This window comes from Sapajus apella, unplaced genomic scaffold, assembly GCF_009761245.1.
Source record: "Sapajus apella isolate SASKATOON/1434 unplaced genomic scaffold, GSC_monkey_1.0 scaffold118, whole genome shotgun sequence".
NCBI lineage: Eukaryota > Metazoa > Chordata > Mammalia > Primates > Cebidae > Sapajus > Sapajus apella.
The window spans coordinates 156,969-229,057 of NW_022437058.1; the positions used below are offsets into that span (position 1 = coordinate 156,969).

The following is a 72,089-nucleotide window of genomic DNA, read 5'->3' on the forward strand; positions in this document are numbered from 1 at the left end:
GGGGACTCTACAAGGGTGTAAAAACCAGGACATGGGTCATTGGGGCCATTTTTGAAGCTGGCTACCAAAAGTACCATAAAAATACTAAGCTAAATAGGGAGATGTAGAGTATGCTAGCTAGTGTTAAAGGAAAATCAGAAATTCATTTTCTCCTTTTGAAAATCAGGCATCAGTGATAATTCACCGTGGAAACTCCTTCATCAGCATCCCAAATTCTCAGCAGTGACCTGTTGCCTGCCCAACCTGGAGAACTTGCCAGCTGTTACCAGAACCATGCTCCCAACGGTACAGAAATGATGGAAATATACCTGTATTCCCTTACCTCAAGAATACCTTGGAGTCCCCAGAGTCTGGCTGTTTCAGTTTTGGTTACTCAGTGCATGCTTGTGAGCACCTCCAGGAAAGGGGGGACCGCCTCCCAGACAATCCCAGGCAGAGTCTGAAACCAAGGTTCTAACCACAGGAATGAAGCTTCAGACTTGCCTGGTTATGACTGTTCAGGACAAAGCTCTGTATCACACAGCCTGCAGCACATCTTCACTTCTGTCTTGCTGTGTGGGCATGCTAAGAGGGGCAGAGGGGAGTGTCTTGGGTCAAACAACACAGGAGACAAGAGCAATTTGATCTTACACCTCAAAAGCAGGCAATGTCCAATGGCCACATGTGAGGGGAAGCTGCATATCTTCAAACCCATTGAAAACGTGTTCAGGGTATAATATAATGTTCCACTCAAAGACTGTTCCCTAAACATATGCCGGGCAGATCTGATACAGCAGCTAGAGCACTGGCGTATGAAGCTGAACCACGCATAGACAGGACTGACCCTCAAATCACCTCCATTTACAGAGACAGGCAAACACTGCACACAAAGAACTATCACGGGCGGGCGCGGTGGCTCGAGTCTGTAATCCCAACCCTTTGGGAGGCCCAGACAGGTGGATCACGAGGGCAAGAGATCGAGACCATCCTGGCCAACATGGTGAGCCCCGTCTCTACTAAAAATAAAAATAAAAAATGCAAAAATTAGCTGGGCATGGTTGCACACACCTGTAGTCCCAGTTACTCAGGAGGCTGAGGCAGGAGAATCGCTTGAACCTGGGGGGCAGGCGGAGGTTGCAGTGAGCTGAGATTGCACCACTGCACTCCCGCCTGGAGACGGAGTGAGACTCTGTCACAAAAAAAGGAAAAAAAAAAAGGACTACAACAGAAGGCAAAATACGCTAAATACTGTCAGAAGTCAAAACAAAATAATCATAATTCCAGAGAAAAAAGCACCTTTTTATATTGAAATTAGTAGCTCATAACTAAATTAGTCATTTATTAATGGGGAAGATGCATTTATCCTATCCCTGGTTGTTTGGATAGGTTGTTTAGATAGGCCCAGCAGTGTGCTGGAACACAGGAGAAAAACCACAGCCCCCTGGGAAGGACTTAGATCTGCAAGGATCAGCAGCACAAAGCGTGCTATCTAGGCTGGAACAGATCTAGCTGGGTGGGAATAAAGCCGTCATCATGAGAAGCCAGTTCTCTGCAGGGGGTAATCAAGGATCTATCGTGGGAGCTATGCTCCGAGGGAGTGCGGAAGGATGAAGGGGTCACTGACAAGGGGCAGAGAGTTCATATAGAGAGAACATTTCAGAAGGTACAGCATGTACAAGAACATAAAGCCATAAAACACCCCCGCATAGGCAAACAGTTGCAAGTGCTTTGGAGAGGGCTAGTTTTGCAGAACACCAGGGGAAAAGTGAGGCAGCAACAGGTCCGAAAGTGTGGCTGGGCTGGCGTGTGCAGGAGCATGGATTTTTTCCTCTAGGCACCGGGCCTCCACTGAGGGTGGAGTAACAAGCTCTTTGAGAATCTGAAGAAAGCTCTGGCCACATCTGTTGCAATAGTGTACGCAGATACAATTGTACCTACAATTCAGAGGGTCCATGAAGCCCAGGAGCCCCTCTGTGGACCTTCTGCGATATGAGGATAAGAACCCTCTTACTTAGCCTCAGGGACCCCCTGCTGGGATTCCCACTGGAGTGAGATACTTCGATGCTCACCTCAGACGCACCTCCTCCAGGCAGCAGGATGGAGGGCGGACCTACAGGAGAGAGGACAGAGGCAGGAGGCTACCGAATGTGTCTCAAACCGTGCTCAAGAGCTGAGACCTTAATGTGTGTCTACCAATATGTTTCGTCACTCTGAAATGCAGAACACGGCATCAATTTAATAATAGCTATTAGGAAAAAAAAAAGAACTCACATTAAGTAGACTCTTTTTTTGAGACAGAGTCTTGCTCTGTCACCAGGCGCCAGGCTGGAGAGCAGTGGCACGATCTCGGCTCACTGCAACCTCCACCTCCCAGGTTCAAGCAATTCTCCTGCCTCCACCTCCCAAGTAGCTGGGACTATAGGTGCGCCCCACCACACCCAGCTAATTTTTGTATTTTTTAGTAGAGATGTGGTTTCACCATGTTGGCCAGGATGATCTCAACTTCCTGACCTTGTGATCAAAAAAAAAGTCCCAACAAAGCTCTGTGAAACGATACAGAACAAGGGCCCAAAGCAAGGAAGAAAGTGCTGTTATCAGAAAAATTTTTAAAATTTAAAAATAGGGAAGGATGGGGCCAGGCACAGTGGCTCACGCCTATAATCCCAGCACTTTGGGAGGCCGAGGCAGGTGAATCATGAGGTCAGGAGTTTGATACCAGCCTGACCAACATGGTGAAACCATGCTAATTTTTTGTAAAAATACAAAAATTAGCTGGTCGTGGTGGTGAACACCTGTAATCTCAACTACTCAGGAGGCTGAGGCAGGAGAATTGCTTGAACCCCGGGGGCGGAGGTTGCAGTGAGCTGAGATCATGCCACTGCACTCCAACCTGAGCGACAGATCAAGACTCCATTTCAAAAAAAAAAAAAAAAAAAAATAGGTAAGGATGATGGCTCACCAAAAATAATGGATTTGCACTAAACTGATAAAAGCATGTATTTCTTTTTCACTATCAGGCCTTCACTTATTCAACAAATATTGTACTTACTATGTGCCAGTCCTGGGGGTTACAGCAGTGGAAACAAATAGACGAAAATTCCTTTCCTCACTGGCCTTCCATTCTAGTGGAGGTTTGACTCTAAGCATTCTGCAGGTACAGACGCTAAGGGCCCTGGCTGCTGTGGCTTGGCCCTTTGCCTGGAGCTAAGTGATGCTGTTCATAACCTACTCAAGTCCTGGACCTCTTTGCCACCATTAGGACTGATAGAATAATATTTTGAAATACTATACTGAAGAATACCATGGTTTTATGCATTTTTCATATTCAGTTGAGTTCACGGTCTTGTTCTTTGTTTATCTGAATTCCTATTGCTGGAAATCATCTGGGAGTTTCTGACAGAGGGAATTTCCACAGCCGAGTATGGCACCAGAGTCAGGCTATATATAAGAACTATGCTCTTGGCCGGGCGCTGTGGCTCACACCTATAATCCCAGCACTTTGGGAGGCTGAGGCAGGCGGATCACAAGGTCAGGAGATTGAGACCAGCCTGACCAACATAGTGAAACCCCGTCTGTACTAAAAATACAAAAAATCAGCTGAGCATGACAGAGCAAGACTACATTTCAAAAAAAAAAAGAGAGAGAGAGAGAGAAAACTGTGCTCTCTACCTTTAATTCATGACTGGGTGTATATACCCCGGGCAATTTGTGTGCGACCAACGTGGAGAAACCCCATCTCTACTAAAAATATAAAATTCGCTGGGCGTGGTGACACATGCCTATTAACTACGCAGGAGGCTGAGACAGGAAAATCGCTTGAACCCCAGAGGTGGAGGTTGCAGTGAGCCAAGATGGTGCCACCGCACTCCAGCCTGGGCGACAAGAGCAAAACTCCATCTCAAAAAAAAAAAAAATAGAGACAAAATTTCAGTTAAACTTCGTCTATTGGTGTCACCACCAACACAAACAGCAGAGCCATTGTTCCTGCAGTGACACTACGATTTACCTCCAGGCTGGTGGTGGTATCTGGGAGTCAGACGTGTTAGATTGTGAAAGGCGATGTGTCTGAGAATGGACGATGTCATTCAGTCAGCAGATGGCCAGAAGAATGGAGCCGGAACAGGCTGACAGAAACGCTCACGGGTGGCTTCCTGGATCATTATTAAACAGCTCCTGGGACCTGTCTCAGACTGATGCGTCACGTGGTGCCTCTCCCCATATGGCCAGAGTCAGGGCGATTGAATTCCCAGGTTTCCAGGTTTACACAGCTGCAGACATAGAGGAGGGACGCCAGTGATCCAGATACAAAAATACCCTCAGGCCTGCGAACAGCCTGCGACAGAGAGATGTGCCGATGGAAAGGGGAGCTCATCACACCTTCTGTCCTCCTGCCGGCCCACTAGGCCCTCGGCCAGGCCTCCTGACTCGGCCCACTATCTCCTGCCTAAAGGTCTCCCCAGCTCTGAGCACAGACTGAGGCAGCCTCCTGTTCTCCAGGCACAGAGATGGTGATAGTGTGTGAACAGCCAAAGCCACAGAAGCAGCTGGTCAAGGCTACTCCACAGGTGTAGAAATATGGAGGTCCCCCACCTCCCAGAGCCAAGGTGACCTGCAGGACGATTTGGGGCTGGCAGACCAGTATGCGGGGACATTCCTCCATGGGCTCCCATGACAGGCTCTGCAGTGCTGGAGGAGAGCCATACATATTTGTCCAGTTGCATAGTTCAGGCCTGTGAAAATCAGAACTGAGAAATAAGCTCTTTATTCTCCTTCCAAAAACACTGCTTGAACTCTGACCTCTGCCACCCCCACCTCATTTTTGGCTCGATTTTCAATCTGTTTTCTATTATTTTCACTTCACATCCCTGTGCAGACTTTGCTAGAAATTAAGTGAGTCCAGGCCAGAAAACAATCAGTGTGTTATCCTGAATTTATCTGAATACCTCCCTGTTGCTAGGAAAACCTACTCATTCTGGAGACTGATTCGAGGCCACTCCTGGCCTTGCTGAGGTGTTCCTCCTCCCAGCAGAGAGCAGCCAGGCCTTCAGAAGCATGCCTTGTGTCTTAGAGTCACCTGATGTATCCCTAAGCAGGGCCCTGTCCACACAGCCAGATGTGGCGGGGCTAGTCCCCCAGGGAACCAGCAGCCACCTCCCTCCCTGGCTGTTTTTCTAGACCTGCCCTCTGCCTAGGGGCTGCATGTATATTCGCTACTTCCCCAAAAGAGGGCATTTCCCACCGTTCTGGAATTCTTGATTATGCATGCGTCCGTGCATGTGAAGCCAACCCAGTGTCCTGGCACTTTTCACACTGTTCCAACCAGCTGTTTCCAATCGGTCAGTTTCAGCTGGGTGAGCTGTTTCTTCTCTCCTGGACATGCAGTGCAGTCTGTACTATTATGACCCTGGTGTCTGCTTGTTTAATCAATGCTGGAGACACATGCGAAATGGAGATGACCCTGCTCTTGGACCAGTTAGGTGGTATGGGCACCAATAGGGCCTCAGGAGGAAACTGAGTCTTTGAGGAAATGGAGGAGGGTGCACCTGCACAGGGTGACGCTCCCAGCGAGGGGAGTGTGGGGAGACACTGACACGTGTGCGCCACGTCTTTCCCTTGGATGTGTATGACCTGGTAACTTCTGCGGGGGTCAGAGGTTATCATCCTGAGGGGTGTAGGCAGAATTTGGAACCCCAAGAACTTGGATGGGGAAAAAAAATTGCATCTTTGCTTTCACTAACTTCTAACTACAATTTAGCACTTCCTTCCACTTCAAATGTGGGTGACAAACCACGGTGGTATCAGCACCGCCTTTGTGACCCTGTCAATGGAGGAAATCTCAGTTGTTTTCATTTTGCCTTGAATTAGTTCGTGTCCACACTTCTGGCTGTTTCATAACTAATGGTCATCATCAGACCACTGCGAGGGCTTGTTCACGCATTAACAAAGACGCACCCGTATTATGACATTGCGGATGCATTTTTATACTTTAATGATGATTTTCAATAAACGGATATTCCTATAATTCTCTGTGTTTTGTTTTAAACATCATTCTGAGAACAGGGCCTGCAGAGGCCACTACAGGGCCTCCTGAACATTTCTGGACCTCACCTTCCAGCCTCACCTTCCACGTGGAAAAGCATGCCCTGTGAACCATCCTCCCCTATGAGCCCCAACCAATGATTTGCAAAGACTGTTGTAAACTGCTCAGCTCCCTCCTGTCTTGGGTGGGTTTCACCCCTCCCAGTATTCCCCCGGGATTCAGTGCATCCTCTGCCGAGGAAGCCGGCTTCACAGCACCCCTTGGCTACCATGGCGCCCCCAAGTTACTTCCCTACCTGCACCGGTGCTCCCTGCACCTCCCCAATAAATTACCTGTTCTCAATCTTATGTCTTCGCTTCGACTTACGCAAAATGCAGACTTGGTATGTGGGCTGCAGTAGGCTGTGAAGGAGTTCATGGCCCAAAATTAGTCAAGGAACCCAGGCTAGAAGCCTCCTTTCCTTGCCAGTTTACCTTAAACCATATTTTTCTCCAGGGGACTCCAAGGCATCAGTTCTTGAACTGGAGTGGAGAGATTCTCAAAGATTCTTAAGTTCTCCATAAGATCTTTTAAGATTTACATTATCATCCAAGTGATAATCTTCGAGAAAACTGTGTCATACATGTTTTGAGTAATTTACATGACTCCTTATAACTTGGAGCCACCAAAAGTCTTTAGAGTCCCATTGGCGTTTGTGTCGATAATTGAGTTGCCACAATGCAATATTCCTTTAACTGTCACAAGAACAGAACAGAGACAGACATAATGTGTGAAGGGTATGTTCTGGCCAAGAAAAGACCAAGTAAAAATCACAGTAGGACTGGTGAGGTTGCAGGAGGAAGAAAAATGAATAAACAATCAAGTTGTCTCACGATCCATCATAGATCAGGTATGCAGGCTCAAAACAATCGACAAAGGCCAGTCGCGGTGGCTCACGCCTGTGATCCTGGCATTCTAGGAGGCTGACCTGGGTAGATCACTTGAGGTCAGGAGTTTGAGACCAGCCTGGCCAACATGGTGAAGCCCCGTCTCTACTAAAAATATAAAAATTAGCCAGGTGTGGTGGCAGATGCCTGTAATCCCAGCTACTCAGGAGGCTGAGGCAGGTGAATTGCTTGAGCCAGGAGGCAGAGGTTGTAGTGAGCTGAGATCATGCCACTATACTCCACCCTGGGTAACAGAGGGGGACTCTGTCTCAAAAATAATAAATAAATAAATAAATAAACAGCCATAGCTGCACAGAACAGTTATCTCCAGAGCCCTGATTGAGTTGGAACAAAAGTATCATCTGGCAAACAATACTAATGTTGCTAATTTAAAGCTTACTCTTTTAGTTTTGTTTCTATTCACTTTATACATCTTGTAAGTCTTCATAAGAACTATAAGCATTAGGTGTTCTACCAAATTGTTTTATATTTGTCCTAGTTATTACAGTTGTGTAACAAATTGCCCAACACTTGGAAGCTTAGAACAACCATTTAATTCTGTTCTTGATTCTGTAGGTCCAGACTTAGGGAAGAGCTCAGTTGTGCATTTTTTACTTGGGGGCTGGAGCCACATGAAGACCCCACAGAATGGGACATCCAGAGTAGTTCACTCAGGGGCTGAATGTTGGCTGGGAGTTGAGTTGAGGCTGTCAACTGGAATACCTACAGGTCACCACCCAGCATGACAGACTCAGGGTGGCCAGATGTATGATAAAAATTATAAAGTGTTGATGAAAGAAATAAAAGACTTAAACACTTGGACAGACCTACCATATTCATGAATTTAAAGATCAACACAATAAAGATACTAATTCTCCCTTAAATGATCCATACGTTTAATGCAGTTTCTACCAAAATTCCAGAAATTTCTTTGTAGACATAATAAGGTTTAATCTAATATTGATATGAAGAGGGTGAGACCCTAGAAGAGCCAAAATAATTTTGAAAAATAAGAATAAATAAAGTGGAAAGACTCACTGGTCTCAATGTTGAGACTTACCATACAGCTGTAATAGTCATGACAGTGTGGTACTGGCAGAGGGACAGACACATAGATCAAAGGAACAGCACAGAGAACCCAGAAATAGAACCACACAAATATGCCCACTTAATTACTGACAAAGGAGCAAACGCAATTCAATAGAGAAAAGAGTAACTTTTCTGCTGGAGCAACTCAACATCCACAGGCAAGAAGGATACGGAGAAAGAAGAGAGAGGAGAGGAGAGAAGAGAGAAGGAGGTAGAGGAGAAGAAGGAGGAGGAGTAGAAGAAGGAGGAGGAGGAGAAAAGAGAAGAAGAAAAAAGAAGACTGAAGAAAGAAATAAACCTCAACCTAAACATCACACTTTACACAAAAATTGACTCAAAATAGACCATGCACTTAAACATTAAAAAACGTAAAACTATAGAGCGTTGGAGAAAATCTTTGAGACCTAAAGCAAAGCAAAGAATTCTTGGAACTAATGCCAAAAGCATTATCTAGAAAAAGAAAATGTATATATTCAACTTGATCAAAATCAAAACTTTTTCTCTATGAAACAAACACCCTGTTAAAAGAATGAAAAGACAAATTACACACTGCGAATCACATATCTGACAGAGATCTCGTATCTAGACTATATAAAGGACCCTCAAAACTCAACGGTAAACAACAACACCAACAAAGAATTCATTTAGAAGATGAGCCAAAAGCGTGTACTGACATTTCACTAAAGAGGATATACAGATGACAAACTCACCCCGCATTCCTCCCCAAAGATCTTCAACATCATTAGCTATTAGAGAAATCCAAATTCAGACCACAGTACTATTTCGCTACCTGCTTATCAGAGTGGCTGAAATGAAAAACAGGGATAATATTAAATGCTAGCGAGGACGTGAAGAAACTGGATCACTCATACATTGCTGGTGTTAATGAAAAATGGCACAGGCACTCTGGAAAATAGTTTGGCAGTTTCCTATAAAATTAAACATTCAAGTACGATATGACTCAGACATTGTACTCTTGAGTATTTATTCCAGAGAAATGAAGACTCATTTTCATGCAAGATCTTGTAAATAAATATTCATAGAGCTTTACTGATAATAACCAAGAGCTGGAAATTACCCAAATGTTCTTGGAAACCGAAAGGTTAAACAAACTGTAGTAATCTACACTATGGAATCCCAGTCAGCAATAAAAAGGAGCAAAGGATTGATACACACAAAGGATTGTCTACAAAGTATGTAGACAGACCTGAGGAGTATTAGACTGAGTGACAAGAACCAGTCTCAAAAGAATGCATCCTGAATGATCGCATTTATGTAACATCCCCGATAATGCTCATGTTATTATCAAGGTAGACAGCTGATTCGTTGGTTGCCAGGGGTCAGGGATCAGGTAGTGATGGGCGTGGCTATAAAATGTAAAATGAGGAGCTCCTGTGGTGATGATACAGTGGAGTATCTTGATTGTGGTAGTGGTTATGCAAAGTTCGATGACAAAAGTGCATAAAGGTATACAAACAAAACTTGAACGTATAACTGATGAAGTCTGAATAAACTCTACAGATTGTGCCAACGGCAGAAAAAATACTGTGAATTTTTAAATCTGGAGGAAAGAAGAGCTACATAGGTTTCCTTGTCTTTTTTCCCTTGCATTTGAGGGCTGTTAGAAACAGCTGCTGGGAAAAGTAAATTAGATGCACGATTAAAGGCCCAGGGCCATATACGAAACTGGGGAGATGTGACCTAAGAAATAGATACCTGGTCTCTGCCACTGTTTTCTGACACAGAGTTCCCAATTCCCTTGGAATTTCCTGGGTGAATGGAGTGTCTTTTTTTTCTTTTTTTTTTTAAACAGGTTCTCACTCTGTCGCCCAGGCTGGAGCAGACTATCACAATCACGGCTCACTGCAGCCTTGACCTCGCAGGCTCTGGTGATTGTCCTACCTCAGCCTCCCAAGTAGCTGGGACGACAGGCCCACGCCACCACACTCAGATAATTTTTTGTATTTTTTGGTTTCTCCATGTTGCACAGGCTGGTCTGAAACTCCTGGACTCAAGTGATCTTATCTTGGCCTCCCAAAGTTTTGGGATTACAGGTGTGAGCCACCACACCTGGCCAGGAGGGTCTTTTGTTCTAATGAGGCTACCTTTGTGCTTCTGGTAGCTTCAGGATGGGGGCTGGTCACCAGAAAGACCAAGCCATCATTAGAAGCTTGGAACTTAACTTCCAGTCTCTACCTCCCATACTCCCTGGAGAGAGAAATGCTGGAAATTGAGTTAGTAATCGACCATTCCTATGTGATGAGGCCTTCATAGAAGTCCCTAAACTACAGAGTTCAAAGAGCTGCCAGGTTGGTGAGCACATTCAGGTGCCAGGAGGGTGACACATCCCAATTCCATGGGGAAAGAAGCTCCTGCACTCAGCCCCTTCCAAACTTTTACATACCTTTTAATCAGGTTGTTCATCTGTATCCTTTGAAATACCCTTCATGCTAAATCAGTAAACATAAGTAAATGTTTCTCTGAGTTTTGCAACTCATAAAAGCAAATTATCAAGCCTGAGGAGAGGATCATGGGAACCCCTGATTTATAGCCAGTTGGCCAGAAGTACTGACGACAACCTGGGACTTGACATCGGAAGTGGGGGCTGTCTTTGTGTGACTTTTGGGGTCTGCACTAACTCTAGGCAGTTAGTGTGAATTAGTTGGTGTTCAGAGAGTTGGAGAATTAATTGGTATGGGAATCCCCTACACACACACACACACACACACACACACACACACACAGACACACACACACGGTGTCAGAAGTGTTGTGCGTATAAAAAGAAATAGTTTTCCTTTTTAGGTGTTTTCCTACAGGGAATCGTGCAAAGACCTAGGGCAGTAGCTCTCCAGCTTTGCCGCACATTAGAATCAGCTGGAGAACTGTTAAATGTACTAGATTGATTCTCACCTTCACACATTCCCATTTAACTGGTTTGGGGTACAGTCCTGGCACTGGCAGTTTTGAGAATTTTGCAGGTGATTCTGACTCACAGCAAAGGTTAAGAACCACTGCTCTAAGACATTCCTCCCCATTTCCCACTCAGGATTAAAGCATACACCAAACTGGACAGAATAAACCTTTGCACTGCACAAATTCTAGAAAGGTGGTAAGAACGTGGTCTACCCTGTCCTCAAGCTGTAGCGTAACAGTCAAAGGAGGAGACAGATAAATCAGAATCAAGACAGCAAAGAGGGTACACACACCGTACAAGAGCAAGTTGAATTTCAAGCCAGAGCCTTTCAAACATGAACAAAAATGAAATGAAACCACATGGCAACAATGTACTCACAGCAATAGAGTGCAAATACACAAATAAGAAAAAGTAATTCAAAAGACACCCAGAGAACTCAACAGAAAAAATATATACATATAACTCAAGGACAGAAGAAAATGCCACAATTCCAACTAGTTTATGCTCTAAAAACTTTTGATGAAAAACACATGTAACAATCAAAGCTCAAAGAGATGATGACTGGTTTTAAAAACATGAAATAAACAGGGAAATTTAAACATAAGGAAACAGATTCAGGATGAAAGCAGTGTTATTGCAGAACTAATATAAATTAAAACAGGATAGAGTTAATATCATTGAAAATGGAATTACTGATATAGAGAAAATAATGACATTGAATGTAGATTTTGTTTTTTTGAGACAGAGTCTCTCTCTGTCGCCAGGTTGGAGTGCAGTGGCGCAATCTGTGCTCACTGCAACCTCCGCCTCCCAGGTTCAAGCAATTCTCCTGCCTCGGCCTCCTGAGTAGCTGGGACTACAGGTGTGTGCCACCATGCCCAGCTAATATTTGTATTTTTTAGTAGAGACGGAGCTTCACCATGTTGGCCAGAATGGTCTCGATCTCTTGACCTCATGATCCACCTACCTCGGCCTCCCAAAGTGCTGGGATTACAGGTGTGAGCCACCGCGCCCAGCCTGAATGCAGATTTTTAAAAGGAATTGAAGCAATTAAAATAAGCTAATAATTGTGGAAGAGAGGCAGAGAGAGACAATCCAACAAAAGAAGAAAAGACTCCAAAAGAAATGTAACAGAAGATGAAACCAAAGTTATAGTATAAAAAGAAAAAAAATCCTTAAAGAGGGAGGCTGGCTGGGCAAAGCGGCTCATGCCTATAATCACACCACTTTGGGAGGCTGAGGCAGGTGGATCACTTAAGCTCAGGAGTTTGAGACTAGCCTGAGCAACATGGTGAAACCCCATCTCTACCAAAAATACAAAAAAATTACTCAGGTGTGGTGGCATGTGTCTACAGCCCCAGTTACGCAGGAGGCTGAGGTGGGAGGATCGCTTGAGTCTGGGAGGCAGCAGTTGCAGTGAGCCAAGATTGCACTACTATACTCTAGCCTGGGTGGCAGAGTGAGACCTTGTCTCAAAAACAGAACAAAACAAAACAAAAAAACAAAGAGGGAGGAAACCCCGAATCTGCAGGTCAAAAAATATTTCATGTTCCATGAAAAACAGTAACATATACATTGTGCAGCAATGAGAAATACCCTAGATATACTATTGTACTTCAAAATATAAGAAGATAATTTTTTCACTTTCAGTACAGTGTTCAATAAATTACATGAGATATTCAACTATTTAATATAAAACAGGCTTTGTGTTAGATAACTTTGCTCAATTGTAAGATGATGGAAGTGTTCTGAGCATGTTTAAGGTAGGCTAGGCTAAGCTGTGATGCTCAGTATGTTATTGTTTGAAATACATTTTTTATTTTTTTTGCAGAGGAGTCTTTTTTTTTTTTTTTTTTTTGGAGACTGGAGTGCAGCGGGGCGACCTCGACTCACTGCAAGTTCTGCCTCCCAGATTCAAGTGATTTTCATGCCTCAGTCTCTTGCATGTGCCACCCACCAGGCCTGGCTAATTTTTTGTATTTTTAATAGAGATGGGGTTTCACTGTGTTGGCCAGGGCTGGTCTAACTCCTGGCCTCTGGCGATTTGCCCACCTCGGCCTCCCAAAGTGCTGGGATTACAGTTGTGAGCCACTGTGCTCCCCTGAAATACTTTTTTCTTTTTTTTTTTTTTTTCCAGACGGAGTCCTGCTCTGTCACCGGGCTGGAGTACAGTGGTACGATCTCAGTTCACTGCAACCTTGGTATCCTGGGATCAAGCGATTCTCCTGCCTCAGCCTCCTGAGTAGCTGGGCCTACAGGTGCATGCCACCATGCCCAACTAATTTTTATATGTTTAGTAGAGACGGGGTTTCACCATGTTAGGCAAGATAGTCTTGATCTTTTGCTCTCGACCTCGTGATCCACCCACCTTGGCTTCCCAAAGTGCTGGGATTACAGGCGTGAGCCACCGCACTCAGCCTGAAATACATTTTTAACTTATGATTTTTTCAACTTATAATGAGTTTTTCCAGGACATAACCCCTCAGAAGTTGGTGAACATCTGCATTCTTTCACAGTTCTGGAGGCTGGAAATCTGAAATCAGGGTGTCAGCAGGGTTAGCTTTCCCTCAAGCCTTGCTCCCTGGCTTGCAGACAGCTGTCATCTCCCTGTGTCCTCACATGGTCATGCCTGTGTGAGTGTCTGCGTCCTCATCTCCTCTTCTTACAAGGACACTAGTCGGATTGGATTAGGGTCCACTCATATGAACTCATTTCAACTTATTGGCCTCTTTAAAGTCCCTGTCTCCAAATGCAGTCACATTCTGATGTGGTAGGGTTAGAGCTTCAACAGATGAATTTGGGGGAGACACAGTTCCGTTCAGAAGGGTACACAGGGAAGATGATAGTAAAACAAAGCAATGTGCACATACCCAGACTGAGAGGGAACCCAAGTCCTAGCTGGGTCCTCAGCTTTACAGAGTCAGAAATTCAATTTTGTAAATGCTCAGCCTCCCAGGAGAATCCTGTGTGACCAAGCTCACAGAGGCTGTGAGCTCACTGTAAGCAGAAGGCCAATTTGATCTTCTGTGATGAGAAATAGATTTCAAAGAGACAGACACTCGTGCTGGTTGGTCTGCCAATTTTCTCCCTGGAAGAAAATGTCGCGAGACACAGTATTTCTCTTGGGGGATGGTCTATAAGAATGTCAAAAAAGAGATAATTTGAGCAATGGTTTTCAAACTGCAGATCACAACCATTAAAAGATCCGAATAAATTGAATTGATTTAGTAGGTTAACAACTACCTTTGCTAATGGAATCTAATAGGATAGAATGAGATGAGATGCAATGTAAAAAATATGGTCTCATCAAACATTCATCAAAGTGTTTTCAGCCAGGTACAGTGGCTCATGCCTATAATTCCAGCACTTTGAGAGGCCAAGGCAGGAGGATCACTTGAGATCAGGAGTTCAAGACCAGCCTGGGCAACATAGTAAGACCCCCTCTTTCTAAAATAAATTTTTAAAAAATCACTAAGTGTTTTGTATGCTCACATGTGTGTCTGTGCGTGTGCGTGTGCACGTGGACCTAAAACAAGTCTCAATGTCAAATGTATTTCTTTCTGTGGAATGTGTTAAAAGACAAAAATTTGAGGCCATGTGTGGTGGTTCACGCCTGTAATCTCAGCACTTTGGGAGGCCAAGGCGGGCAGATCACTTAAGCCCAGGAATTTAAAACCAGCCTGGGCAACATGCCAAAATCCCATGTCTACAAAACATGCAAAAGAAAAACAAACAAATAAATTAGCTGGGTGTGGAGTGGCACATACCTGTGGTCCCAGTCACTCAGGAGGCTGAGGTGGGAGGATTACTTGAGCCTGGGAGGCAGAGGTTGCAGTGAGCTAAGATCATGCCACTGCACTCCAGCCTGGGCGACAGCAATACCCTGTCTCAAAATCAAAGAAAATAAACATTTGAAATGCCCTACGTTGGACGAACTTGAAAGCTAGATCGTTCCTCCTTGATGCACTTATCCCACTACAGGATTGGGTGTGTTAATTGACCAGATATTTTGCCTTACTAAAATATTGCATGTGTAGAACTCTTAGTTATAAGGGAAACATGTTAAACTGTTGTAAGGGAAAGGACCAAGTTGCTCTAAGTATGTAGAGGAGCTAGACCAACCAGTGGAACCTGAGCAAAGAAATGGCCTCAGGCATGGTGGCAGTTACCTGTAATCCCAGCTGCTCAGGAGGCCGAGGCGGGGGAATTGCTTGAATCCGAGAGGCAAAGGTGGCAGTGAGCTGAGATCATGCCACTGCACTCCAGCGTGGACGTCAGAGCAAGGCACTCTCAAAAAAAAAAAAAAAGAGAGAGACATGACTCTTAGGCCTCCCAATAACTCTGTAAAGGAGTTCCTATTTGGCAGGAAAGGGAAATACGGCACAAAGGAATTAACACCCACATAAGGCCGTGAAGATTGTCACATTACAGCTGACATTCCCTTGACTCCAAATCTGAATTCTCTCCATTGCATCCAACCCCTCCTCTGTTAAACTAGATTCTGCCAGTTGGCCAATCTCGAATTACCGTCACTCAAGTATATATGATGTTTAATCTGGGAATGTTGTTGGGATTTAAAGCATTGGCCAAATATCAGGTTTCTATTCACTCATAGCAGTGTGGGCTGCAAGCCTGAGAAAACAAATGCAAGAGGAAAGCCCACTATCTGTGGGGGGCCTCTGCAGCCACCCTGGACATTCAGCTCTAACCAGAACTCTTCACTTAGCTCCTCCAAAAAGGCAGAGTTCTTGGGGTGCCTATGGGTTCCATGGTTCTAACCCGATGGTCTCAAAACCTCTTAATGTCTTAGGACAGGTGGGTATCTTCAGGTACCACTTTCTCATTGTGCAGGTGAAGAAAGTGATCTCAGAAGGGCAGGGGCTTTCTCCAGGTGTCATCAGGACACTGGGAAAAAGTACTCCACCAGGAGCGGCAGTACGTGCTGGAGTGGGACAGGGACCCAGAGAGAGAAGTGTGGAGGGGGCAGAAGTGGTTCGCATCAGCCTGCAGTCCAGGTGCCACCAGTGGGATGTCAGCCTGGTAAAGAAAGGAATGTGGATAGCCAAGGGCACAGCCCAACTTCCGTGAGCATCAGACACGGCAGCCAGCTGTTTTGCAAGCCTCAATGCCCTAGAACCCCAAATGTTTCTGTGTGCCTGTAATCTCTCCTCAGTCTGTGCGGGATTATAATACAACATACAGAGAAGTCAAGGTTAGATTTTTTTTTTTTTTTTTTTTTTTTTGAGACGGAGTCTTGCTCATCACCCAGGCTGAAGTGCAATGGCACAGTCTCGGCTCACTGCAACCTCCACCTCCCTGGTTCAGCGATTCTCCTGCCTCAGCCTCCCAAGTAGCTGGGAGTATATGCTCCCACCACAACATCTGGCTAATTTTTATATTTTTGGTAGAGATGGGGGTTTCAACATGTTGGCCAGGCTGGTCACTAACTCCTGACCTCAGGTGATCCACCTGCCTCAGCCTCCCAAAGTGCTAGGATTACAGGTGTGAGCCACCGCACCTGGCCTACATTTTTTTCAACCTCAAGTGTCTGTATGACACAATCAAAGCATGCTTGCCTGCTTGATTGTAAAGACCAAGCCCGCCAGCAAGCACAAATGGGTATCTTCAGTCACTTACGCTTCTGGAGTTACCAGAATAACCTTGCACTCTCTCGCCCTTTGGCAACACAAACCACATGAATTGGAAAATAGTCTTTTCTGCAGTCTTAATGCTTGCCTGCTTTCTATTCAAAGGCTACTGCATGACTATACAGCATTTGAAACTAACTCTTTGATTGGAATTCGGGAAACACTGGCTTTCTTAATGCTGATTCTGCATTTCCTGCTGAAATTGAGCTCTCAGCTTTGAGCAGCCCCACTGAAACCAAGAGCAGCCAGCCAGATTCCCTGCAAGTCAGGATATGAGAGCCAGACTCCCTTGCACATCTCTGTGGACACTGGAGTCGGTTTCCCTTCCTGGGCAGATGAACGGGTGAGGTCATCGCACATGAATGAGTGGTGGAGAAACTCAGCCTTCTAGAAACTAAGACCAAGCATTCATCTCACAAGAAAACACTTTGGAAACTAGGTTTTCGTCAACAACATTAAATAAATCACTGGTTTTTAAAGACCAGTAAACCCCAATAGCAGTGTGTCTGGATTTGTTCTAAAACTTAAAGCATGAGTTTTGCTTGTAAATGAGAGTTCTCTGAAATGCCAGCAAAAAAGACAAATCAAACTCATTCCTAGTAATAGAAACCACAACAAAGAAAAACATTTTTTTTAAATAAATAAAACATTTCACGTTTATCCTTAGTGATTTTGTGTTTAAAAGAAACAAACTCTTCCACAAGGAAGGTGTGCCTTCAGCCTCCGGGAAGAATCTCTTGGCTGGTATGACCTGGCCTGGTGCCGGGAAAGAGTGAGACTTGGCAGACGCAGGCATCGGGACTGCCTGCATGGTTAGTGGGTCGCAGGATCTGGCCCCGTCAAAGCAGACAGCGCGATCATCCCCACAGCCTGCAGAACTGGGGTCAGGTGTACCCTGAGGCCAGGATCTCTGCCCTCCTTCTCCTGAGAGGGGAGACCCCCTCGCCTCCTTCAATTTCACCTCTTCCCCCGCCTTCCAGATGGGAAGGAGGGTAAAGAAGGAAAAATAAAATAAAATAAAATCCCAAAGAGCTGGGAAAATTACTCTCTTTAGTTCCCAGCGTGTCTGCTATCTGGTAACCTTGAGAGAGCTGCAAATGAATGCTGTCTCTGCCAGCTGGAGCCTGGCACTGGGTCACGCCCCCACATGTCCACAGACCAGGCTCCCTCCTGGAAACACCTCTGCCAATAAACAGCTTGTTGCTTTTGTCTTGTCTCTGTAAGCCCCTCCCTTGCTGGTCCCTGCTCACGCTACATATGAATTAGCAAATCAATGAAGCCAGAAGATTGTCAGGTCAGACGTCCAGCAAATGGACAATGACATAGTTCCACTTCAGTTTCTCCTTTAGCATTGTAAGCCTATAAAAGGGGAGAGAAGCTGCAGCTCCGAGTGCTGGAGAGCTCGTGGGCTCTGTGAATGAGGCTGAAACCCCCTGCAGCTCCTGGCCGAATAAAAAACTCACTTCCTTCCTCAGTTCGGTGTTGGAGAGGTTTGTTCCCTGCCACCCCTGGTACATTCCTGGTTCTCATCCCGTGGCTGTCATGTTTGACCACTTGCATGACAACCCTCTCGTTGCCATTCCCAGATCCTCATTGGTGCATTGTTCTTGTTGTTTATAGTAGACTTTATTCATGTATTTATTTTAATTTTTTAATTTTTTGAGACTCTGTTGCCAGGCTGGAGAGCAGTGGCTCGATCTCAGCTCACTGCAACCTCTGCCTCCCGGGTTCAAGTGATTCTCCTGCCTTAGCCTCCTGAGTAGCTGGGGCTACAGGAAGGCGCCACCACATCCAGCTATTTTTTGTATTTTTTTTAGTAGTGATGGGGTTTTACCAGGTTGGCCAGGATGGTCTCGATCTCTTGACCTCTTGATCTGCCTGCCTCAGCCTCCCAAAGTGCTGGGATTACAGGCATGAGCCACCATGCCCAGCCAGTAGACTTTATTTTTTTAGAGCAGTTTTAGGTTCATAGCACGAAGGAGCAGAAAATACAAAGCATATCCACCCTGCCCTATAGACACATAGCCTCTCCCAAGTCATCTCATCCCCCACAGAGTGGTCCACCTGTTACCATTGATGAGCTACATTGACACATCATCACCCAAGTCTGTGGTTGTCACCGGGGTTCACTCTTGGCATTGTACATTCTATGGGCTTGGACAAAAGTATATTGATGGGTCCCCTGACTCCAGTATTCCACGGAGTAGCTTCACTGTTTTAGAAATCCTCTGTGTGGCCAGGCATGGTGGCTCATGCCTGTAATCCTAGCACTTTGGGAGGCCGAGGTGGGCTGATTGCCTGAGCTCAGGAGTTCAAGACTAGCCTGGGCAACATGACGAAACCCTGTCTCTACTAAAAATACAAAAAATTAGCTGGCCATGGCTGTGTGTGCCTGTAGTCCCACCTACTTGGGAGGCTGAGGCAGGGGAATAGCTTGAACCTGGAAGATGGAGGTTGCAGTGAACCGAGACTGCACCACTGCACTCCAGCCTGGGCAACAGAGCAAGACTCCAACTAAAAAAAAAATCCTCTGTGCTTGACCAGTTCATGTCTGATCTTTTTTTTAGTGTCTCCATAGTTTTGCCTTTCCCAAGAATGTCACAGGGTCGGAACCACTGAGCCCTTCCACATTGGCTTCTTTCACTTAGTAAACAGGTATGTTCCTTTTGGAGACTGTATCTCATCTCCTGGTTAAAGAGCAGGAATAACTACCTAGTTTGTGTGACTCAGTGTAAGATGAAAATGTGGGGGCCTCTTGTTCAAAATTGTTAAGAACTTCAAGATGATGACAGCAAAGCTGAAGCCAAGCATGGGCCTTCTGAAGGCTGGGCCCTGAGAAATGGTGCAGTGTCAGCCCATGAAACCACCTACTAAAGAGTAAGGTTTTAAAAGTAAATGCCTCACTGGGCGCAATGGCTCATGCCTGTAATCCCAGCACTTTGGGAGGCCAAGATGGACAGATCATGAGATCAAGAGATCGAGATCATCCTGGCCAACATGGTGAAACCTCATCTCTACTAAAAATACAAAAATTAGCTGGGCATGGTGGCACACGCCTATAATCCCAGCAACTTTGGAGGCTGAGGCAGGAAAATCGCTTGAACCCAGGAGGTGGAGGTTGTAGTGAGCTGAGGTCGCACCACTGCACTCCAGCCTGGCAACAGAGCGAGACTCCGTCTCAAAAAATAATGATAATAAAATTAAAAAATAAAAATAAAGCAAATGCCCAACATGTGAGTGGGTCCTTTGTCTTCTTCAGATTCCATAAAGCTGGGACGTGTAAACAAACGTGTTTATTTTTGTTTGTTTCTACAATGCTTCCACAGTTGCCAATAACCTCGGTGCTCAAGCACTTTCTCAAACAATACAGCTCAAAAAACAAGAGGGACAAAGCTGGGGGCTCTGCTGATGACTTCCTTAATTTTATCAAAACATAAAAACGCAGTATACTCGGAGGGATTGGGTCATGAAGCACGAAGGCCCCTCAGTACCCATGAGCGGGCAATGAATAACGTTTATTGATAAAAAGACAACAGGCCCCTTTTTTGACGACATCTCGAATTGTCTTACTGATGACGAGGCAGGCTTATGTATTTCCAGGCAGCACGATTCTAATTTAGGGAGTGCTGCAGCTGAGTAGTTAGCCGGTTTCCTGTTCACAGGGTGAAATATGCCAGACTCTAGGAAATCAAGGCAGGCTGCAGCACGGGGACAGGTCCCCGTGCTGACGAGCACACATTGGCTCCGGCTTGCACCCTATTATTGTAAACTAAATGTCACTCCCTCTTGCTTTCTCCCAATGCTGGTACTTTGGAATTCGTGCAACAGTGCAGAACACTGAGGGGAAAATGTTCCATCTCCCATGCTGGCAAGACCCGTAGGGCACAGAGAGTTTGGGGCTAGGGCTGCAGAGGGGGCGAGGGAACGGCCCCAGATGGCGCTGTGCCTCACCAGCACACCTGGTTGCAAAGAGCATTAGTGTCTAGAGCGGCGGCAACGTGGGCCCACAGGCTGGGCGGCTGAAATAAGTTTTATTTTCTCACAGTTCTGGAGGCTGCAAGTCCGAGTTCCAGGTGTCGGCAAGGATATTTTTCCTGAGACCTCTCCCCGTGGCTCGCAGGTTGTGTCTTCTGCCCCTGTCCTTCTGTCCGTGTGTCTATGTCCTCATCTCCTCCTCTTATAGGACACCTGTCATGTTAGCTAGGGCTCACCTGTATGATCTCACTGTAAGTTGACTACCGCTGTAAAACCTCTGCCTCCAAATACAGCCACTGAGGTCCTGGGGTTTAAGGCCCCAACACAGGAATTTTAGAGGAACACAATTCAGCCACAACACAAGGTAATTTAAATTCTCCCCAGAGAGTGAGATGCGGAGGGACATCCGGCGGTGTGACCACACACGCAGTTCTTCTGCAATTGCACTTTTAATAAAATGTATCCTTGATTTATTCTACAGTGTTAACCTTCCTCCCATTTACCTTTACAAGTGGAATTGAATTGTTTTAAATTACCCCTAGGAAATCCTCTCTCTTTTCCATCACTTTATGTTTCCTTTCTCTCATATACCAATAACATTGTGTGGTTCTTTTACGAAGTTGAATGATCAAACTACTTAAGTTGTTTGTCTGTCTTGCTATTTAGTGGTTTGGAATACAGATCAATCTAAGTAAAGTCAAGTCAGTAAGAGTTAAAGGGTAACAGATTCTAAACTCTTTGAGACTTTAAATCCCAGCTCCACTTCCCCTAGACCATCCTGGCCAACATGGTGAAACCCTGTCTCTACTAAAAATACCAAAATTACTCGGGTGTGGTGGCGCGTGCCTGTAATCCCAGCTACTCAGAAGACTGAGGCAGGAGAAGCGCTTGAACCGAGAGGTGGGGGTTTGCAGTGAATCCAGTTGGCACCATTACACTCCAGCCTGGGGGATGAGAGTGAAACTCTGTCTCAAAAAAAAAAAAAGAAAGAAAGAAAGGAAGGAAGGAAAGAAAGAAAGAGAGAGAGAGAAAGAAAAAGAAAGAAAAGGAAAGAGAAAGAAAGAAATGAAAGAAAAAGAAAGAGAAAGAAAGAAAAGGAAAGAAGAAAGAGAAAGAAAGAAAGAAGAAAGAAAAAGAAAAAAGAAAAAGAAAGAAAGAGAAAAAGAAAGAAAGGAAAAGAAAGAAAAGAAAGAAAGAAAGGAAAGAAAAGAAAGAAAGAAGAAAGAAAGAAAAAGAAAGAAAGAGAAAGAAAGAAAAAGAAAGAAAGAGAAATAAAAGAAAGAAAAAGAAAGAAAAAGAAAGAAAAAGAGAGAAAGAAAGAAAAAAGAAAGAAAGAAAGAAAAAAAAAAGAAAGAAGAAAGAAAGGAAGGAAGGAAGGAGAAACATTATTCCTTATGTTATGGAAACACCAAGGTGCAGTGAAGGTCCTGCTGCTGTCAGCACAGAAAGCCAGTGACTGAGATGACGAGTATTACCAAGGAAGAAGCTTTCACCAGGTGCTGCAGTTGAGGAGATGGGAGCTCAGTTTCAAATCCATCCCCCTGACCCACTCAAATTAGGGGTTTCTATAGCAGGGGAAAAGGTGCAACAATGTGTGAGGAAACAGGAACTTGAAACTGGTAAGGAAATAATCATGATAAATAAGGGAGTCTCATTGTCTGGAGTGGTGATCTGGTGAGTTTCAGTTCTTTGCTACTTTTAGAGAGGCCTGGGGGTCCTCTCCTGAGGAAGGTACTCAGATAAAACAAAGTAAGGTTCAAGCTTTAAGATTCAGCTTCTATGTTTATCCAAAAAGATTGTCTATGGGACAATTAGATTGATTTCCTTTACAAACTTAGCTAACTGAAACAGTGTGGAACAGTATCTCTCTCTCTCTCTCTCTCTTTTTTTTTTTTTTTTTTTTTTTGAGACAGCATCTTAACGCTGTTGCCCAGGGTGGAGTGCAGTGGCTAAGTCACGGCTCAGCATAGCCTCAACCTCCCAGGCTCAAGTGATCCTCCAACCTTAGCCTCCAGAGTAGCTGGGATTATAGAGGTGCCCCACCACACCCAGCTAAATTTTTAAAAAATTTTTGTAGAGACGAGGTCTCACTATGTTGCCCAGGCTGGTCTCAAACTCCTGTGCTCAAGTGATCCTCCCGCCTTGGCCTCCCAAAGTGCTGGGATTACAGATGTGAGCCACCCCACTGGGCCCAGTATCTTTATGGCTCTTATTACCCCTTCTCTTTGGGTACTTTAAATTTGTATTATTTTGTTTTCAAGGGGAGTTGCAATTTTTTCCATACTTTCTGGGAAATTTTACAAATTATGGTTCTATTTCTGTTCATTGTTTTTCCTGTTTATCCCTTCCTTCACCACAAAATGAAATATTTAAAAACTTTTTCTATCAAAAGCACTTTAAATTATGTGAGAATCTCTGATTTCATCCTTCTATGAAATAGAATGAATGCTTCTGATTTACCCCTCTGTTACACGGGAAAGCACACACAACTGGGACCTGACAGCCCTAACTAGAGCATGGGAGGCTTGGGAACTGTCCTTTGGAATCATAGAACGTCAGAGCTAGGGAGCGGAGCTAATCCACAGGGAAAGTCCCACTCTTAGGCGAGACCACCAACCTGGGGGTGTAAATCCCCAGGGTGCATGGCCAGGTCCACGTCTCAGTGCCACCTCTGGGTAAGACCTTCCCAGACACAGAACCACATCCAGCACACACTTCACCTATGAAAATGGGACTATAATTACCTGGGCGTGGTGGCACACACCTGTAATCCCAGCTACTCAGGGGGCTGAAGTGAGAGTATTGCTTGAGCCCAGGGAGTCTGAGGTTGCAATGAGCTGAGTTCACTCCACTCCACTGCATTCCAGCTTGACAGAGTGAGACCCTGTCTCAGAAAACAAAAAGAAAGAAAATAAATATGACATGAGTTGAGGATAAAATAAAAACAATGGATAGAGGAATGCCTTTCCTTATTATTCCTCACTTTTGTGCTGCAGGGAGCCTGTCTTGGTGATTGAAGCCTGATACAGGGGTTTGCAGTAGTAATTTATTCCACATATTTCCTAATTGCAAGTTCACTGTCAACACAGAACTAGAAGAAGCAACTCTGCTGCATATTCGCTTGTCTATTCTTCAAGATGAAATTGGAATTATTGGCTGGGCACAGGGGCTCACACCTGTAATCCCAGCACTTTGGGAGGCCGAGGCGGGCGGATCATGAGGTCAAGAGATCGAGACCAACCTGGCCAACATGGTGAAACCCCGTCCCTACTAAAAAAATACAAAAATTAGCTGGGCATGGTGGCGTGCGCCTGTAGTCCCAGCTACTCAGGAGGCTGAGGCAGGAGAATTGCCTGAACCCAGGAGGCGGAGATTGAAGTGAGCCAAGATCGCGCCACTGCACTCCAGCCTGGCACCTGGCGACAGGGCGAGATTCTGTCTCAAAAAAAAAAAGAAAAGAAAAAAGAAAAGAAATTGGAATTATTTTGTCCATTTCCTTTTAAAAAGTCTCCCAGTGACCCTCTGCAGACCATCATGATTGAACATGTGGCTCCACAGCGGGTTTCTGTGGCCATGGGCAGGTTTCTAAGCCTCGGTTTTTCATCTACAGATTGGGCACATCACGGGTGCCTGTCTCATGGACGATCCATCCTTAAGATCTGTCACAATTACTTAGATAACAACTTTCAACAGGGCTTCCCTGGCCCCATGATCCCCAGGGCTTCTAAGTCCCCGTGTCCCAAAGCAGCCCAATACACTTTACTTCTACCAAAACTGGACAACCAGGGGTCCAATTCCATCAGCCCCAGCATTCCTGGAAGACAACCTTACGTACCATCTCAGGTCCCTGCCACAGCCCTGTGCTCCGTGCCCTCCCTGACTCCTGAGCTAGCTATAAGGCTGGGATCTGCAGCTGCACTCTGGCCTCTCAGGAGCCACTATGTGGCAGGGCTAACACTGGCCACAGCAGGGGCACCTCCAGATCGAGCCAAGAAATACTGTCATTAGAACTGCTTTTGCTTTGAGCCACTATGGTGAAGCCCACAGATGGCTCATTTCTTTTCTCTGATGTCCAGGGACTCAGTTGGGAGGACTTTTTTTTTAAAAAGCCTGGATTGAAGGCCTCTTCACTCACAGGCCTGCTGCTTGAAGGCTGAGCTCAGGTGGGACTGTCAACTAGAGCACCAACACATGGCTTCTCACAGCTGGCAGCTGAATCCAAGGAAGAGTGAGTGCACTGAGAAAACCAGGAGTAAACGACATAGGTTTTTCTGGCCTTGCCTCTGGCGTCAGGCACCATTAGTATTCCCACACTCTGTGGGTTATAAGAGTCTCTATGGCTGGCCTGACATGGTCACACACAGAAAAATTGGGAGGACAGATGTTAATTCTGTGAATGTCTCTGGAAAATACTATTTTCCAAAGTCCCCATCTCAGAATAATAATATTTTTACTGAGGCCAGCCGTGGTGGCTCACACCTGTAATCCCAGCACTTTGGGAGGCCGGGGTGGGTGGATCACTTGAGGTCAGGAGTTCCAGACCAGCCTGGCCAACATGGTGAAACTCCGTCTCTACTAAAAATACAAAAATTAGCCAGACATGATGGTGCACACTTGTAAGCTCGGCTTCTTGGGAGGCTGAGGCAGGAGAATCACTTGAACTTGGGAGGTGGGAGGTTGCAGTGAGCTGAGATTCACGCCATTGCACTCCAGCCTGGGCAACATAGTGTGTGTGTGTGTGTGTGTGTGTGTGTGTGTGTGCGTGCGCGCGCGCGCGCGCATGTGTGTATACACACATATATATATACACACATATATATACACACACACATATATATTTTTGATAAATAAACAAACAGAATTACAAAGAAATACAATTTAAACATATCACTTGTGGTATAGTCACATACGTGCTTCCTTGCTAACTCATTAATTAGGAAAGCAAGACCTAGGGCGGGGTCTGAATGCCCCTAATTACCGATTTCCAGCTTGTGATGACGTTGGATGCTATTTTTTTTTTTTTTTTTTTGAGACGGAGTTTCACTCTTGCTACCCAGGCTGGAGTACAGTGGCGCGATCTCAGCTCACCTCTGCCTCCTGGGTTCAGGCAATTCTCCTGCCTCAGCCTCCTGAGTAGCTGGGATTACAGGCACGCGCCACCATGTCCAGCTAATTTTTTTTTTTTTTTTGTATTCTTAATAGAGACGGGGTTTCACCATGTTGACCAGGATGGTCTCGATCTCTTGACCTCATGATCCACCTGCCTCGGCCTCCCAAAGTGCTGGGATTACAGGTGTGAGCCACCATGCCCGGCCTGGATGCTATTTTAAGGAACCTGCGCTGACTATGTTGTGTATACACGTGTGGTTTCTATTGGTGGGTGACAGAATCACGGGTCCAGTGAAACCTAGTGGTTTGTGACTTACATTCACAATTGAATTTTCCTGTGTTTGTAAATCGTTATTGGGATTACAAATGAAGGAGAATCAACATTTTTAAATTTTCTGTATTTTGACCCCAAAATAGGATATGTCATCCCATCTATTCAAATTCAAATCTTTCTTCATTTCTTATGTATATTTCTGCATATATATTTTTATACACTTTTTGTTAATATTACTTCTAAGTATTGTCTAAGAACATTTTTTACTTCCAGTATATTTTCTAACTAGATATTATTTTATGTAGAATAGCTACCTATTAATTTTTCTACATAAACTTGGCTTATACTGTGTTTTCTGGGGCCTTCCATATGTGCTTTTATTATTTTATTTTTTTATTTATTTTGAGATGGAGTCTCTCTCTGTCACCCAGGCTCGAGTGCAGCGATGCAATCTCAGCTCACTGCAACCTCCACCTCCCAAGTTCGAATGATTCTGCTGTCTCAGCCTCCCACATAGCTGGAATTACAGACACACACCACCACGCCTGGCTATTTTTCATGTTTTTAGTAGAGACGGGGTTTCACCATATTGATCAGGCTGGTCTCAAACTCCTGACCTTAGGTGATCCACCTGCCTCAGCCTCTGAAAGTGCTGTGATTACAGGCTTGAGCCCCCACTCCGGGCCCCATGTATGCTTTTATATATCATCTGCCAACAGTAATAATTTAGTCTCTTCCTGGCCAAGTTTCATGTCTTCCATTTTACTCCCTGGTTAATTGCATTTGCTTCCAGGACAATATTAAATAAAGAAGTGATTCGGAGTTTACCCTCTTCTTCCTGACTTTTCTTGTTTCTAGAGTCTTAGCATTAATACTGGTTCCTGAGTGGAGATTTCAGTAGAGAGAGACTGAAAATACAAATGGACAATGGCCAGATTATGTATAAAAAAGGATCTTTTCCACAACTTGCAGCCTAGCTCAGGAAACCAACCTGCTGTCCACAGTAAGCAGCTGAGGAAGCCAGTCTGCTGTAGGTCAGATTTGCAGGAAGGCAGGCCACTGTCCAACAAGCAGTCCAGGAAGCTAAGCCACAACCCTGTAGTAACAGCCCCAAACTGCCAGGACCTGTTTAACAGCTGACAGTGACCCAGCTATTCCACACCTGGACGTTTATCCAAAATACATGAAATCAGGATGTTGAAGAGATATCTGTACTCTTGTGTTTCTTGCAGCACTATTCACAATAGCCAAGATACAGAATCAAACTAAGTGTCTATCGATGGCTGAATAGATAAGAGAAAATGTGGTATATACACATGATGGAATACTATTCATCTTTGAACAAGGAAGAAATGCTTATTTGTGACAACAGGGATGAAATTGGAGAACATTTATGCTGAATGAAATAAGCCAAACACAGAAAGACAAATACTGCATGTTCTCACTTCTAAGTAGAGTCTGATACAGTTAAACTCATAGAAGCAGAGAGAAGAATGGTGGTTACAGGAGCGGAGCGGGGGAGGAGGAGATGATGATCAAACAGTGCAGAGTCTCAGTCAGATAGAAAGAATAAGTTTGATTTTTTTCTGAGATCTATTGCACAATGTGGTAAATAGAACTAATAACTGAGTGTTAACAATCAAACTAATAATTGCTAAGAGAAGTCTCAAATGTTCTCATCACCATAAATGTCAAATATTTGAGAGGATGGATAGGTTAATTGGTTTGACTTAACTATTTCATGTTATTTTCAAAAGTCATAACATCACTTTGTACCCATAAATGTATAATAACTGTAATTTGTGAATGTATAGGCTGGGTGCGGTGGCTCACACCTGTAATTCCAGCACTTTGGGAGGCCGAGGTAGGCAGATCACAAGGTCAGGAAGTTGAGATCATCCTGGCCAACATGGTGAAACCCCATCTCTACTAAAAAATACAAAAATTAGCTGGGTGTGGTGGGGCGCACCTGTGGTCCCAGCTACTCGGGAGGCTGAGGCAAGAGAGTTGCTTGAACCTGGGAAGTGGAGATTGCAGTTAGCTGAGATCGAGCCACTATACTCCAGCCTGGCACCTGGCAACAGGGTGAGACTCCGTCTCAAAATATAAATAAATAAATAAATTTTGTTGTTGTTTGAGACGGAGTCTCACTCTGTTGCCAGGTGCCAGGCTGGAGTGCAGTGCCACGATCTCAGCTCACTGCAACCTCCGACTCCAGGGTTTAAGCGATTCCCTTGGCTCAGCCTCCCGAGTAGCTGGGACTACAGGCGTGCGACACCACGTGTGGCTAATTTTTTGTATTTTAGTCGAGATGGGGTTTCACCATGGCTAGGATGGTCTTGATTTCCTGGCCTCGTGATCTGCCCACCTCAGCCTCCCAAAATGCTGGGATTTCAGGCGTGAGCCACCACTCCGGCTTCTCTTTTTCTTTTCTTTTTTTTTTGGGGGGACGGAGTCTAGCTCTGTCGCCCGGACTTGAGTGCACTGGCATGATCTCAGCTCAGCAGCCTCAGGTTCAAGTGATTCTCCTGCCTCAGCCTCCTGAGTAGCTGGATTACCGGCACAAACCACCACGCCCAGCTAATTTTTGTATTTTTAGTAGAGATAGTGTTTCACTGTGTTGGCCAGGCTGGTCTCAAACTCCTGAACTCCTAATCTACCTGCCTTGGCTTCCCAAAGTGCTAGGATTACAGTTGTGAGTCACCGTACCCAGCGTGTTTATTTTAGAATTTTTTTTTGTCTTTCAACCTAGGTACCATGTTATACATTATTTTTGTTTTCTTATAAATTATATTCATTTGGCTCATATTTTCTGACAGGTTATTGAAAGTATATCAGAAAACTACTGATTTTAAAAAATCTGTATGACCAATTAAACTCTAATTTATTTTAAGTGATTTGCTCTTGATTTTTTTTTTTTTAAGTTGGTAGCTTTTATTTAGATTTACACTTTTGTTGCCTTGTGTAGCCTTTGTTGTAGGTCCCAGAATTACATGTTGATGAATAACATTATACATAAACTGTTTTTACTATTTTATTTTTGTGTACATATTTGTTTAAAATCAGTGATTTTCTTGGCCAGGTTCAGGTAAGTGAAGGGCCTTTATAAATAGTTGATATTGTTTAGACCCAAGGTATGCTGAAAACACAGTCTGCAGCAGAATAGGAAATAACATCTTTCTAAAGACAGGCTTAGAAACTCTAAGCCAGTAACTTAAGATGTTCCCTTTGTTTGGTAACAGAGCTGTTTCATACCTGGCTGCTAGGCTACCATTTACAGGTAAAGCTAAGAAAACAGGGTATAGACCACCAGCAAGAAGACCAACCAGTCCACTACGTGTTGCGGTACAGGTTTCGCAATTCATATCACCTGTTATCAAAGGAATATCTACAAAACCTCTGTAAGTTACTTGTGTTGTAAAGAAAGGGATCACTGCCATTGGTAAGGTAGAAACTATACGAGCCTTTGTCACATTCAAGACGCGTCGAAAAAGACTGTTTCCTATGAGGCCACAGAGAGCAGCATTTAATCCAACATAAACTGATCCATTTTCAAGTAGATTCCTTTCTGCTTCTGGAAGCTGGTTAATTTTTCTGTTTACGATTTCAAAAATGTTTTCCTGGTTATTGGATTCATAATTTTCCATTTTGAGCCTTATGCTCTCCTCCCACTAGCCTGTGGGTGCCTCCTCAGGTCTTCCGCAGCCACGCCGGAGGTCACTACAGCTCTACTCGCCTGAGCGCAGCCATCTTTGGCTGACACGTGACTCGGCCTGGGCGGGCGCTGGGTCGCGGCTGCTAATTGGACTCTGCTCTTGATTTTTGTTTCCAGTTTTAGATAGACCACGCTATGATCTTCAGATGGTTTAATTTTGTTTTTACTTTCCGTCTTACTTCTGTTTCAGAACATATTAAAGTGGTCGTGGTTAAAGGCCCTGAAACCAACCCAATAATCCCTTAGACAGTTGTTTTTTTTTTTTAAATCAACATATAAATTGAACCTCTGGTCTTAAAGTTTGAAACTTACATTTGTTTTATCTGAGTTCCTTCCTCAGAAAAGGGTCTCCAGGCCTCTCAAAAAGTATCAAAGAAATGAAACTCACCAGATCATCTGATCAAGATAATGAAATGCCAGGCCCCTCATTCATCATGATGGCTTTCTTGCCCCTCCCTAGATCCCATTTTCTCACACATAGTTACCCGTCTTTCCTGCTATGTAAACCCCTAATTTTAGTCCATCAGGGAGATGGATTTGAGACTTATCTCCTGTCTCCTTGGCTGCAGCACCCCATTAAAGCCTTCTTCCTTGGCACTACTCATCATTTCAGTGATTGGTTTTCTGTGCAGGGAGCAGCAAGACCTAGACCAAACCTCGGGTGTTTTGGTAACAGTCCCTGTGTTGTTCCTGATTGTAAGAGGCATACGTTGAAGGTTTCATCATCAGGAACGGTGATGGTGTGTTTCAGTGACCAGGGTTGCCTAGACAAGGAGCTGACTGGGGATTGGAGGATCCTCATCTCCCAGCTTGGTTTCCCGCAGACTGGAGACGCCTTGCCTTTTCTCCCCAGGATGAAGGGTTACCTCCCTGCAACCCCCTGGTAAAAGAAAATTTCCTGAGCCCTAAGAATGTGCGTTTCTCTTTCATTCTGCCCAACTCTATACCTAACTTTGGGTCTGACCTTTAGCTGGAGGGGAAAAAACAAGAAAGCAAGAGGGAACCAGAGCAACCGCTTCTTGGAGAACGAACCAGAGAGCAGAAAAATAGCCTGACCATGAACTTGAGACCCTTTGCAGTCCGTGACTTCACTGTACTCTTTGGACTCAACACAGTTTCCAAAACCTTAAAGCAGGGATTCCCAACCCCCAGGCCATGGACCAGATACCAGGTACTTGTTAGGAACTGGGCTTCACAACAGGAAGTGAGCAGCTGGTGAGCAAGCGAAGCTTCATTTGTGTCTACACGCGCTCCCCATCACTCACATTACTGCCTGAGCTCCACCTCCTTTCAGATCAGCAGCAGCATTAGATTCTCATAGGAGCACAAACCCTGTTGTGAACAGCACATGTGAGGGATCTAGGTTGTTAGCGCCTTATGAGACTCTGCTGTCGGATGATCTGTCACAGTTTCCCATCACCCCCAGATGAGACTGTCTAGTTGTAGGAAAACAAGCTCAGGGCTCCGACTGATTCTACATTATGTTGAATTACAACATGAAAAAAGCCAGTCACTACTAAAAATACAAAAAATTAGCCAGGCATGGTGGTGCATGCCTGTAATCTCAGCTACTTGGGAGGCTGAAGCACAAGAATCACTTGAATCTGGGAGGCAGAGGTTACAATGAGCCAAGATCATTCCACTGCACTGCAGCCTGGGCAACAGAGTGAGACTCCACCTCAAAAATAATGTAATAATAATAGAAATAAAGTGCACAATAAATGCAATGCACTTTAGGCTGGGTGCGGTGGCCCATGCCTGTAATCCCACACTTTAGGAGGCTGAGGAGGGCAGATCATGAGGTCAGGAGATCGAGACCATCCTGGCTAACATGATGAAACACCATCTCTACTAAAAATACAAAAAATTAGTTGGGCATGGTGGCACGCACCTGTAGTCCCAGCCACTTGGGAGGCTGAAGCAGGAAAATCGCTTGAACCCGGGAGGCAGAGGTTGCAGCGAATCACGAGATCGTGCTATGTACTCCAACCTGGGCAGCAGAGCGAGACCCCATCTCAAAAAAAAAAGTAATGTGCTTCAATCATCCTGAAACCATCCTCAGCCCTATCGCCTGTCTGTGGAATAATTGTTTTCCAAGAAACTGGTCCCTAGTGCCAAAAAGATTGGGAACCACTGCCTTAAAGGACTTAGGGTTCAGAGACTCGCCCAGGCCGTAATACACAATGACAAACCCATCCTGAATTGACAAGCCAAGAACCTGTTTAAATTTCCAATCACTTTTCCTTGTGCAACTTTGATCATTTGTCTTTGAGCTGCATCTAGTTTGGGAGAGAGTCTTCCTGGGGACTGCCTTCCCACTTTATGGGCTAAACTGTGTCTCCTTAAAAAAGCATCTATTAAAGCTCCAGTGCCTCTGAGTGGGACATTATTTGGAGATGGTGTCTTTACAGAGGTAATTAAGTTAAAATGAGGCTATTAGAGTGGGTCCTAATCCAATCTGACTATCCTTTATAAGAAGGGAAGATGAGGACACAGACACACAGGGACAACCATGTGAGGAGACAGGGAAAATGTGCCATCTACAAGCCAAGGAGAGGACTCAGAGGACACAAACCTGACAACACCTTGATCTTGGTCTTCTAGTCTCCAGAGCTGTGAGGAAGTAAATATCTGTTGTTTAAGTCACCTAGTCTGTGGAACTTTATCATTCCTGCCTGAGCTGACTAATATGCAAACACTGTGAATCCTGGGTGCTTTCTACTATAAGTCTCTTGATTCTTCTCTGACAGGGAACCTAAGGTCCATCCCACAAGGTCTAATACCTCAATTAGATTTTATCCTGCCTAGCAAGAAACTCCACTGAACACTCACCTTGTATAAGAGTCTATATTTGGCTGGGCACAGTGGCTCATGCCTCTAATCCCAGCACTTTGCAAGGACAAGGCGGGAGGCTCACTTGAGCTCAGGAGTTTGAGACCAGCCTGGGCAACATGACAAAACCCCATCTCTACAAAAATTACAAGAAATTATCCAGGCATGGTGGTGCATGCCTATAGTCCCAACCACTTGGGAGGCTGAGTTGGGAGGATCACCTGAGCCTAGGAGGCGAAGGTTGCAGTGAGCCAAGATCATGTCACTGTATTCCAGCCTAGGTAAGAGTGAGACCCTGTCTCAAAAAAAAAAGAGCCTGTATTTTTCCTTTGTCACTATTGACCCCGTTTAGTTCATTCTCATACTGCTATAAAGAAATACCTGAAACTGGGCAATTTATAAAGAAAAGAGGTTTAGTTGACTCATGGTTCTGTGGGCTGTAAAGGCTTCTGCTCCTGGGGAGGCCTCAGGAAACTTACAGTCATGGCAAAAGGCAAAGGGGAAGCAAACCCCGTCTTCACATGGTGGAGCTGGAGAGAGAGAGTGAACGGGGAGGTGCCACACACTTTAAAACGACCAGATCTCATGAGAGCTCTAACACGACAACAGCAAGGGGGAGGTCCACCTCCATAATTCAGTCACCTCCCACCAGGCCTCTCCTCTAACACTGAAAATTACAATTCAACATGAGATTTGGATGGGGACACATAATGAAACTATGTCAGATCCCAAGGTCTCTAAGCAACTCCTGCAAACATGGGTTGCCCCAACTCCAGTACCCTGGTGCCGCAAAGCCTGTGTGTTTCACCACATTTATTTTACACTTGCCTACAGAGAGAGGCGACTGCTCTAGAACAACCCTCTACGTTCAGCAGATGCCTTGCAGACCTCCCTGGGAGATGGCGGACACAGGGTGGTCTGCAGGGCATCTGCTACACACGGCTGTCCTGCATTTCCCTTTCAGCGTAAAGCCTGGACACTCACTCAGCCCCAGGACATGGTGGAATTTATCCCAACCCTTTGCCAGACAGGCATCAGCCCTGAAGGGGTGATAGGGCAAGAGAGACAGCCCTTATCCTCAAAAGAGAGATTTTTGATAACGAGCACTGAATTATGTCAAATGCATATGGTTTGCTCTAATGAAGCCATGCATGGTGTGAAGTGACTTCTTCATTGTCATTCCTGGAATGACTGATGCTTGCTTACGTTGGACTATTCTGTTACTGTAACCTACGTTTGATGTACCAGTGGTGTAGTCAGAACTAAGCTCATTCATGGTAGGCAGCTTCCAGATGGTCCCCAGTGGTCCGGCTCCCTCACCCAATTCACAGCCTTGTGTAATTATCTCTGCTTGATTGAAGATTAGGCTCATATTTCTAGGGAACAGATAGGCAGAAGTGATGATGTCGTTTCCATTGTTGGGTTACAGAAAGACTGGCTCCCCTCTCAAGCTCCCACCACTCTCTCCCACACTCACTCTGCAGGAAGTCAGCTGCCATGTTGACAAGGCCTATGGAAAGCCACATTGCAAGGTGCTGACGCCCCCTGCAGTCTGCCAGCAAGGACCTGAGGCTGACAACCACATGGGTGGGCTCGGAAGCAACCCCCGGCCCAAGTCCAGCCTCAAAATGACCCCAGCTCTGCCAATACCTTGCAGCCTTTTGGGAGAACCCAGCTTCCTGGCTCTCCTCACATGCCACAGGAATCAGATCTGTAGCTATTTCTCTAGTTGACTTATTTGATCCATAAGTATAACAAAAACCTCTCTTAACTCCCCAAGAGGGCCAAATGTGGTGACCCAACTAAGGTCCCTAGATTAACCCCCCAAGATGACAAAAAGACTGGAGCGGCTGCCTCTCTAGGTATTTACATCTCGAGGACAAGTGAGTCTCAGAACTTGCAGAACTCTGTATCTGAAAGCCAAAGGTGGGCAGTCCCAGCTACTCAGGAGGCTGAGGGGGAGGATCACTGGAGCCCAGGAGGTCCAGCCTGAGCAACTTAGCAAGACTCTCGTCTAAAAAAAGAAAAAAAAAAACAGCTGATACACACATGCACATGAGGCTAGCAGGCTCTGGGAGATTTTATTTACATACCAAAAGGCCCAGTATCTCCAAGGAGACCCTCTTAGGAGGGAAGGCAACAGCTGCCTCCTTCCCATGTATAAGCAGGGAAAGTCAGTTCCCCCATCCCTCACCCACAGAGTGTCCACCTCCCATTGGCTTGCATCACGTCCCCTGGGGTACAGGCCTGCGATGAGGCAGTGCCAGTGCACTGATGATTTACTGCACCGTGTTCAATAAGAACTCTGTCTCTGAGCCAGAGGCTCCTCATGTACACTGTATTAGTTCGCTGTGGCTACCATAACAAGGTACCACAAACTGCGTAACTTAAAACTACAGAAATTTATTCTTTCCAAGTTCTGGAGGCCAGAAGTCCAAACTCAAGGTGTCAGCAGGGCCATGCTTCCTCCAAGGGTTCAGGGAAGAATCCTTCCTTGCCTCTTCCCACTTCTGGTGGTTTCCAGCAATCTTTGGTGTTCCTTGGCTTATGGCAAGCTAACTTCATGCCCCGCCTCCACCTTCACATGGCTGTCTCTGCTCTGTGTGTGTCTGTGCCCAACTTTGTCCCCTAGAAGGACAGCAGTCATTGGGTTAGCGCCTACCTTAGTCCAGGAAGACCTGGTCATAACTCGATTACATCTTCAAAGACTATTTCCAGACAAAGTCATATTAACAGGTTGAGTGGACATGAATTTGGGGGAGAATTTCCAACAGGAATAAATACACATATTCACAATAAAACCAATAAATACTTTTTTTTTTTTTTTTATAAAAAAGGGTCTTTTTTGTCACCCAGGCTAGAGTGCAATGGTGAGATCATGGCTCACCGCAGCCTTGACCTCCTAAGTTTAAGCAATCCTCCCACCTCAGCCCCCCAAGTAGCAGGGACTACAGATGCATACTACCACGCTCAGCTAATTTTTGTATTTTTTTGCAGAGATAGGGTTTCGCCATGTTGCCCAGGCTGGTCTTGAACTCTTTATCTCAAACAATATACCTGCCTTGGCCTCCCAAAGTACTGGGATTATAGGTGTTAGCCACCATGCATGGACCTAATGAAGAAATATTCAAAACCTAACACACACGTCATACCAGCATAATTATTAATAATGCCCTTTTCACTCTCAAAATGTTCTAGTCTGGGCCAGGTGCAGTGGCTCACGCCTGTAATCCCAGCACTTTGGGAGGCTGAGGAGCGTGGATCACAAGGTCAGGAGTTCAAGATCAACCTGGCCAAGATGGTGAAACCCTGTCTCTACTAAGATACTAAAAAAAAAAAAAGAAAGAAAAGAAAACACTAGCAGGGTGTGGTGGCATGCACCTGTAGTCCCAGCTACTGAGGAGGCTGAGACAGCAGAAGTTGCAGCGAGCAGAGATTGTGCCACTGCACTCTAGCTCAGGCAACAGAGAGACTCCATCTCAAAAAAAAAAAAAAAAGTTCCAGTCTGAATAGATGGTGTGGCCGCTGACTGATACAGACTCATACTGTTGGACAGTATTCAATTCTCTTCTACTTCTTCCTGTAGTTTGGAAGTTATGCATGGTCATGTGACTGGTTTTAGCCAATGGAATGTGACAAGGAGTGGCATTTGGTTTTTTGTTGTTGTTTTGAGACGCAGTCTTGCTTCTTCACCCAGACTGGAGTGTAATGGTGTGATCTCGGCTCACTGCAACCTCCACCTCCCAGGTTCAAGCAATTCTCCTGCCTCAGCCTCCCAAGTAGCTGGGATTATAGGCACATGCCAGCATGCCCAGCTAATTTTTTGTATTTTTAGTAGAGACGGGGTTTCACCATGTTAACCAGGCAGTTCTCGAACTTCTGACCTCAAGTAATCCACCGACCTCAGCCTCCCAAAGTACTGGGATTACAGGTGTGAGCCGCCGCACCTGGCCAAGGAAGAGTGGCATTTGTAATACCACCTTTAATTGCCAGTGCTCAGCTCTTCAGTCCTCTCTATATTATCAAATCAAATCCAGCGTGAGCCAAAATAAGGATATTTTAGGATATTTTAACACTAAGAAATCTATTAATGTACGCTAGGGGCAGTGGTGGCTCATATCTGTAATCCCAGCACTTTGGGAGGCTGAGGTAGGCAAATCACTTGAGGTCAGGAGTTCGAGACCTGCCTGACCAACATGGTGAAACCCCATCTCCACTAAAAATACAAAAATTAGCCAGGCATGGTGGTGCATGCCTATAATCCCAGCTACTCAGGAGGATGAGACATGAGAATCGCTTGAACCCAGGAGGTGGAGGTTGAAGTGAGCCGAGATCATGTCACTGTACTCCAGCCTGGGTGACAGTGAGACACTGTATTTAAAAAAAAAAAGCACCTCTTTTCCGTGGCGCCTGAAAAGCGTATAACTGCTTCAAGATGAAGCTGAACATCTCCTTCCCAGCCACTGGCTGCCAGAAACTCATTGAAGTGGACGATGAACGCAAACTTGGTACTTTTTATGAGAAGCATATGGCGACAGAAGTTGCTGCTGATGCTCTGGGTGAAGAATGGAAGGGTTATGTGGTCTGAATCAGTGATGGGAACCACAAACAAGGTTTCCCCATGAAGCAGGTGTCTTGACTCATGGCTGTGTCTGCCTGCTACTGAGTAAGGGGCATTCCTGTTGCAGACCAAGGAGAACTGGAGAAAGAAAGAGAAAATCAGTCCGTGGTTGCATCGTGGATGCCAATCTGAGCATTCTCAACTTGGTTATTGTAAAAAAAGAAAAGAACGATATTCCTGGGCTGACTGATACCACCGTGCCTCGTCGCCTGGGGCCCAAAAGAGCTAGCAGAATCCGCAAACTTTTCAGTCTCTCTAAAGAAGATGATGTCTGCCAGTATGTTGTAAGAAAGCCCTTAAACAAAGAAGGTAGGAAACCCAGGACTAAAGCACCCAAGACTCAGCGTCTTGTTGCTCCACGCGTCCTGCAGCACAAACGGCGGCGTATTGCTCTGAAGAAGCAGCCTACTAAGAAAAACAAGGAAGAGGCCGCAGAATATGCCAAACTTTTGGCCAAGAGAATGAAGGAGGCTAAAGAGAAACGCCAGGAACAAATTGCGAAGAGACGCAGCCTTTCTTCTCTGCGAGCTTCTACTTCTAAGTCTGAATCCAGACAGAAATAAGATTTTTTGAGTAACAAATAAATAAGATCAGACTCAAAAATAAATAAATAAAAATTTTAAAATAGCATGCATTACTACGTGTACATTACACACACGCTAGAAATTCAAATATTAATATTGGCACAGAGTTAGACACATAAAACAATGGAAAGAAATAGAAATTCTTGGAACAATTACATTAGAAACTTAGATCTCTATCTTACATTGCGCAAGTACACATTCCTCATGGGGTAAAGGCACAAACATAAAAAATGCTTTAAAAATATAGGAGCACATTTTACAAAACTGGGGTACAAAAGACCTTCTTAAGCAAGATTAAGCACAGAAATGATAGAAGTATGATAATTGACGACATAGAAATTTAAAACTTCCATAGAACAAAAATTCCAAACCAAGTATAAAGATGAGAGAATCCAGCATATGCACTATGTCTATTCAGGGTTTATATTCAGAGTCTGTGTTTACTTTGACTCTGGTGAATCCATTTTTTCTAGTAGGCAAAAAACCCAACAGAAAACAGACAAAGGGTCTGGGCACATATGAATGGCCTACAAATATATAAAACAGTTTTCATGCTTAATATAGTGGCTCACACCCATAACCGCAGCACCTTGGGAGGCTGAGGTGAGAGGATTACTTGAGGTCAGGAATTCAAGACCAGCCTGGGCAACACAGTGAGACCCCATCTCTACCAAAAAAAACTAGCTGGGCATGATGATGTGTGCCTGCAGCCCTAGCTACTTGGGAGGCTGAGGCAGGAGGATGGCTTGAGTCCAGGAGTTCAAGGCTGCAGTGAGCTGTGATGGTTCTGGTGCACTATAGCCTGGGGTGACAGAGCGAGGACCTGTCTCAAAGAAAAATAAATATTTTAGAAATGTGTTTTCACCTTTATTAATAATCATGAGAATTGGTTAAAATATCTACGATGACATGTTATCTTTCTCAAACTGATGTTCTCTGTATGCAAATACACTATTAGAGAAGAGAAGAAACTGGTACAGCCTTTTTCGAAGGGCACTTTGGCAAGCGCCTCCCACTCTTTTTAATGTGCACACCTGGAGTAGAATGCATTATTATATGAGAGTATTTACCCCTACTTTGCCGTAAGAGGAGTTCACACACCAGTCCACAGCCATAAGAGTTCCAGGGCCTTCCCCTAAGCCAAGATACTTCTATGTTGCGAGACCTAAAATTTCAAAGTGAAGCCATGACATCTTTTAGACTCATGGGCCCCAAAGGCTTAATTGTGAGTTACCCTGCTCTTACCAGAAGTGTCCTCTGCGCAGTGGAAAAGGCTTCCCACCTAGCTAGTTCCAGACCAGCTGAACTCCACGTGGTCCTCAACCTAACAGATTTCACTTCACTGCCAGCTTGAAGAATTACTATTATTATTATTATTTTGTTGAGATGGAGTCTCGCTCTGTTGCCAGGCTGGAGTGCAGTAGTGTGATCTCGGCTCACTGCAACCTCCGCCTCCTGGGTTCAAGCAATTCTCCCGCCTCAGCCTCCTGAGTAGTTGGGATTACAGGCGCCTGGCACTGTGCCCAGCTAATTTTTTTATTTTTATTTTTAGTAGACATAGGGTTTCACCATCTTGGCCAGGGTAGTCCTGAACTTCTGATCTTGTGATCTGCCCGCCTTGGCCTCCCAAAATGCTGGGATTATAGGTGTGAGCCACCGCGCCCGGCCAAGAGGGAGATCTTTCTGATACACCTTCATGTAGAGTATTTTCTTTCTAGCAGTTATGTCTATTTAAAGTCATCATTTTACAATGTATTGTCTGATCTCTGCTCCATCCCCCACCATGACAAAGGCCCCCTTTTGCCTCGGCCAGGAAGTCTCCTCAGCTCCTGGGACCATGCCTGGGGTGTCCCAACTCTCCAAAAATATTTCCTGAGTAAATGAAATGAAGGATTTACACTCTTTGGGAAAATGAAATCAAATTCTAGCTCAGAAAAAAGGACCACTAAGGAAAAACTGTGGGCTGTTCTGAGAATTTGAATTTCATCTAAGGTTTAGTCAACAATGGGTAATGACGCCACTCTTTGTGTTAGGAGACTATGAGAGGGGATGGAGGGAGGCTGGAATCTTGTGAAGCCACATGTCGCCCGCATTAACCAGATCTCAAGGGACAGGAGCAGACTGACTTCTATATGGGCGCAATTGTGTCTGCCACTTTTCCAAGAAAAGGCCAGGGCTGTATGCCCCTTCTGCCCACGGGCATATCCTCCAGCATAAGAGATCTGAATCAGGAAGCCTAGAGTCCCCCCAGTTTGGTAAATTCCCCAAAATGGCATGTGCATTTTTCTGGGGAGTGACTCTATAGCTTTCATCAGAATCTCAAAGGGGCCTAAGACCAAAACAAGACAACGGCGCATGGGTCTAACTGCTTATTGCCAAGGTAGAATAATTCAGTAAAGGAGGCCAGCCCTTTCTTTTTTTTCTTTTTTTTTTCTTTTTTTTTTTTAACCAAAAGAAGTGTAAGACTTGTGTGGAGAAAACTACAAAACACTGTTTAAAAAAATTAAAGAAGCCAAGTACAGTGGTTCATGCCTGTAATCCCAGCACTTTGGGAGGCTGAAGTGGGAGAATTGCTTGAGGCCAGGAGATCGAGACCAGCCTGGGCAACCGAGGGATAACCTGTCTCAAACTAGAGTTCCCATGAAAGCTGATTGTTAGAGGAGCCTGATAGCACCCGCCCCACCTTGCCACGTGGTCTTTGCACACACTGGCTCCCCTTCCCCTTCTCCCAGGAGCGGAAGCAGCCTGAGGCCCTCACCAGATGCAGATGCGGGTGCCATGCTTCTTTTTTTTTTTTTTTTTGAGGAAGAAAGAGAGAAAGAAAGAAAAAGAAAATAAAAATAAAAAAGAAAAAGAAAAAAAAAGAATAAAGAAAAGGGAGAAAGAGGAAGAGGAAGAGGGAGAGAGAACAGGGGTGTTGCTTTATTGCCCGGGCTAAAATGCAGTCTAAAAATGGATATGCCTGTAATTATGTTTAATAATAGAGACATTTAAAAAAAAATGAGGGAAGAAAATAATTAACAAGCAGCCAACCAATATTTCACTTAAACCTGTAAATAGGTGTGATGTAGTACTGATAAGAGTGTATATTTTGTGTATTTAAAGTGGAGAGTTCTATGAATGTTAATTAAGTCTACTTGTTCCGGATCTGAGTTCAAGTCCTGAATATCGATGTTGACTTTCTGTCTCATTGATCTGTAAGTCTCCCACTATTATTGTGTGGGAGGCCAAGTCTCTTTATAAGTCTTATATATCTGGGTATTTGTGTATTGGGTGCATATATGTTTAGGATCTTTAGCTCTTCTTGTTACATTGATCCTTTTATCTTTATGTAATATTCTTCTTTGCTTCTTTTGATCTTTGTTGCTTTGAAGTCTATTTTATCATCAAAAATTGCAACTCCTGCTTTCTATTTATTTATTTTAGCTCTCCATTTGGTTGGTAAATTTTTCTCCATCCCCTTGTTTTGAGTCTTTGTGTATCCTTGCATGTAAGATGGATCTGGATGTAGCATACCAATGGGTCTTGGCTTTTTTTGCCTGTCTGTGTCTTGGGATTGGGGGATTTAGTCGATTTAAATTTAGAATTAATAACAATATATATGAGTTTGATGCTGTCATTTAATGTTGGCTGGCTGTTTTGCCCATTAATTGATGCAATTTCTTAATTATGTTGATGTTCTTTGTTTTTTGGCATTTTTTAGAAAGGCTGATACTGGTTGTTCCTATTTGTAGTGGTTCTTTCAGAAGCTCTTGTAAAGCAGGCCTGGTGGTGATGAAATCTCTGAGTGCTTGCTTGTTCACAAAAGATTTTATTTTTCCTTCGCTTATGAAGCTTAGTTTGGCTGGATGTAAAATTCTGGGTTGAAAGTTCTTTTTTTTAAGGATGTTGAATATGGGCCCCCACTCTCTTCTGTCTTGTAGGCTTTCTGCTGACAGATCTGCTGTGAGTCTGATGGGCTTCCCTTTATGGGTAACCTGACCTTTCTCTCTGGCTGCCCTCAGTATTTTCTCTTTCATTTCAACCCTGGTGAATCTGGCGATTATGTGCCTTGAGGTTGGTCTTCTTGAGGAATATCTTTGTGGTGTTCTCTGTATTACATGGAGTTGAATATTGTCCTGCCTTGCTAGGTTGGGAAAGTTTTCCTGAATAATATCCTGAAGCGTATTTTCCAGCTTGGATTGATTCTCTTCGTCACATTCAGGTACACCTATCAAACGTAGATTAGGTCTTTTCACATAGTCCCATATTTCTTGGAGACTTTGCTCGTTCTTTTTTATCCTTTTTTCTCTAATCTTGTCTTTTTGTTTTATTTCATGAAGTTGGTCTTCGGCCTCTAATATCTTTTCTTCTGCTTGATCAATTTGGCTGTTAAAACTTGTGCATAGTTCGCAAAGTTCTCGTGTTGTGTTTTTCAGCTCCATTAATTCACTTATATTCCTCTCTAAATTGTGTGTTATTTTTAACATTTCGTCAAACCTTCTTTCAAAGTTCTTATTTTCTTTGCATTGGGTTAGAACAAGTTCTTTTAATTCCCAGAAGTTTCTTATCATCCACTTTTTAAAGTCCGCTTCTGCTAATGGAACACAGTTTTTCTCCATCAGGCCTTGTTCTGTTGCTGATGAGGAACTGTGATCCCCTGTAGAGGGAGAGGCGTTCTGATTTTGGGTATTCTCAGCCTTTTTAGGCTGGTTTCTTCCCTTTGTTATAGATTTATCCATCTGTGGTCTTTATAATTACCGTCTTTATAGTTGGGTTTCTGAATGGACGTCCAACTTGTTGATTCCCGGCGCTAAAATCTGAGCAGCCCACTGCGCCGGCCAAAACAGCAGCGTTAAGATTGATGGTGCTTTTCTGACTCTGCACCAAGAACTGCTGCTCAAAGGCAGCGGCAAAACCACCTCACCGGCCTCAAGAGTCGCGCTGGCGACACATGGGGCTCCTCCGCTGGGAATCTCCTGGTGCATGAGCAACAAAAATTGATCTGAAAGTGTGGCATCCTCTTGTTCTCTGCTCTTTCAGTGGGAGCTACAATCCCGAGCTGCTAGTGATCAGCCAGCTTGGATCTCTCTCCCGAGAACAGGTTGAGGCCAGCCCTTTCTGTGGTTGGATTTTTCTCTCTATATTTTCCCTGGAGCTAATTCATAGATGGCTCCAACTCTCATTAGATGTTTGTCCTCTGTAGCCAGGAGGGTGGAGAACAGTACAGGGGCATACGAAATGCCAACTTCCTCCTTTGTCCTAAGATTCCACCACCCCACCTCACTCATGAACCTGCTTATGCTCCATCCATGAAAAGCTAATGAACCCCCTTATGCTCCAGCCAGGAAAAGCATAAGGAGGAACCCCTTTTGCTCCAATGCGACACATACGTCCTGTCAAGGCACCTCCCTCCCCAGCTATGGGTCCTCTTACTTAGAGGAAGACTTCCCACTCTCATCATTACCCCTTTACCGTCCTCTCCTGGGGACCCCTGAGCTCTTTGGCATACTAACCTGTTCTTTTTTCTTTCTTTCTTTCCTTTTCTTAAGAGACAGGTTTTCACCATGTTGGCCAGGTTGGTCTTAAACTGCTGACCTCAGGTGATCCACCCGCCTCGGCCTCCCAAAGTGCTGGGATTACAAGTGTGAGCCACAGCACCCGGCCAATACTGACCTGTTCTAGCAGCTCCCATCATTTAGAAACAACTGTCCTGACCCCACACCCACTCATTTCATGATCAAACTCATTCTTTTAGCATCTGTCTACACGTGCATCTTCACTACCCTAGAGGAGGAAGAAATTCCTTTTCCCGCCAGGTTCTTCAGCTGGGCCCTGCAAATTAGACAGACAAAAGACAGCTGAATGAGAGAAAAACAAACAGAAGTTTATTAACATGTGCACAGTGCAGACCCACCAACCTCAAAGATGAGTAACCGAAAGGAGCGCTTATGTAGCATCTTTTTTTTTTTTTTTTTTTTTTTTTTTTGAGATGGAGTCACTAGGCTAGAGTGCAGTGGCTCAATCTTGACTCACTGCAAACTCCGCCTCCCGGGTTCAAGCGATTCTCCTGCCTCAGCCTCCCGAGTAGCTGGGACTACAGGCGTGCACCACCATGCCCAGCTAATTTTTGTATTTTTAGTACAGACGGGGTTTCGCCATGTTAGCTAGGATGGTGTCGATCTCTTGATCTAGTGTTCCACCCACCTCAGCTTCCCAAAGTGCTGGGATTACAGGCATGAGCCACCTCGCCTGGCCGGGCTGGTTATGTAGAAATCTTTTTTTTTTTTTTTTTTTTTTTTGAGACAGAGTTTTTGCTCTTGTTGCCCAGGCTGGAGTGCAATGGCTAGATCTCGGCTCACTGCAACCTCTGCCTCCTGGGTTCAAGCAATTCTCCTGCCTCAGCCTCCCCAGTAGGTGGGACTACAGGCACGCACCACCATATCCAGCTAATTTTTGTATTTTTAGTGAAGACAGGGTTTCACCATGTTGGCTAGGATGGTCTCGATCTCTTGACCTCGTGATCCAGCCGCCTCGGCCTCCCAAAGGGCTGGGATTACAAGCATGAGCCACTGCACCCAGCCGGTTATGTAGCATCTTAACAAAGAGCAGTACACCAGCAGAGAAGTGACAAGGCTGAGGCCAAGGACTGAGTTTTCTGGAGCCGCAAATTGTGGAAAGGCAAATGCATGGGGAGACTAATGAGAGGATATGGGCGGTTGGCAAGGCTTGCTGCATGGGTTCCTCTGTGCTGTCTCCAGGCTGCCGAGAGTCTGAAGCCGTCTCCTTCGATTAACAATAAACTTCTGTCCTTCCTGCTTGAGAGGAGAGGAGGGCACCTTTACCAATTTCTGTCTTTCTTTTATTGAAATAGGGGGAGGAGAGGGAGCTTTTCTTCTGTCTGCTATTTCTCAATTGCCTTCGGTCCAAAAGAGTCCTTATGACAAAGTGGCATATTTTGGGGTGTCATATAATGCCACCCCTCACTTCTCTAACAAACTCTTCAATTAGGCTCCCGGCTCCACCACTCCACCGAAACCATTCCTCTCTCCAGCCTGCCTGTGGCAAATTCAGTGAATGCCTCAGCCTCCTTATCACATTGAACCCAGGCAACCCTCCTCTGCTTTGAAACCTTCTGGCCATCTGGCTCCTCTCTCTCCTCCTCTGTCGGCTTTGCTGCCGCCCTGGACAGCCGACTTCTCCACTCTGCTGCAAGGCATCGCTGTACCAGAGCCCTGGGCGTCGGCATGTGGGATGAGGTGCCTGTTTGATGACAGCATTTAAGCTCCCTTCACTCTTCCCCTCTGTCCCACATCTGGATAAGCTACTGTGGGGACCCACTAGGAACACTACAGTTGGCATAAAGGCTATTTTATGCTGAAGACATTTGAGAGTCAACAGATGCAGAAGGAAGCTAGAGCACTCCTTATCTGACTAAGAGCAGAAACTTTAAAACCGAGGCTGCCATAAACTCCCCTTAGGTAGTTTCTACTCCCAGGAAGAAAACTGAGAGTAGTCCCATCATCAATCCCCTCTTCAGGGAAGTTTCATGGCCATGAGGAGGATGGGAAAGACCACTCAAACCTGCATAAACAAACATTATTATTATTATTGTTTGAGACAGAGTTTCACCCTCGTTGCTGAGGCTGGAGTGCAATGGCACGATCTCAGCTCACCACAACCTCTGCCTCCCGGGTTCAAGCAACTCTCCTGCTTCAGCCTCCTGAGTAGATGGGACTGTAAGTGTGTGCTACCATGCCTGGCTAATTTCTGTATTTTTAGTAGAGATGGGTTTCCACCATGTTGGCCAGGCTGGTCTTAAACTCCTGACCTCAAGTGATCTGCCCACCTCAGCCTCCCAAAGTGCTGGGATCACAGGCATGAGCCACCACGCCCAGCCTACACTATGGACTTTAAATAACACCTAACTGCTCCCAAATTCAAAATCAACCCAGAATCCTCCCACAAACTCCAAACCCAAATTTCTGCCCCTTACCATTTCCATACCTGCGTCATCTCAAAGCTTAAATTGAAACAGAATTCTTCACTTGCCCTCTGCCTCAATCCTAGTAAATGGTACATTCACCCAATTTCAGACCAAAGCCCAAGAATTCGTCTTTGTTTCTCCCTTCTCTTCATGCACCACATCCAGTTCTTGAGCAAGCTACCTCCATGTAGCCTTTGTGCGTGTCCCCTTTTCCACTCAGCAGCCATTGTGCTGATCCAGGCCACCGTCACCTCCTGCTTGACGGCCAGAGCTTCTGCTCCACTCCTGCCCCTCCGTGGGGTGCAGCCCTGGAGACAGAGAAAATGTAAGCAAGATATAGATTAGGCCCATGGTGTATAGCAGATCTAATCTAGTATAACAATCTGTATATTAAAATATAAGAATCTATGTCCTGTGAGAATATCTACCGTACTGTGACAATCCAGATGTAATCCTAGATTAGCTGCGCTCCCTGCACGCTGCACCTGCCACTGGAATGGAATCCCAGGAGGCTGCCTGCCTCCTCACCTGGTCTCTGCCTGAGCTGGGCTGGCATCTAGTTCCACCTTCAGCCCATCCTACCTTGAGGCCTTAGTGCGGGAGGCTTCCTCCTCCTCATGGTCTTAAAACTCAGCGTACCTGCCCCTCCTCAAACACGCTCCCCTCACCCTCCCATCTCAAGCTTAAAGCCCTGCGTCTGAATCACCTCGTTTCCTGAGCCCTGATGACCTTCGCTCTTCCCTAGGTGTCCCCTGTCCCTGGACCACTTTCCCGAGACGCCACACAGGACCTCTCCGAGCTGTGTCTACACTTGCTTATCACGAAAGGAAATGCTAGTGTTCCAGTTCCTAGCACAGAGGTAGGAATTGGCACCAAGTAATTATTTCTCGAACTCATGGATGATTAAATGAATGAATAAATTAGTTAATCTCATGACCTAGAACGGGGCTCTGAAAGCCACCAGTTCTGGATATGTGAATTTAAAAAAGAAAATATTTAGGCCAGGCGCAGTGATTCATACCTATAATCCCAGCACTTTGGGAGGCCGAGTCGGCAAATCACCAGCAATCATGAGCTCGAGACCTGCCTGGCCAACGTGGTGAGACCCCGTGTCTACTAAAAATACAAAAATTAGCCGGGCATGGTGGCTGGCACCTGTAGTCCCAGCTACTCAGGAGGCTAAGGCAGGAGAATCCCTTGAACCCGGGAAGTGAAGGTTGCAGTGAGCAGAGATCACACCACTGTACGCCAGCCTGGAGGCCAGAGCAAGGCTCCATCTCAAATAAATATATAAGAAAATATTTGGCCGGGCGCGGTGGCTCAAGCCTGTAATCCCAGCACTTTGGGAGGCCGAGGCGGGTGGATCACGAGGTCAAGAGATCGAGACCATCCTGGTCAACATGGTGAAACCCCGTCTCTACTAAAAATACAAAAAATTAGCTGGGCATGGTGGTATGTGCCTGTAATCCCGGCTACTCAGGAGGCTGAGGCAGGAGAATTGCCTGAACCCAGGAGGCAGATGTTGCGGTGAGCCGAGATCACGCCATTGCACTCCAGCCTGGGTAACATGAGTGAAACTCCGTCTCAAAAAAAAAAAAAAAAAAAAGAAAATATTTAAATACAAACTTACAGAGAGCAGAAGAAAATAAAGATATTCATTTTCTAGGTGGGAAAAAATGTTTCAGCTTAATATAAATGGAAAAAATTACACAGTAGAATGTTCACATTGTAGACGGCATTGAAAATGTAAAAAAAGTCAAATTAAAAACAATTTTATGTTTAAAATTAAATATGACAATGAGGGAGTGGGTAGCAAACGTAAGAGGTTATAACCTTAATATTAATGATTTGTGCACACTGGTTAAGGCAAACACGATCCTGTAGTTCAGTGAGGGCAGAAAACGTAAGCAAACTATTTAAAAAAGAAAATTAATTCAAGGGAAACTAAAGTCAATCATACTATAAATCAAAATGCAAATTAAAACAATAATAATTTCCATCTTAGGTATGGAATTGGAAAAGGGTTACATATATTATTATCCACATTCAATGGCTAGACTGCGATGAACCTGCTAAAGGGAAGATAATTTGGTATAATTTTGTGATTAAAAGAAAAGGCCTTTGAAAGATGCAATGATCATTAACCCATTAATCCTACTTCTCCGAATTGATCCTTAAATAATCTGAAAAGACAGAAAAGATTAATGCACAAAATTTTATCTCTATCACTTAAACAATTTAAGAATTAGTTCGTGTCCTTTGTAGGGACATGGATGAACCTGGAAACCATCATTCTCAGCAAACTGACACAAGAGCAGAAAATCAAACACCGCATGTTCTCACTCATAGGCGGGTGTTGAACAATGAGAACACATGGACACAGGGAGGGGAGCACTACACACTGGGGTCTGTTTGGGGGAAATGGGGGAGGGACGGGGCGGTGGGGAGTTGGGGAGAGATAGCATGGGGAGAAATGCCAGATATAGGTGAAGCGGAGGAAGGCAGCAAATCACACTGCCATGTGTGTATCTATGCAACAATCTTGCAAGTTCTTCACATGTACCCCAAAACCTAAAATGCAATTAAAATAAATAAATAAATAAATAAGAAACAATTTAAGATATTATTAGAGTAATAGTTGAGTCAAATTAGTTCATTTATACGATGGACTGTAATATAACCATTAAAACATTTATAAAACCTGTATAAAAGCATGAGAAAAATCCTATGATATAAAGGAAAAAAGAAAAAATATGAGCTTATGCACACACAGACACACACACACACACACACACACACACATACATGCACGGCTGCATATTAAAATTTAGGTGAAATGTATACAAACAGTGAGAAAGAAACACTGAGGGCCTTATCTAAGTATGTATAATTCCTGGTAACCCTGCAGTTTACAAATAAAGTAAATTATAATGTCATAAATACCTGTGCATTGGCTACATTCAAAATCAGTCCATTCATGGCCGGCACAGTGGCTCACGCCTGTAATCCCAGAACTTTGGGAGGCCGAGGTGGGTGGATCACTTGAGATCAGGGGTTCGAGGCCAGCATGACCAATGTGGTGAAACCCCGTCTCCACTAAAACAAAAAACAAAAAAACAAAAATTAGTCAGATGTGGTGGCGGGCGCCTGTAATCTCAGCTACTCAGTAGGCTGAGGCAGGAGAATCACTTGAACCCAGAAGGCAGAGGTTGCAGTAAGCCAAGATCGCACCACTGCAGTCCAGCCTGGGAGACAGAGGAAGGCCCTCTCTCAAAAATAAACAAAATCAATCCATTCAAAATCCCTCATGTCTGAACCCTTCTGTTTATTCCCAAGTCACTACCACTTAACTCAACTCTTGTCTCTGACTAATTTCAGGGGCTGTGGGCATCCAATGAAACAATGTAATTATAAAGTACACCAATTATTAAGTTAAAATTGGAAATGAGGCTGGGCACGGTGGCATGCACCTGTCGACTCAGCTACTTGGGAGGCTGAAGCAGGAGGATTGCTGGAGCCCAGGAGTTTGAGTCCAGCCTGAGCAACATAATGAGACAGTACTTCTAAAAAAAATTTAAAAAACAAAAACCTGGAAATCATAAATGTGATGCTTCATTTCTCACATTGAAATGCTGCTCAAATTAGAATAAAACTGTTGGGAAACGATAGAGTTCCCTCTACCTCAAAAAGGATCATTTAACAATTAAAGAGAAGATAATAAAGAGAAATGAAAACGATATGAGTCTCAGTAGGAGAACTTTATTAAAAGTTGACCTATTTATTGTTTTAACTAAGACTTTGAAGGCTACGCAGTCAAATTTGAAAATAGAATGAAAAAATGCCCTCAGTCAAGTTTACGGAGAATGCTTTGTGTGTCTAGCAAGGTGGGCCTCTGGCGAAGCTGGACCAGAAATAATACAGTGAAAAGCAACCAAGAGCCCACTTGGGGTCAGCCGTAGGTTCCCGGAGTGATAAGTTGAGGAACCTGGGCTTTGTTCTCTATTCAAGGAAGTGTCAAAGGCCATTTAACAAGAGCACAATGCCCTCAGATCTGTGGTTTAGGAGGGAAGCCTGGGGTTGCAGGAAGGGGGACAAGAGGAAGTGCCTGCAGGTAAGAAAGCCGCAGAGAACTATGTCTTTTAAGTTTCCTTGGTCTCCCTGACATGAGGGCCAGAGGATTCCTAAGCACAACTCTCTGGACTAGATTTCTGCCAATGGCCCCTGGAAAAAGCTCATTCTAGTTCATTCCGCCTAGCATTCTGCCTCGCAGTGGTAACTGGATCATCAGTGGCCACGACGACTGCCCACAGAAGCTGGTTGCCAGGGAAACAGCCTAGCACTTGCCTCTTAATTCCTGGCTTCAGTGTAACTGTTGAGCTGAAGTCACCCCAAATTATGAATGGTAGCAATGAATGAGGTGGTCTACCTCAAACAGCCGGGGACGTCATGACCCAGAAACAAAGGTCAGGAAGGAGCCAGGGGGCCAGAACCCCTGCATCCCTGCTCCGCTGTTCTTCCCGGAGGATGAACTGACACACTTGGTTGGAAAAGCCTTCCAGAAGAGAGCCTACCTTCCTTAGGGTATGGCTGAATGATCAATCAATTCCAGGAGTATCCAGCTTGGATATGATTTGAAAGAGACTCACCTGTCATTTCATGTTAACACAGCAATTATGATACTAGATGTATGTGGAGACAAACACATACACACACATACTGAGACAGAGAGAGAAAGAGATAATTTGGTATAATTTTGTGATTAAAAGAAAATGCCTTAGAATGATGTGATGATTATTAACCCATTAATCCTACTTCTCTGAATTGATCCTTAAATAATTTGAAAAGACAGAAAAGATTAATCAACCTCAGTGAGAGTATAAACCTAAAGAGAGAGAGAGAGAGAGAGAGAGCGCACAGCCCAGGCAGCATATGCAGTATACATCAAAGCATGGTCAATGATCAGTAGTTATCTATAGATTAAAGCTGATTTTTACTTTCTTGATTGTCTACTATTTCTCTACATTTTTACATGACCATGCATGACTTTTGCAATAAGAAAAATATAAAAAGTTTATTTTCATTTAACTAAAAAAGGAGAGTTGTCTGGCCATGAGCTCACGCCTTTCAAGTGCCTGCTCAGAGGATGACTGAAGAGTCAGGAGTTTCAGAGGGGACCACTATCAGCAGGGGAGTTTTGTAGTTCAAACGGTCCACCGCAACACCTGGCTGATTTTTGTATTTTTAGTAGAGACAGGATTTCACCATCTTGGTCAGACTGGTCTTGAACTCCTGACCTCATGATCCACCCACCTCGGCCTCTCAAAGTGCTGGGATTACAGGCATGAGCCACCACACCCAGCCAACACCCAGGATTTCTATATCCAGCCAAACTATCTATCAAAAAGTGTAGAATAATGACATTTTCAGACATGCAACATGGCATGCACCATTCTTCCAGAACCTATTGAAGAATACACTCAACCTCAGTGAGAGTTTAAACCAGGAAACAAGAGATGCAGCAATGGATAGCAGAAAAGGGGATCCCCAAAATGAAGGCAGGGGATGTCTCAGGGCAGGGACAGAGCCCCAACGTAGAGGGCAGCCAGTCCAACCAGATTGGACCATCATGACCAAGAGAAGGAGAGGTATCATCACCAGAATACCTGCTGCTGTTTTGTTATCCTTTTAACCTGAGAATTAATCATGTTAGCTTGCCTCAGATTATTTTCTACATGTGATTTGTTTTGATCATGAGACTTCTGACAGCCCTTCCCTGTCCGCCTGAGTACTTTCATTTCATCCCACAACATGATTCACTTTGATGTTTGCCTAAAAGCTGGGTATAAACCACACTAAGCTTAGAAAAGCAAAATTTAGAGCAGCCCAATTTCTCTGATCATATTCCTGCCTGTCCTAGCCCTGTCACAGATGGCCCAAATGGAGTGAGACCCCTGTTTCCCAGGACTCTCTTATGACCTCACCCCAAACTAAAGCCAGATTATATCCCAGAAATTCTCAACAGCTTCTTTTCCGCTGAAAATTTTTATCTAACAACAACAACACTGATCTTTGCATAGATGGCTAGTTTTGTGCTTGCTACCCAGATTTCAAAGCTAAACTATATATATCTATATATATATATATATATATTTTTTTTTTTTTTTTTTTTCTGCTGCATACACAAATGGTAGAATAACGTACTGGGGTTAGGACTTCAACACGTGAATTTTGGGAGGAGGTAACTGTGGGAAGTAGAAAAATTCCTTTTTAAAGTTTCCTTTCTTTTTAAAGAATAAGCGTGCTAATAACTCTTTGTTAAGCCCTATCCTATGCAGCTGTTAAACATACCATGCTTATGAGCGCATAGTACATTCTATGTCCGTGTACTTTAACCAAGAATTCTGTGCTGGACGTGCTCACAGGCATGTCTCAGCTCCCCATTGCTTTTATCTGTTTAGAAAAGTTTGAAGTTGTTAGCCAATCGGGTTTTAGTTTAGATTGTGAGGTCTGGCTCCAGCCAATGGAGATCAGACACAGCAGTAAGGATGACCCCAAATGAGTAAGGAATAAATTTGTGTGTTTTCCTTTGTTCATTGTACTCCCGTGGCACAATGGCTAGTGAGGGTATCCTTCCTGCAGTCCAGGAAGTAAAAATTGCGTTGCTGAAAGATCCTTTGTCTCAGTACTAATTCTTCTTTGCAGCACCAAGAATGTATTTCCAACATCTATCTCCAACAGTAATTCAGCCCATAACAGTATTATTATTTTTGATTATTATTTTTTTTTTTTTTTGAGACAGAGTCTTGCTGGAGTGCCGTGGTGTGATCTCGGCTCACTTCAACCTCTGCCTACTGGATTCAAGTGATCCTCCTGCCTCAGCCTCCTGAGTAGCTGGAATTACAGGCATGTACCACCATATCCAGCTAATTTTTGTATTTTTAGTAGAGATAGGATTTTGTCATGTTGGCCAGGATGGTCTCAATCTCCTGACCCCATGATCCACCCACCTTGGCTTCCCAAAGTGCTGGGATTACAGGTGTGAACCACTGCGCCCAGCCTATTTTCAAATTTTTATAATAAAAGTACTAAAGAGGCCAGGCATGGTGGCTCATGCCTGTAATTGCAGCACTTTGGGAGGCCGAGGCTGAGATCAGGTCTTCAAGACCAGCCTGGCCAACGTGGTGAAACCCTCCCTCTACTAAAAATACAAAAATCGGCTGGGTGTGGTGGTGGGTGCCTGTAATCCAAGCTACTCAGATGGCTGAGATAGGAGAATCGCTTGAACCTGGGAGGCAGAGGTTGCTGTGAGCCAAGATTGCACCACTGTGCTCCAGCCTGGATGACAGAAAGAGACTCTGTTGCCCAAAGAAGAAAAAAAAAGTATTAAAGAAGCAATAAAAATTTTAATGAGCAAAAGAAAAAATATATCACAATTGAAATTTTAAAGTGATAGAGATTTCCTGAAAACAAAAACTTACATGACCACAGTACAATTATCAAAACCAGAAATTAAACATTAACATAATGCTATTAACAAATCACAGAACATCATTGAATATTGTCAACTACCACAATAATCTCTTATGGCTCTCTTTTTTTCCCTGGACTATGATCAAATCCAGGATTGCCTTTAGTTTCACGTCCCTTTAGTCTCCATTAATCTGGAACTATTCCTCAGCCTTTGACTTTCATGACCTTGACATTTTATTAAAATTAAAATCAAATTTTGAGGTTATGAAAGTTGCAGTGAGCTATGATCTCACCACCATGCTCCAGCCTGGGCTCTGGAGTGAGACCCCAACTCTAAAATAGCAATCATAGAGTTACTCACCAAACTTTCTCTCAGTAGTTTCAGCATCCATTAATGGATTTCCTAATTCCATCATTTCTTCTATATTTCTAGTAGGCATTCCATAGTTTTACTAAGTTATAATCCATTCTTGTCATTAATTATTCTAATGTTCAATCATTCCAAATTTGGCTTTGATGTCCTTTTGATATGTCTCCATTGTTCTTTAAAGACACAGAACTGGCTGGGCATGGTGGCTCATGCCTGTAATCCTAGTACTTTGGGAGGCCAAGACAGGCAGATCACAAGGTCAGGAGTTCAAGACCAGCATGGCCAACATGGAGAAACTCTGTCTCTATTAAAAACACAAAAATTAGCCTAGTGTGGTGGCGCGCGCCTGTAATTCCAGCTCCTAATAAGGCTGAGGCAGGAGAATCACTTGAACCCAGGAGGCAGAAGTTGCAGTGAGCCAAGATTGTGCCACTGCACTCCAGCCTGGGTGACAGCGCAAGACTCCATCTCGAAAACAAAACAAAACAACAAAAAAAAATAAAGCAACAAACAATTATACGTTTGTTCTTGACATATTTCTTCTAAGATATTGAGTGCATCAACAGTCAGAATTCCACATCTGAAATTTACTTGTTGCTTTAGCAAAATTTTGACCGGTCAACACTGAGATGACCGTGAGGCAGGTTACTTCTGATGAGGGTGACCAGATATTATAATCCATCATCCAGGCTGGGGCGCCTGCAAGAGAAAGGGCACCAGTCAGGTAGGACCCTAGGACAACGTGTAAACTGCCCAACCTGGGCCTAGTGCATCTGTATTTGGGGGGATATGGAGAGTACGTTTTTGGAAGATGGGATCACGTCTATAGAGGGTCTATGGAGGGATTCACACATATGGAATTCATACTGCTGAGAAATAAATGATCACAAACGTAGTGGCTTAGAAAACAACACCCAAGTGTTAGCCCTCGGTTCTGTGGGTCAGTAGTCTTGGCACAGCATGGGCTGGGCTCCCTGCTCAAGGTCTCAGAGGGCTGATGTGTGCGCACTAGCTGGCTCCCTCTCTTTCAGGCCATGTGGTTGTAGCAGAACTCAGCTCCTCGTGGGGGTTGCGACCATTTTCTTGCTGGCTCCTGCCAGGGGCTGCTCCCTGTTTTCTGCCAGCTGCTTTCCCCCTCCACAGACAGCCATGAAGACTCTGCTTCACCTTGAGTTCCTCTCACATTTGAATCTCATTCTCCAAGAAGAGTCCCATCCCTTTTATGGGCTCACCTGATTAGTTCAAGCCCATCTCACATGACCTCTCTGTTAAGGTTAACTGCTCTAGGGCCCTAATTACATCTGCAAAATCTCTTGGGCGAGTGATTGAAAAACAGAGGACTGGGTGTGGTGGTTCATGCCTGTAATCCCAACACTTTGGGGGGCTGAGGCAGATAGATCACCTGAGGTCAGGAGTTCAAGACCAGCCTGGCCAACATGGTGAAACCCTGTCTCTACTAAAAATACAAAAATTACCCAGCCATGGTGGCGGGCACCTGTAATCCCAGCTACTTGGGAGGCTGAGGCCAGAGAAGGAGGTTGCAGTGAGTCAAGATCACACCACTGTGTGGCAGGCCAGATCTCATTAACACAAGCCTCCAGAAATCAACTGTTTCAGTATTGACTGAGTAGTTAAGTTAAATATTAAAAGGTAGTGCCCTTATACAAAGGCTGGGATGTAACAAAAGCCCACCAAGAGTTTTGCCCAGGCCTTTCCTGGGCCTTACAGCATGACAAAATAATGAAGGAATTCTTAACAGGACCCATTTAGTATTAAATAAGTGTTACTGTGGGTCCGAAGAAACTCCCCAGGCCTCCACAAACAAGTTTATTGGGGGTCTAAAGGAACTCCCCAGACCTTCGTGATTAAGCAGGAGACAGGATAAGGGTAATCACCCCAGCACCTGGACCCATTTAGATTAAGTAAATTTACTGAGTCTCCAGAGGAAGTTCTTCAGGACTCAGACTTTAGTTATAGCTTAAAAGAAGTTAATCACTTATGTCTTTAGATGAATCCACACTTACACATAGACGTATAGGTTAGAAGGTGAATAAGCTCTGGAAAGCTTCGTAATTTTGAGTTGGTCTGGTGATAATTTCCAGACCTTCTCTCTGTTACCTGTTGCAGAAAATAAAAACTCTCCTCTTCCCCAGTTCATCTGCATTGGGCTGCAAAATAGCAGCCCAACCCTCAGTTTGCTCTGTGAACAACTGCACTCCAGTGTCTCAAAAAGAAGAAGAAAGAAAGAAAGAAAGAAAGCAGAGGAGGACTTGGGTAAGTGAAAAACAGGAGGTGTGTGTGCACCAGGGGTCAGGAATCTTGAAGATCATCTCAGAATTCTACCTGCCCCAGAGATAGCTGGGGTAAACAGGTGGGTAAAAATTGGAGCTCACTGGAGGATCAGGCTCTGAAGAATTTGACTATAAGAAATCCTTTATCTGGCCAGGCATGGTGGCTTACACCTATAACCCCAACACTTTGGAAGGCCAAGGCAGGTGGATCACTTGAGGTCAGGAGTTTGGGACCAGCCTGGCCAACATGGCAAAACCCCGTCTCTGCTAAAAATATGAAACTTAGCCAGGTGTGGTGGCACGTGCCTGTAGTCTCTGTGACTCAGGAGGCTCATGCAGGAGAATCACTTGAACCCAGGAGGCAGAGGTTGCAATGAGCCGAGATCACGCCACTGTTCTCCAGTCTCAAAAAAAAAATGAAAGAAAGAAATCCTCTATCTGGTACATTAATGTACTAAGCTTCTTATTCGATCTAGATGTCATTAATTATGTAATTATCACAGCCATCATTGTATCTATCTCAAAAACTCTCTTTTGTTTAAAGCCTAAATAATCTAAACCCCTGAGATCGAGGCGCTTCCCTGACATATGAGCTGTGGAGCAGGAGTGCTGCAGAGACAGAGCAGGCCTGTTCTTGGTTTGCCCCCAGACTCGCTTCTGGCCAGGGAGGCTGCCCCCCACTCCACCGCCCCTATCCATTACCCGAGCTCCCTTGCCTCTGGCTTCTAGCTGGGGTCAGCCAGCGCAAAGCAACAGGAGGGAACGAGGGCGGGAAGAGAGAGAGATGACAGGGAAGTTGTTCTGCCCCTCCTCCCTTGCTGCAGCCTGGCATGGCTGTGTTCCATGTGGCCCTGGCCCTGGCCCGAGGCCCTCACCAGTCTCTGATCACAGCAAACATTCTTCTTGCCCTTCAGAGCTGGGAGCAAACACAATTTACAGTCCCTGGTGCCTCCCCATCCCTCGTGGATTTCTTTACCCAGCTCTATAAAATCTCTTCATTAAACTCTTTTCAGATAAACTATTCATACCTTTAGTGTGTCCTGCCAGGATTGTGATAGATAAGGACAGATGACACATGACTGGTCTTCCTCTATGTTTTGATTCCTGGATATTATCTATGTTTTGATGTATTTAGAACAAACATACATACATATATATGTATATGTAAAGAGCCTTAAACATCTAACAACAACATGACCTGACCCAAAGCACTGGCAACTTGCTGGGGAATCCTAGAAGGTCACAAAAATCAGACACACTGAGGCCTGTGATGGTGAAGACGTGGGACTCCATCTCCTCTGTCTGCGCACTCTGGTTCCCAGTCTCTAAGACATCCCAAAGTGATTGTCTGAAAACACAGAGATGCTTCCAGCACAGTTGCTGCATAACAAACTACACCCAAACTTAGTGGCTTAAAACAACCACCATGTCTTTAGCCCACAGTTCAGTGATTTGGGCAGGGCTCAGTGGGACGGCACAGCTCTGTTCCATGTGATGGAATCTGTGGTGGCTGCAAGCTGGTGCCCAAGACAGCGGCCCCAGAGTAGCCAGCCCACTTGGACAGTGGCTCAGGGCTCCTGAGAGCCAGGCAGAAGCTGGGTTGCTCTGAAGATTTGACCAACCCAGCCTCATTCCCCCCGTTGCCCTCATTTGCTCCTGTTGCCTTGCGCTGGCTGACCCCAGCTGGAAGCCTGAGACAAGGGAGCTCAGGTGATGCTGCCCATGGGGGTTGAGGGCAGCCTCCCTGGCCAAAAGCAAATCTAGGGGCATACCAAGAAGCCACACAGTTTCTTCATCTGGCCACAGTCAGAAAGGCTCAACCTGGTTAGAGATGAGAGAACAGAGATGAAATATCTTGGTCGGGAATGACAAGGCTCAGGAGAAGCCCATGGGACCAGAAATGCAGTTGTGGCCAATCTAAACAAATAGAATCTGCCACAAAGACATTAAGAAAATCAATACCCAAGTGTGAGAATCAACAATACCCACTCTATGTTCCCTGCTTCAGTCATGTTGGAGTGCCCTATCTCCCCAGGCCTGCACAACAGCAGCTAGAATGCGACTGCACACTCAGGCTGCTTTGGAGACCTCGTCACCTTTACACCATTGCACAAAGGCATTTCTGCCTTGTTCTGTACTAAATCTCAGATGTCACATAAATCAGTGACAATTACCAGTTAATTGCTTCTGGAAGAAAGCTACCTGGAGTTTCATTTTTTTTTCTTTGCTAGTGATGAATAATTTTCCTTCGAATCGTACTTTGAAATATGGCAGAATGTGGTTCTTTCATTTTCAAAACCTTGCATTGGTGACAAAAAGTAAAATAAAGGAGAGATCTTGAGTATCCATCACACTGGAAGCTGAGCACCATATTCCATTGCACAGTTTCCAGAATTCCCACATGTGTGTGAATGCATATGAACATTCCATGTCAAGGTCAGTCTAAGGGCAAATCTTTCTCCCCCTCTATCAGAGAGTCTTCACCAAACAAGCATTTCTGGAGTAACTTACTCTTCATCATCAAGAAGAACCTGGAATGCATGCCGGGTCCTGTGGGTGCAGAAATTAAAATGGTAGAGACTGTACCAGCCACACTGAGACCTGCAGCCCAGGCTGGATCCAATGTCCGGCTAGCCTGAGGTCTGCCATTCTACAAGTCCATACATTCACGCTCATCTCTCCCTCAAGAGTTGCCAAACTCTGACCAGGTACGGTGGCTCACACCTGTAATCCCAGCACTTTGGGAGGCTGAGGCAGGCAAATCACCTGAGGTCAGGGATTCAAGACCAGCCTGGGCAACATAGCTAAACTACATCTCTACTTAAAATACAAAAACATTCACCGGTGTGGTGGGTATTCCCAGCTACTCGGGAGGCTGAGGCAGGAGATCGTTTGAATGCAGGAGGCTAAGGTTGCAGTGAGCCGAGATGGCACATTGCACTCCAGCCTGGGCGACTGAGTGAGACCCCATCTTAAAAAAAAAAAAAAAAAAGGGTTGCCAAACTCTGCTCAAGGCCTCCTCTGTGATTCCAGGTTTCTTGCGTCTTGATGGCACACAGTGGTAATTCAACCCCCCTAAGTGCTCCTGCCTGTTGCCTCATCTCCCATCTCTCCTTCCACTTCCCCTTTAATTCTCCCCTTTGGTCTACTAATGAATCGGTAACTCCATTGTCCAGATTTGGGGAAAGCTCTTCCCAATTCCTCCCATGACCGAAACCTGGTTTTTCTCTAAGATGTCCCAAAACTCGAAGCCAACTCTAAGAGACCTTCTTCAATCTCTAATTGTCCTGGGAGCCAAAAAGGCCCTTTGCCCACCTGTCTTCTGCAATCCCTGCTGGGACTCGCTCTTTCTCCTCCCGAAAGTCTCCTCTCACTGCTGACACCATGTCTCCCCCATGTCTCCCCCGTGTCCCTCTGCTGTCTCCAGGGCTTGCACCTCCCTGAGGCTTGCCCAGCATTGATGCCTTCAGCCCTCTCGAGAATCCTTTGAAGAACTTTCATTTCAAAAACGCTTGGCTGCACCAGATGGCCTTTCAAACCTGCTGGGCAGGTGGCAGTAGCTACCCTTGACTCACAGAAACCCCGGCTTGCAAAGGTGCCCAACAAGCCCTCCCACCTTGCAGCCCGAGTGACAGAGCACAGGCCAAACGTGGGTACCTGGTCCTACAGAGCTGTTTATGGTTGGCCCAACCTAAGGCAACTCTGATTTAGTACAGTTTGAGGGTACATGTCTGAAGTCAAAAGACACCCTCAGCCTTGCTCCCAAACCACCGCCTTTCCAGTGCCTTCATCTCCCCTTGACAGTGCCCTGGGAGGCTGTCCACTGCTCAGCATGGCACTGTGCGAAAGTCACACAGTACATTCACTTGTTTTAGTACCTGCGTTGAAACGTGTTCTCCCTGATGAAAAATAAATTCCGTTTTAAGATTGAGGGAAAACTTAATAAATAAATAAATAAATTCCAGTGCAGGGTTTTCACACACAGCATAATGTAGCCTCTGTAAGATGGTAACAGAAAAAGCCATTAGCTAAAAATGCTCTGCATAAAGTGGGGGCTGAGGAGGCGAGAGAAATCAGTAGCTGAGATTCTACATAAAAAACATCTGTTAGGACGGAGAGACCAGGCCTTGCTGCTTACGGCGGTATCTCCTGGGAGCTTATGAGCAAATGCAGAGATTCAGCTCACCCCTGAGCTGTTGAATCAAAACCTTCATTCAATGATGTCCCCAGGTGATTCACGTCCACATTAGTTTGATGAGCACAGGCCGGATGACAGAGAAGGCGGGAGGAGGGAGCGTGTGTAAAGCATCATTGTCTTATAACTCCATCTAAGAAAAAAAATCCATGTTTTGTTTCAAAAGGCAACTTGCCAGTGGAACCAGATGTTTTGCCTTGATAAATAAAGACTGCATCCAACCAGATAAGGACATAACCAAACATACTCTTCCACTGTCAGCCCTCACCAGAGGACTCTGTGGCTATTAAAAGAGCAGGATTTCAGCAGATTAAAACAGCCCTCTTTTTTTCTTTTTTTTGAGGCGGAGTCTTGCCCTGTCGCCCAGGCTGGAGTGCAATGGCTTGATCTTGGCTCAATCTTGGCTCGAGTAGCTGGGCTTACAGGTGCCCACTACCATGCCCAGATAATTTTTGTATTTTTAGTAGAGATGGGGTTTCATCATGCTGGCCAGAGTGGTCTTGAACTCTTGACCTCATGATCTGCCTGCCTTGGCCTCCCAAAGTGCTGGGATTACAGGCGTGAGCCACTGCGCCTGAGTCTAAAACAGCTGTCTTAATAGATACGGTCTTGCTATCACTCCTGATCGGCACCCAGCATCTGCCACTGAACATTCTACCCACCTCAGACTCTTCCTTGAAAGACTGGTGGGTCTCCTGGGCCACACGAGGATATTCTTTTTGTTTACATTGCTCTCCTTGGACTGGTTCATTAGCCCATACCTATCCCCTACTTTTTAAACAATTTGGCCAGAGGCAGTGGCTCACACCTGTAATCCCACCACTTTGGTAGGCCCAGGTGGGTGGATCACCTGAGGTCAGAAGTTCAAGGCCAGCCTGGCCAATATGGTGAAAACCCATCCCTACCAAAAATACAAAAACTAGCTGGGTGTGGTGACGGGTGCCTATAATCCCAGCTACTCGGGAGGCTGAGGCAGTAGAATCGCTTGAACCCAGGAGGCAGAGGTTGCGATGAGGCAAGATTGTGTCGCTGCACTCCAGCCTGGGCAACAAGAGCGAAACTCCATCTCAAAATAAATAAATAAATAAACAATTTTTAAAAGTTTTGTAGAAATGGGATCTCATTCTGTTTCCCAGGATGGTCTCCAGCGTTTGGATTCAAGTGATCCTCCTACCTCAGCCTCCCAAAGTGCTGGGACTACAGGCATGAGCCGTCATACCCAGTCCCATCTCCTTTCTTTTGATATTAAAAGTTACTTCGTTGTGGAATGTTTACTCTGTAACATTTTTCTGTGAAGTATACCATTACGTTCCATTTACGACATTGACTGACTTGTGGAGTGGCTTGAGCCTGTGTGCCTACAGCTCTGAGTACCGAGAATTGCCCCCTTGGGAACCCACGTAGCTTGTGGCTTTTATGATTGAAATACCATCAGTAAAAGTCTGACGTCATAGAAAAACATAAACATGGGTGGACCTGGTTATCTCTGACCTTGTACCACTTACCAGAGGGTGAGTGGGAACCCCAGAGAAGACGGAGGCTGGAGGGTCTGACAGGAGCATTGGTAGCCTCGAAAACCCATAGTCTGCGCAGGTCATACCTGCACTCAGAATACTTTTAGGAGCACCTCACCTGTCCACTCTCATTCCTACAGGCTGAGAAAAGCCGTAGGGAGCTGAGCAGGGGTCTCCCTCACCACACTCTGACATCAAATGTATAGTGCTTATTCCACGCCAATTCTCTAACTTTTTGACACCAGCCGGTGTCAATTCAGTTCTGGCACCATCTACCTGGAGATAGCATAGACCCCACAAGTTAAGAGTTCTGCTGAACAAGACTGCTGCCCCCCTTCAGATGCCAGTCACAAGTCCCAGACCTGTACCTCTGGCCATAAATCGGGGGTTCTTGCAACCTCTCCTTCAATTTGATAATTTGCTGGTCGGACTCAGAACTTGGAAACATTTGTTAAGTTTATTTATCGATTTGTTATAAAGGCTACAACTCGGGAAGAGCCAGATGGAAAAGCGGCACGGGGCAAAGGATGTAGGAAGAGGCTGGAGCTTCCATGTCCTCTTTGGGTAACCAGTTCCCAGCACCCATATGGTCACCAGCCCAGAAGCTCTCTGAACCCCGTCGTTTAGGGAGGTTTCATTAGGAGGTTTGATTATGTCGGTATCGTTGATAATCATTGGCAGTGGGTGATCAACTCAAACACCAGCTCCTTTCCCTCTAATTGTCTTGGTCTTCTGGCCACCAGCCCCCATCCTGAAGCTACCTGGGACCCCAGGCATCAGTCATCTCTTTAGCATACAGACACTCCTATCCCTCAGGATACTCCAAGGGTTTTAGGAGCTGTGCGCCAGGAACTGGGGCCAAAGACCAAATATTCATCTTTTTATTATATCAGAGGTCACTCCATGGTCTTTGACCATGGATACCTTATTGTGAAGGATCACAGAAGTCAAAAGACACGGACACATTACCAGAATCCCCTTGAGTCAAAATAATTCATCCAGTCTATCATATTGTATGGAAGCATCTGCCAGGTTTACAGGCTGTGGTTCCATCTTGTCAGCTTCTGGAAACAGGTATGGTCTCTGCAAATATCGCTTTGCCCTTTCAGGCCTCTGAGCTAAGAGACATTATCATCTCTTGCTCTGAGCCACTTTCAAAATATTAATATGACATTGGGTTTCCCTTGTTACATAACCTATTTATTCATTTCTTTACTTTTACCTACTATTCCTCCTCCTTTTCATTTATACCCAAACTTTTCCACCCTGGATGGAAGGGGCATTCAGTTCGGCCATTGTGCTAGTCCAGATTGCAGATAGCAATATAATCTAGCAAGAGCCTTCTCCTCCGTCCACGACCGTTCAGAGAGGGTAAGGTCACACAGGCACAGGACGAGTCGGCTACGTTCACCATCAGGCAAGACAGCTGCATTCACCGTTAGCCCCAATTTCTCAAATGGGATGAAGTCACAGCCTACCCCATCAGGCCTTTTGGAATTCTGTCATAAGGTTTAAAAATATAGTCACAAGGGCCGGGTGCAGTGGCTCACATCTGTAATCCTAGCACTTGGGGAGGCTGAGGTGGGCAGATCAAGATGTGAGGGGATCAAGACCATCCTGGCCGACAGGATGAAACCTCGTCTCTATTAAAAATACAAAAATTAGCCAGGCATGGCGGCACGCGCCTGTAGTCCCAGCTACTCAGGAGGCTAAGGTAGGATAATTGCTTAAACCCAGGAGGAGGAGGCTGCAGTGAGCCAAGATCACGCCACTGCACTCCAGCCTGGGCAACAGAGCGATACTCTGTTAAAAATAAATAAATAAATAAATAAATAAATAGTTACAGCTGCTTGTTATTCAGGAGCCATCCCTGTTATAGTTGCAGCCCGATCCCGTGACCATTACCTCTGGTGGGGGAAAAAATTAAGGTGAGGTGGAGAAGAAAGAAAAAGTTACAGTTGTTATACCAGTACACTTCTCTCCTGGCAAGAATTGCATAGACATACGAGCATCGTCCCCACCCCCTTCTCCCCAGATCTACAGAAAGAGAAATACCAGCTGAGCTTGGTGGCTCACGCCTCTAATTACAACACTTTGGGAGGCTGAGGTGGGCGGATCACCCGAAGCCAGGAGTCTGAGACCAGCCTGGCCCACATGATGAAACCCCTTCTCTATAAAAAATACAAAAATTAGTCAGGTATGGTGGTGGGTGCCTGTAGTCCCAGCTACTTGGGAAGCTGAGGCAGGAGAATCGCTTGAACTAGGGAGGAAGAGGTTGCAGTGAGCCAAAATCTCGCACCCTGGGAACACTGCACTTTAACCTGGCCAGCAGAGCAAGACTCCATCTCAAACAAAGAAAAAAAAAAAAAGAAGAGAGAGAGAAATATCTACTGAAGTCGTTCTTTTTTTCTTCTTTTCCAAGACAAGGTCTTGCTGTATTGCCCAGGCTGGAGTGCAGTGGCGAAATCATGCCTCACTGAAGCCCCGGCCCCCTCAGCTCAAGTGATCCTCTCACCTCAGCCTCCCAAGTAGCTGGGACTACAGATGTGCACCACCACGCCTGTCTATTTTTTAAAAAAATTTTTGTTGAGATGGGGTCTCATTATATTGCCCAAGCTGGTCTCAAATTCCTGGGCTCAAGTGATCCCCCCTCATCAGGCTCCCAAAATGCTCGTATTACAGGTGCGAGCCACTGTACCCAGCCATGGACACTCTTTTAGTATTTCTCATGTTGAGTGTGAGCACACACTCAAGAAAGTGTCTCAGGCAACCTTTCACGTTTTTATCTCCCCCTTGTATTGGACAACCAACGTTTTAATTGCTTGTTCCACTTTTCTATCAAACTATTACTCCAAGGCAGATGTCTCCCTGCCCATTGCTGGATGTAAGGACTCTACTGTGTCCTTGGTCTGAAGAAATTACCGTCAGCTGTCCAAATCTGGGCAATGTTTCCTCTTCCGTTTTTTCTGTAGCACTCTGAGCACTTGCATCTTCTACCAGGTAAGCAAAGCCCAGTGCAGAGTCAATGTCTATTCCTCTTAGGACCTATTCGTAGCCCTCAGGGCTACCACATCAGTCTCACTTAACAGCTGTGCTCAGGGCCTCCCTATTAGGGAATCTGCCCCGTAGCCATCTGCAGTCTCTGTCTCTTTTGCTTGCAGAGAGAACAGTTCTATCAGCATTATGTGCTCGAGAGAGTGCAAGAGGAATATGTCTAGATTCAGTCCATCTCTGCACTGCTGAAGTCCTCCCCCAACCCAGTCATTTTATGGACCCAGATGGCCACCTCCAGTGAGTACATGGGGATACCTGCTTGTCAATTACAGTCATCTTCTGGACCTGGAAGTTCAAAGTATCCATTCTTCTGATAGCCTCTGCATGTCTTACTTTAGTGACCCCCCTCATATTCCCACAGTGGCCAGGCGCAGCGGCTCATGCCTATAATCCCAGCACTTTTGAACTGAAAGCAGGCGGAGCAGTTAGACTCTGTCAAAAGAAAGAAAGAAAAAGAAAAGAAAGAAAGAAAGGGAGGGAGGGAGGAAGAAAGGAAGGAGAAGAAAGAGAAAGAAGAAAGGAAGGAAAGAAGGAAGAAAGAAAGAAAGAAAACAAGGAAGGAAGGAAGGAAGGAAGGAAAAAAAATAAATTCCTGTAGTGAGTTCCACAGAACCATGCCCCATACAAGTATCTCTTTAAAAGGACAGGTTTCCATGGCCTCCTGCCTGACCATTTGGCCAGGCCATTGACCATCACCCATGAACTGGCAAAAACTGAAACATACAGGCTCTTACCACTCCTCAACTCTTCCATCACTGCTAGAAATTCAACCCACTGAGCTGATTTGTTTTTGCCTTCTTCAATCAGAGGGGCATGTTTCCTAACAGACAGTCTGTTCACCTTGGAACTGTCATCAACACATCATGCAGCTCTTTGTTGGTCAGTCGAGAGCAGTTTATAGAGCACTGTTCATGTGATAATAGAATCTGTCAGCTCCTAATGTGATTTCTGAGTCAGTCCTGGGGGAAAAGAGGCTCCCTGTTCTCCCTATTTATGAATTTCTGCTTCTTTGTGCCCCAGGCAGCATGATCCTGTAGAAACCGCTTTCATCTTATTATGGAGCTCCCCTGAGCACGGCCGTCCCCACTAGAATGCTTCTCCAACATCACATAGGACATTGTGGGTATTTTCAGTTTCAAGATTATTTTATGTCCTTTTGTCATAGGGGTGGCTCCATTAATGCCTGATAGAAAGCTAGTAAATGCCCTCAAGTGGAAATTCACTGGTCCAAAGCCCAGTGGATGTGGCTGGGATTCCTCTCCGGGTTTTCTCCATTAGCCCCACTTTCCACTCTACACAGGGCTATCCCACCATGAGTCCGTCCCTCCCAGCACTCCAGCGTCTCCTCTGCACTGTGTGGGCTCAGGCAATCTTTCTGCTCCCCACATAGCGTGTCCAATGAATACTGCTTGAAAAGCAAATGTAATGCCTTTTGTTTTATAGCAGCAGTTCCCCAGTGAGATCCCAGTCCATCTCCATAGGACGTTCAGGTAAAAGAGATACAGCAACTTCAGACATACCAATTTTTCCTCTTGCTGTCACCTTAATCTCATCAATCCTGATCTTCCTAAGTGAAGCCTTCATTAGGACCTCCCCAACAGTTTTTGGTTTTACAATACTAGGTAGAGGAGGCATTCCACAGTCAGACATGATATTCACTCCCATCAAACATTCAGGAAGAGACACACCCTCTTCACATAAAGCCTGTTTAACACTCCAATGATCATGCAATCTTTCACCGTAATCCTCCCAATCCTTACATTTCTGTCTTCTCTCAGTATAATTGCCACTGGGTTAAGCTTCGCCAACAAGCACTGGTACCATAGTGCGTGGGGCTCCCTTATCAAGGTGTCCCTGACTCTCCCCTCTGCCTTTCCTCATTCACTTATTAATTAACCCAGTATTTTTATTAGCACCTGTAAGACCCATTTGAGGAAGCTGAAACAGCAAATTTGATAAGGCTTCCGGAACTTTCCCTCCATTTTCAATATCGAGGTCATACGGGGCATCCACATCAAAGGAGCCCCCTGAACCACAGCATTTACCATGACATGGGTTACGGGCGTATTCAGCGGGCGAGTATCCCAGTCGTAAGCCAATCCCACATGGCTTGCATTTGAAGCATGTCAGCTGTGGTGCTCCACTTGGCATTTATAGGGGGAGTGGGGCAAGCCCCCTTTTCCAGTTAATTAGGTCTTATAGTGGCTTTTATCCAGTCCTCCAAGCTGGCTCTTCCCTTGGGAAGATTCAGCCTGTGTGTCTGAATCACGTACAGCTATCTGTGATTGTTCCCTAGTGAGCTGTGGGTCTTGTATCAACCCATGCACGCTCTTCCACTCTGCGGTATTCAAAAGCAAAGACACTGCCCCTAAATTAGTTATTCTCAGAATTCAGCTTGGTAAAGGCTCATCAAGAAGCTGATGATACTGATTCACAAAATGAGTCAGTTCCGTGCTCTGTACCTCCTGATCTCTGTAGTTACTGTTTTTTTTTTTCCCGCCATCCACACTAACTACCTTTCTTGGTGACCATAGGTCTTAGAAGGACTCTTTTTGTCCCCTCGTATTTCTTCTCTTGGGAGGTGGCCCTGAAACTAGTGGCTGAGCTCAGGCCAACCCAAATCTGACCCTGGCCCAGCCTCAAGGTCCACCCAGCACTCTCATTTACTTTCATTTTAGCTAATATAGGTAGCAATAAACGAGAGATTGTATATTTTGCTTTTTTCTTATCATTTTGCATTTCTTTTTTTTTTTTTTTTTTTTTTTTCCGAGACGGAGTTTCGCTCTTGTTACCCAGGCTGGAGTGCAATGGCACGATCTCGGCTCACCGCAACCTCCGCCTCCTGGGTTCAGGCAATTCTCCTGACTCAGCCTCCTGAGTAGCTGGGATTACAGGCACGCACCACCATGCCCAGCTAATTTTTTTTTGTATTTTTAGTAGAGACGGGGTTTCACCATGTTGACCAGGATGGTCTCGATCTCTTGACCTCGTGATCCACCTGCCTCGGCCTCCCAAAGTGCTGGGATTACAGGCTTGAGCCACCGCGCCCGGCTATCATTTTGCATTTCTTATGATTCCAGTGAATCAGTTTCCCGGGAGTTGGATGCATCTCTAAATTCCACCGGTAACTTTTACCTTTAGTAACCGATTGTAGCACAGCTATGGCTCCATATCATGGGTGACCACACGGCCACCCAGAAATCAAAGGTTACCCACCCCACACCCTTTTACCGTTTCTCTTCCCAAACCAGATGCTTCTATCAGCCAGTGCCTTTCTAGCAAATCCCACATTTTCTCTTTTCTTGAGATGGAGTCTCACTGCTGCCCAGGCTGGAGTGCAATGGTATAATATTGGCTCCCTGCATCCTCCGCCTCCCAGGTTCAAGCCATTCTCCTGCCTCAGCCTCCAGGGTAGCTGGGATTACAGGTCCCTGCCACCACATCCAGGTAATAGTTTTGCATTTTTAGTACAGACCGGGTTTCACCATGTTGGCCAGGCTGGCCTCGAACTCCTGACCTTGTGATTCGCCCACCTCGGCCTCCCAAAGTGCCGGGATTACAGTTGTGAGCCATCACACCCAGCCTGATGGAAATCCCACATTTTTGACACCAAAAGAAGCAAGGGTTTTCCCCACCATGCTTCTGATGCCACATGTGTGGTGTGTTTTCCAACACCATTTCTCCAAGTCTCCTACATCAACTGGGTGTCCTACAATGAACTGTACCCAATTCTGAGACTATCTTCCTGGAAGTGGCAGGAGATCCCACAAGTTAAGGGCACAGCCCCACATACTGTCTCCACCACTTCACACACCAGTCACAAGTCTTGGGTCTCCTGTACTTTTGACCCACTAACTGTCTATGAGCTGAGGTTTCCACGACACCTCCTCAGCTTTGGTGATTTGCTAGAATGACTTCCAGAACTCAGGAACACGCTTTACCAGCGTTGTATAAAGGATACAACTCAGGAACAGCTAGTTAGAAGAGATGTGGAAGGCAAGGTATGCGGTGGTGGGCGCGGAGGCCTCACACCCTCTCCAGGCGCCCCACCCTCTCGGCAGCTCCAGGTTTCAGGTGTTCATCCACCAGTAAGCTCTCTGAACCCCACTATTTAGGGGGTTTCTGGAGGCTTCCTTATGTAGGTGTGAGTGACTAAATCATTAGTCATTAGTGATTAAGCTCAACCTTCAGACTCTCTCCTTTCCGCAGAGTCAAAGACCACTTCCTTTTTAACATAGGATTGTGAAATGAAAATACCGTTTTTTAATTTTTTGTTTTGAGACAGAGTCTTGCTCTGTCACCCAGGCTGGAGTGCAGTGTGGTGATCTCAGCTCACTGCAACCTCTGCCCCCTGGATTCAAGATATTCTCCTGCCCCAGCCTCCTAAGCAGCTGGGATTACAGCTATGCACCACCACACCAGCTAATTTTTGCATTTTTAGTAGAGATGGGGTCTCCACCATGTTGTCCAGGCTGGTCTCGAACTCCTGACCTCAAGTGACCCATCTGTCTTGGCCTCCCAAACTGTTGGGATTATGGGCGTGAGCCACTGCACTCAGCCAGGAAAATACCTTGGGCCCCCAAAATCACTAAGCAAAAGGGAACATTCAAGCTTTTATCTTTGTTTTTGGCCTACCTTAAGTGTCTAGATTAACTTAGAGAGAGGGATATCCTTGTAATGCTGTGTTTCTGTCTCAGGACGGAAAATGTTTCTTCATTTACTCAAGTTCTCTGTCTGTCCCTCTGTTCACTGGAAGCTTTTCTCTGTGTACTCCTGTACATTTTCATGTGTGGATTCTGAGATATTTATTCTCCTTCTTTCCATGCTAAATGAGACTCTCTTCCATCAGTGTTTGAGGACTGTTGCTTCAGGTAGGAAGCATTTTGGCAAACTATTACTAGAGAGCCCATCTTAGCGAAGAGTCTGCCTGCTGCTCACCCAGAATCCTGTGTGCATGCTCAGCCTCCTGTGACCCCCTCTTCTTGCCACCTAGTCCTCGTGTGGTGAAAGGGTGGTGATGCCCAGGACACAGGGGCTGCCCCAGGGTCAGCTGGACCCAGCCCCTCCAATCCCTTTCCACCAACTACTCCATCGCCTTTCAGACTGAAAAGGCAAATCCGTATCTGTGGACTGCAAAGTTTCGTTTCTGGGGGGGATGTCTTTTTATTTTTTGGAGACAGGGTTTCCCCATGTTGGCCAGAATGGTCTCGATCTCATGACCTCGTGATCCACCCATCTCAGATTCCCAAAGTGCTGGGATTACATTTTTGTTGTTGTTGTTGAGATGGAGTCTCACTCTGTTGCCCAGGCTGGAGTGCAGTGGCACGATCTCGGTTCACTGCAACCTCTACCTCCTGGGTTCGAGCGATTCTCCTGCCTCAGCTTCCTGAGTAGCTGAGATCACAGGTGTGCGCCACCACACCTGGCTAATTTTTGTATTTTTAGTAGAGATGGGGTTTTACTATGTTGGTCAGTCCTGGTCAGGCCTTGAATGCCTGATCTCTTGATCTGCCCACATCAGCCTCCCAAAGTACTGGGATTACAGGCGTGAGCCACCACGCCCAGCTTCTGAGGGGAATATCTTAAAAGCCTTTTTTTCCTTCCTTGAGGAACTTTTCCAAAAATAGCCAAATATAACCAATCTCTGGCAATGTTTAGATGTCATGTGTAATTAATGGGTACCACTGAAGTAAACTGCAAAACTTTGTTGTGAAATCCTTGAAACCGCCTTAATATCTGTATTGTTGTCATAAGCTATTTGACTCTAAATGTGTATGTAATAAAGATTGATCTGTAAATGCGTAGGTGCACTAACTTTACTGTGAATTGGAATGCTTTTTTATGTGGCCGTCTGGTCTTGTCGGGGCATTTGTTTTTACATGTATCTCTGACACCCTTTGCTTTCTCTTTTTGTGACCAGTGACCTTCCTGGGAACCAGGCAAGTCTCCAGGCCCTGCCTCCTGTCTCTGTTGACACTTTCCCTTCCTGATGCTGCGTTTTCCAAAGATAGCTATAGAAATATCTCCCATCCCATGTGTATTCCTACAGTGTGACCTGGCCACTTCCTCCCTGAGAGGTGCGGTCTAGGTCTCCTCCCCTTTAATTGTCCCTTTTTGGCCAGGATATTCTCAGTATTTGCAAGGAAGGTCCCCAAAACTAGCAAAGGGCTGGGCACGGTGGCTCACGCCTGTAATCCCAGCACTTTGGGAAGCCGAGGCAGGTAGATCACTTGAGGTCAGGGGTTCGAGACCAGACTGGCCAACATGGTGAACCTCCGTCTCTACTAAAAATACAAAAAATTAGGTGTGCACAGTGGCACATGCCTGTAATCCCAGCTACTTGGGAGGCTGAGACAGGAGAATCGCTTGAACCTGGAAGGCAGAGGTTCCAGTGACCTGAGATCGCGCCATTGCACTCCAGCCTGGGCAACAAGAGCAAAACTCAGTCTAAAAAATAAATAAATAAAAGCCTGGTGCAGTGGCTCATGCTTGTAATCCCTTGTAATCCCAGTGCTTTGGGAGGCCGAGGCAGGCAGATCACCACCTGAGGTCGGGAGTTCGAGACCCACCCTGACCAACATGGAGAAACCTCGTCTCTTCTAAAATACAAAATTTGCTGGACATGGTGGCCCATGCCTGTAATCCCAGCTTCTCGGGAGGCTGAAGCAGGAGAATCGCTTGAACCCGGGAGGCGGAGGTTGCGGTGAGCCAAGATCATGCCATTGTACTCCAGCCTGGGCAACAAGAGTGAAACTCCGTGTCAAAAATTAATTAATTAATTAATTAATTAATTTTTAAAAAAACAGTAGAGATTCCCCGGCAAGCTGGAATAGCTGGGCACCTGACTGCAGATCTGGGTGGGTTCCGGATGGCTTCAACCAAAAGAGCATGCTAAGACACACACTGTGAGTTCCAAAGCTGGGTCATAAAAGCCTGGAAGAGGCTTCCTCCAGGTTCTCTTATGTCTTAGTCACGTTTTTTTTGCCTTCTGCATCTTATAATTTTTATTTATTTTTTTAGAGATCGGGTCTTGCTATATTGCCCAAGCAGGTCTGGAACTCCTGGACTCAAGCAATCCTCCCACCTAGGATTACAGGCACGTGCCACCATGCCCAGCTCTTTTATGATGTTTTGACATCTGAAAAACCTGGCTGGCCAAGGAGACTCTGCCTCTCCAGGGGTTAGGCCATTCTTAGAGCTAGCCAAGGGCTTTGCCAAAACCTTGCCTTTCCTATACAAACCAACCAATTCCACGTCTATACTCCAGCCTCCCCCTTTATCTCACTCTCACACAAGCCAATATTTCATCTGCCCTAAATCATCCAAGAGCTGGGTACCAGGCAACTAGAAGCCACCCCTAAAGCCCAAAGCCTGCTGGAATCATTCAAAGTGTTTCTCCTGCCCTGCCCTGCCAGTCTCACAGAAGCCCCAGTAAAAGCTCTGGCCTCAGCTTCCCCTCACTTCTGCTCCCGCTTCTCGACAAAACCTGACACTCAGTTTGGGGTGGTCTGCCACGAGCA

The 72,089-nt window shown here is 45.3% G+C and overlaps 1 protein-coding gene, 1 long non-coding RNA gene and 1 pseudogene across 3 annotated transcripts; 1 reads left to right on the forward strand and 2 right to left on the reverse strand.

Annotated features, from left to right (window-relative positions):
- Positions 1-28,973: 28,973 nt before the first annotated feature.
- LOC116538176 (transmembrane protein 126A-like) lies at positions 28,974-29,746 on the reverse strand. Its single transcript, XM_032260409.1, has one exon. It carries the CDS (start codon positions 29,602-29,604, stop codon positions 29,020-29,022), a length of 585 nt encoding a protein of 194 aa, XP_032116300.1. The 5' UTR covers positions 29,605-29,746; the 3' UTR covers positions 28,974-29,019.
- Positions 29,747-36,903: 7,157 nt separating this feature from the next.
- On the forward strand, positions 36,904-37,728 carry LOC116538173 (annotated as a pseudogene). The gene has a single exon (XR_004263535.1). The product of XR_004263535.1 is annotated as a 40S ribosomal protein S6 pseudogene (transcript).
- A 17,208-nt stretch (positions 37,729-54,936) lies between these two features.
- On the reverse strand, positions 54,937-67,297 carry LOC116538179. Its single transcript, XR_004263540.1, has 3 exons — positions 65,304-67,297; positions 59,993-60,134; positions 54,937-54,971 (listed from the first exon to the last, which is right to left on the reverse strand). It is a non-coding gene; the product is annotated as an uncharacterized LOC116538179 (long non-coding RNA).
- Positions 67,298-72,089: the final 4,792 nt, after the last annotated feature.

Bases quoted from the DNA above. Each gene is read 5' to 3' on its own strand.
- LOC116538176 (XM_032260409.1), bottom strand. From the start codon at position 29,604: ATGGAAAATTATGAATCCAATAACCAGGAAAACATTTTTGAAATCGTA.